This window comes from Ostrea edulis, chromosome 9, assembly GCF_947568905.1.
Source record: "Ostrea edulis chromosome 9, xbOstEdul1.1, whole genome shotgun sequence".
Lineage (NCBI taxonomy): Eukaryota > Metazoa > Mollusca > Bivalvia > Ostreida > Ostreidae > Ostrea > Ostrea edulis.
This window is the reverse complement of record NC_079172.1, coordinates 74989394-75061482: the sequence shown is the minus strand read 5'-3', so window position 1 is coordinate 75061482 and position 72089 is coordinate 74989394. Positions and strand designations below refer to the sequence as shown.

The 72089-nt window shown below is 35.9% G+C and overlaps 2 protein-coding genes across 10 annotated transcripts in view; one reads left to right on the top strand and one right to left on the bottom strand.

Annotated features, from left to right (window-relative positions):
* LOC125657769 (M-phase inducer phosphatase-like) overlaps positions 1-27081 on the top strand; it is a 104199-nt gene extending 77118 nt beyond the window's left edge. The window contains exons 11-16 of the mRNA XM_056150872.1: positions 6976-7086; positions 9638-9700; positions 16663-16761; positions 17036-17169; positions 17532-17649; positions 24188-27081. Of these exons, the coding sequence (XP_056006847.1) occupies positions 6976-7086; positions 9638-9700; positions 16663-16761; positions 17036-17169; positions 17532-17649; positions 24188-24325 (663 nt within the window). The 3' untranslated portion in view covers positions 24326-27081. The remainder of the gene's footprint in view (positions 1-6975; positions 7087-9637; positions 9701-16662; positions 16762-17035; positions 17170-17531; positions 17650-24187) is intronic.
* A 7283-nt stretch (positions 27082-34364) lies between these two features.
* Positions 34365-68409, bottom strand: LOC125657998 (E3 ubiquitin-protein ligase RNF38-like). Of its 9 annotated transcripts, none has more exons than XM_048889000.2 (11): positions 62395-68409; positions 56961-61619; positions 53348-53430; positions 48076-48290; positions 43064-43232; positions 41809-42111; positions 41468-41626; positions 41153-41262; positions 38595-38670; positions 38193-38420; positions 34365-37225 (listed from the first exon to the last, which is right to left on the bottom strand). In XM_048889000.2, the coding sequence occupies exons 2-11, from the start codon at positions 56995-56997 to the stop codon at positions 37163-37165; spliced, it is 1443 nt and encodes a 480-aa protein (XP_048744957.2). In that variant the 5' UTR covers positions 56998-61619; positions 62395-68409; the 3' UTR covers positions 34365-37162. The 9 variants fall into 9 exon arrangements, with proteins under 9 accessions (XP_048744957.2, XP_048744955.2, XP_056006608.1 ...); XM_048888998.2 differs by having other exon boundaries at positions 61247-61619; XM_056150633.1 differs by having other exon boundaries at positions 34365-38420; positions 61247-61619.
* Between the last annotated feature and the right edge of the window lie 3680 nt (positions 68410-72089).

The window sequence follows — 72089 nt, the reverse complement described above, 5'->3', positions numbered from 1 at the left end:
CAAACTAATAGCATGGTAATGATGAGCAAGGATGCCTCTTTATACCCCCCGCAACAAGTTGTGGGGGGGGGGGGGGGGTATACTGGAATCGGGCTGTCCGTCCGTCTGTGGACGCAATGGTTTCCGGGCTCTAAAGCATTATCCTTTCCACCTACCGTCACCATATCATACATATGGACTACCCATGGGATGAAGATGTTCCCTATCGATTTTGGGGTCAAAAGGTCAAAGGTCAAGCACACTGGACATCGAAGTAGCAATATGGTTTCCGGGCTCTAAAGTGTTATCCTTTCCACCTACAGTGACCATATCATACATATGGACTACCCATGGGATGAAGATGTTGCCTATCGATTTTGGGGTCAAAAGGTCAAAGGTCACGCGCACTGGACATCAAAGTAGCAATATGGTTTCCGGGCTCTAAAGCGTTATCCTTTCCACCTACAGTCACCATATCATACATATGGACTACCCGTGGGATGAAGATGTTCCCTATTGATTTTGGGGTCAAAAGGTCAAAGGTCATGCGCACTGGACATCGAAGTAGCAATACTCAGAAAAGAGGTAGTTTATACCTATTACTAACACCCTTTGGGAGATTGGGGTAAGCGGGGGGTATTCTTAATGAGCATTGCTCACAGTACCTCTTGTTAAAAATTGTGAAATTCATGGCCCCTGGATCAGGGGTTCTGGTGCTAGGGTGGGACTCTATAAGTCATATAGTGAAAATGCATTTTATTTCTTTGAAAATCTTCTCCTCTGCTGCTGGGTATTAAGTAGACAAACTAATAGTATGATAATGATGATCAAGGATGCTTCTTTCAAAACTGAAATTTATGGCCCCTGGGTCAGGGGTTCTGGTGCAAAGGCGGGGCTGACCACATAGCTATTCAATGTTTCTTCCATCCAAAAGTAAAATTCTTATATTTAAAGACAAACCTAATTCAAACATTGGAAGGTTGTTACATGATACTCAGGTGACCTATAAGGCCCCTGGGCCTCTTGTAATACAGGGATGTAATCTAGAACCATAATACAGGGATGTAATCTAGATTCATAGTACAGGGCTGTAATCTAGGATTATAATACGGGGATGTAATCTAGAATTATAGTACAGGGATGTAATCTAGAATTATAATACAGGGATGTAATTTAGTATTTTAATACAGGGGTGTAATCTAGGATTATAACACAGGGATGTAATCTAGGATTATAACACAGGGATGTAATCTAGGATTATAGTGCAGGGCTGTAATCTAGAATTATGATACAGGGATGTAATCTAGAATCATAATACAGGGATGTAGTCTAGAATTATAATACAGGGATGCCATCTAGAATTATAATACAGGGATGTAATCTGGGATTATAATACAGGGATGTAATTTAGAATCATAGTACAGGGATGTAATCTAGAATTATAATACAGGGATGTAATCTAGGATTATGATACAGGGATGTAATCTAGAATTATGATACAGGGATGTAATCTAGAATCATAATACAGGGATGTAGTCTAGAATTATAATACAGGGATGCCATCTAGAATTATAATACAGGGATGTAATCTGGGATTATAATACAGGGATGTAATTTAGAATCATAGTACAGGGATGTAATCTAGAATTATAATACAGGGATGTAATCTAGGATTATGATACAGGGATGTAATCTAGAATTATGATACAGGGATGTAATCTAGAATCATAAAATGGGGATGTAATCTAGAATTATAATACAGGGATGTAATCTAGGATTATGATACAGGGATGTAATCTAGAATTATGATACAGGGATGTAATCTAGAATCATAAAACGGGGATGTAATCTGGAATTATAATACAGGGGTGTAATCTAGGATTATAATACAGGGATGTAATCTAGAACCATAATACAGGGATGTAATCTAGAATTATAGTACAGGGATTTAATCTAGAATTATGATACAGGGATGTAATCTAGAATTATAATACAGGGATGTAATCTAGGATTGTAGTACAGTGCTGTAATCATACTACAGGGCTTTTGGGATCTTGGATCATAGTACAGGACTCTTAGTCATTTGGGACTAATGCCCACTGTTGGAATAGAGAAAATTAATAAGATTTTTTTCAATGGCGGAATTCATATGAATAATTATTTTCAACAATTCTTCAAAGTTCTTAAGAAAAGTGAAATTCAGATTAGTCTTATTTATATGCCAGTTATATGCTAGCATCCTCAAAAGTATGGATTCAAGTCTGTTCAGTTTATGACCCTTGGGGGTAGGTGGGGCAACAATATGGGATCAAAGATATTCATGGAAATGTTTAGTAAAATGTTTTGAGAACTTCTTATGAAAGGTAGGTCATGAGTAGTAATGTTTATAGGCAAGCAGCCTCCAGTACTGAAATCAAGGACCCTGGGGATAGGTAGAGTGGGTCCACAATAGTTTTACATGGGTATATGTAGTAAAACTCTTTAAAGATCTTCTCAAGAACAGCAGGGTCAGCATTAGTCTTATTAAAATGCAAGCATCCTATAAAGGGAGCATATAGCAGATTTAAGTTTGTTCAAATTGAGGGGGCGAGGGAGATAACACAAAGTTTCGCATGAAATTTTATTGGGAAAGATCTTTAAAAATCTTCTCAAGACCAGTGATTAGTCATATCAATATGCAACCATTCTCAGTTGTGCAAGTTTCACTTTATTCAAATTATGAGCCCCGTGTGGGTTTCAATAGGAGATGCGACATTTTGACATGTAGCAAAGTCATACTGCAGATCAGTGTGTTCAGTAGGAATACATCAAATATTTTTTAAACAAAGAATTGCCTGTGTCGTTTTTTGACCAAATGGACTTAATTTTGGGATGTTTTACATTTTCTGGATCTTTGTTCAAAAGGGATTACTAGTGGTATAAAAACTACATAAGGAGTAAAAAGCTAGTAGAATTTTAAAAAAGAGTATTATCTATCAGATTTTACTATTATGTGAAGAAATTTTGATTTAAAACACAAAAATAGTACTTTTTATATCTTGAATAGGATTTAAATTGGTTGCCATGACAAAAAGAAAATGTATATTGAGAAGCTGTACAAGGTCTATGTAAGAAAAATTTCCCTTTTAACATATTTGGATCATAAACATTTATAAAAGCAAATGAAATTACTACCTACTGGGCTTTGTTGCCATGGTAACAGAAAAAAAGAATTATTTCATTTATGCGATTTGTCATTTCGTGTTGCAATTGTACAAGTTTTGAAGGGTGCATTGAACATATCGTGAACAAAATATGACTCAGCAGGTTTTCCACAGTCCCATTTTTTCATCATAAATTTGGTTTTTCATTAGCCTGAAACCATCTTAAATACCACATCTTTGAAATAAAATTGCGGCAGCCCTTGCAGTGGCGGATTGGGGGGGGGGGGGGGGGGGTAATGTAAAGTTAGTAAACATGACATTGAACAAATCTGGGGGGGGGGGGGGGGGGGGGGGGGGGGGGGGGGGGGGGGGGGTTGTCGACAAGATTTATTCCATTAAGCAGATGTTCCTTTGTTAGACAGAAATTAAAAGTATTTTCATTTAATCATAGACATATAACAGATGTCTATGATTTAATTAAGAATATCTTAAGATATACTAGAGAAGATCTCTCTTTTATTCTTGCATTAGCATATCAGTCGTGTGACCCTATATTTCTATGTTTCTAAATTGCTTCCACACAAGTAGAAGATGTCATAGCATTGAAATATGAAGTAATTTTGAGAGGTAAAGCATAGTTAGGTATATTTGAAATGCTTGGAAATGTCGTAAAAATTCCTAGCTGTTTTAAATGTCGGGCCTTGTCAAATTTGAGGATATTTTTCACAGTGATCGATTATAATAGAGTTAAAATAAATCATGCTTCCCCAAGCAAGAGATTGCGTGTTTCTTCTCATGGTTTCACAAGAAATACAATGTATTGGCAAACTATCATCATCCTTTACCCGCGTCAAGCCGTTATTTACAAACAATTGTATCCTACAACTATATCGACCTGTATGTCATAAGGCTGTTCAAAATTAATTCTACGTTTAACATCACCTCAAAACTTCAAAACCTACGAGGGAGGGAGGAAAAAAATAAACAAACAAAAATTTTAAACAAATGTGTATCTATTGAAAGTCACCTATCCAGTGACCCCAAAAATCAACAATTTCAAATAATAGACATTGTTGGGTTTTATATTCAAGTCCAAGTCAATTACAATAACCCAATTTAGTGACCAAAAAAAGTATTATGTCAAATTAAACACATTGTAGGATTTGATTTTCAAGTCAATTTTTGCGTTTTCCCAGCAAAGACTTTTTCCTTAATCTGGGTTTGTATCCCCTCTGCGAACACACCATGCAGATTGGATTGTCATCATCACAAATAGCAAACTAAAGGAAAGCTTTTCCTTTTGTGGAAATGGTTGCTAGACACATGTGACTCACAGTTACAATTAAAATCATTATGACAATATTTCATATATTTTTGTAATGACACATCTTAAAGTTTAGAATATGCTTTACTTTGTTTTGTGTTGATTTTGTTTTTGTTATACAATTTTCTATGTACTATTAATCAGTTTTGAAAGGAAGATGCTAATTTGGTGTACCACAACTAAAAGATCAGTATTCTACAAATACAAGGCAGGGGGTTCCAATAGTTTAGGACGCCTTCAAATAAATTGATTAAAATATTACAGTTTTCTTTTTAGTGCTTTTAATTTTTATGATTAAATGCTTTGTACAAAGTAATTATCAATCAGTAAGTTCTGTATTTCCAATCGTAGTACAAACTGTCATGAAAGAGTATATCGGAACTCTTCATTGTTGAGAAGGTAAATTTTATATGAAATGGTGGCCGTTTGCAAAGGCTTCGAAAATAGCCATCTTTATTTACTATGGGATTTACACCATGTAAAGGTAAAAAATGCATGTTTCATTGTTATTGGGAGTTAATAGGATGTCTAAGGCGAAAAGTTGAAGCGGTCAAGGAATTCAGTTTAACCCATTTTAATCGCAAAAAGCGGCCGAAGTTCAGGCAAGATTTCCCGAATCACTTTGTGTGACACTGGTCTGATATTCGGAAGAGGTGTCAGTCCAAATATCCAGCTTCGACAAATCTCGCTGAGATTAGTTCGGTTCAAACCATCTTTGTACGTTTTCTTTACCTTAATAGTAGCATATACTTCCATTTTCTTCATGTAAGGACCTCTGATCCAATTTTGCAATGCGTTTCCCTCTTACGCGGGATGTAGAATTAAGTCGCTAAATGAAAAACCAAACCTGAACGACTACTTCAAATCCGGATTTGTTTGTTTTTTCAAAACGGCAATTTCGCCGAAACCTACGCGCGCGGGTGACGTTAAACATAGAATTAACTTTAGGCAGCCTAATACACATGCCAAGCTATTGTTAACAAACAACTGACTTTCTCCATGTATTCCAAATGCCAATGCCCATTAGGGACGATCTCAAGGTCACAACATAAAATCAAAATTACCATAGTGCATACTATATATAAAAAAATTGTATACTTGTATAATATCATAGAAAATAAATGATCATTGAAGAAACATTTGTCAGCAGATTTACACATACACCACTAAACACTTAACAGCGGTAGAAGATAATGGGATAACATGACATTTTCCCCACGATATAACTATATAGACCTGTACGTCGTGATGCACTTTTTCATTGTGACATCATAGTGTGAAATGCGCTGAGGTATATGAAGAGTTATCTCCCTGTTGTTGAAAACCTTACCTTAATAGGGAAACAAAGTTTTACATGGGAATATATATATATAGGAAATAAATTAAAAAAATCTCTGGTAGCAGGGCCACACTAAATCATCAATATGCTAATGTTCTGAATTTTTTTTTTTTTCATGGACCCAGGGGTTAGAATGGGGCTAAAATCAGGGATTCAATTTTACATAAGGCATGAATATAGCTGTATCCGTGTTCGCTATATTAAGTTTTAATGTACATGAATATAGCTGTATCCATGTTCGCTATATTAAGTTTTAATGTACATGAATATAGCTGTATCCGTGTTTGCTATATTAAGTTTTAATGTACATGAATATAGCTGTATCCGTGTTCGCTATATTAAGTTTTAATGAACATGAATATAGCTGTATCCATGTTCGCTATATTAAGTTTTAATGTACATGAATATAGCTGTATCCGTGTTTGCTATATTAAGTTTTAATGTACATGAATATAGCTGTATCCGTGTTCGCTATATTAAGTTTTAATGTACATGAATATAGCATCATAGAGAAATCTTCTCTAGAACAGTCAGGCCATGTTCATCATATTGATTTTGAGGCATCCCCTTGTTTAGATTTAGATGAGTCACAACTCCATTTGGCTGGGTGGAGGTCAAATTTATCATGGGATCAAAGGTGGAAAAAGATTTTTTCATTAATTATTCTGAAGAACAAGAGGACCAAGGTGACTCGGGTGAAAGTTGTAGCCTGTGGGCCTCTTGTTACTGAAGGTTTTTTACCTTCTACAGATATTTGTTAGTAGCCTGTGGGCCTCTTGTTACTGAAGGTTTGTTACCTTCTACAGAAATTTGTTAGTAGCCTGTGGACCTCTTGTTACTAAGGTTTGTTACCTTCTACAGAAATTTGTTGGGTTGTTAAAGTTGATATGGAATGAACTTTTAACAGGCTGACAAATTTTTGTAAACAGCAACAAGCCTAACAAGTGTTTTATTTGTTTAATATGTAAATAATTTATGTATAAGACAGAGAAGCCGTTCCTGATGCCATATTGCCATCTATATTTCACCGTCTAATGAAATTTTGATGGCAATCATGTGACACATTTTATCCATTCTAGTCCAAGGCAAAAACATTTGTTAATATTTTAACAATAATTTTATTAATTTTTATTTTATTTATCTTTTTATGTTTTTGGAAAGTACGATAGAATTCTGTTGATGTTTTATAGAAATCTCTGAAGCCCAAGCTCCATAGATGTCACTCGGAATCGGAGGCCATGATTAAATCGGCTCTCAATAGAATCGCTGACGAGCCAGATCTTATTGGAGACTGCTCCAAGGTAAGGCTATAGAATTAGTACATACAAATGTTGTAATGTTCAAACGTTAGGCTATAGAATTATAACTTACAAAGGTTGTAATGTTCAAACGTTAGGCTATAGAATTATAACATACAAAGGTTTTAATGTTCAAAAGTTAGGCTATAGAATTAGTACATACAAATGTTGTAATGTTCAAAAGTTAGGCTATAGAATTATAACAAACAAAGGTTTTAATGTTCAAACGTTAGGCTATAGAATTATTACATACAAATGTTGTAATGTTCAAACGTTAGGCTATAAAATTATAACAAACAAAGGTTGTAATGTTCAAATGTTAGGCTATAGAATTATAACAAAGGTTGTAATGTTCAAACGTTAGGCTATAGAATTATAACAAAGGTTGTAATGTTCAAACATTAGGCTATAGAATTATAACATACAAAGGTTTTAATGTTCAAATGTTAGGCTATAGAATTATAACAAAGGTTGTAATGTTCAAAAGTTAGGCTATAGAATTATAACATACAAAGGTTTTAATGTTCAAACATTAGGCTATAGAATTATAACAAACAAAGGTTGTAATGTTTAAATGTTAGGCTATAGAATTATAACAAAGGTTGTAATGTTCAAAAGTTAGGCTATAGAATTATAACATACAAAGGTTTTAATGTTCAAATGTTAGGCTATAGAATTATAACAAAGGTTGTAATGTTCAAACGTTAGGCTATAGAATTATAACATACAAAGGTTTTAATGTTCAAATGTTAGGCTATAGAATTATAACAAAGGTTGTAATGTTCAAAAGTTAGGCTATAGAATTATAACATACAAAGGTTTTAATGTTCAAATGTTAGGCTATAGAATTATAACAAAGGTTGTAATGTTCAAAAGTTAGGCTATAGAATTATAACAAACAAAGGTTGTTATGTTCAAATGTTAGGCTATAGAATTATTACATGCAGAGGTTTTAATGTTCAAAAGATGATGACTCTGATATGAAAGATTCCCTCCTTTTTAGCTCAAATGAGCTTTTCTGATCGCCTGTTGTCTGTCCATCTGTAAACTTTTTACGTTTTCGACTAATTCTCTAGAACCATAGGGCCAATTATAACCAAACTTGGCCAAAAGCATCCTTGTGTGAAGGGGTTTCAAGTTTGTTCAAATGAAGGGCCATGCCCCTTTCAAAGTGGAGATAATCACAAAAATGCAAAAATAGGGTGGTGTCTTTTAAAAATCTTCTTCTCAAGAACCACTGGTCCAGAAGAGCTGAAATTTACATGATAGCTTTCTGACATAGTGCAGATTCAATTTTGTTAAAATCATGACCCCCGGGAGTAAGATGAGGCCACAATAGGGGATCAAAGTTTTACATATAAATATATTGGGAAAATTTTTAAAAATCTTCTTCTCAAAAACTACTGGGCCAGGAAAGTGGAAATTTACATGAAAGCTTCCTGACAGTGCAGATTCAAGTTTGTGAAACTCATGACCCCTGGGGTTAGGATGGGGCCACAATAGGGGATCAAAGTTTTACATAACTAATAAATAGAAAAAAATCTTTAAAAATTTTCTCCTTAAAGGGACTGAATCACGATTTATGATGAAAACTATTTTTCATTTTTGATGATAAACACTGAAGAACTCATTTAATGTTGACAGCCAAAATTTTTATTTTCTGAATGCAAGAATAAAAGCTATATGTTAGCCTTAAATCTGTGTCATGTAAACAAAAACTGGAGTCTTTTAATGTATACAAACAAACCATTGGAATATTGATTTTGTAATATAAAGCATCTTAATTTAGCATAGTCACAAATTTTAACTTTTAGATGACACATCTTATCCCAAAAATGCTGAAAATGTGAAAGATATAATATACTTAGATCGATATCCATTTCTTTTGGAAATTTTGTAAACAATAACATACCGCAATCTTTGTTTATAAAACAAATAGTAATCTAAAATGAGCTTCTATGACGACGTATAACTTTAATGTTTATATGAAGTCTTTTAAACACATTAGACAGTAGATTTTGATCATTAAAAGTGAAAAACAAAATTTGGGGGAAAATCATGAATCAGTCCCTTTAATAACCATTAGGCTAAAGAAGTTTACATTTGCACAAAAGCTTCCTGACATAGTGCAGATTGAAGTTTGTAAAAATCATGGTCCCCGGGGTTAAGATGGGGCAACAGAAGGGGATCAAAATTTTACATACAATTATATAGGGAAAATCATTAAAAATCGCTGTCCAGGGAAGTTTACATTTACATGAAAGCTTCATGACATAGTACAGATTTAATTTTGTAAAAATCATGGTCCCAGGAGTAGGTTGGGGCCACAATAGGGATCAAAGTTTTACATGCGAATAGGAAAAATCATTAAATATGAGACATGGTGACTCAGGTGAGCGATGTGGCCCATGGGCCTCTTGTTTAAAATTTTTCCAAGACTTCTGCCCAAAATGCTTTTACCAACACGTTTTCACAACTTCAATTTGAAGTAAGATTTCAGACAAGGAAAAAATATGATTTGGTGAAATAGAATAATCCATGATGTTCTTTCCAGCCGTACTGTCTCCCCACCATTCCAGGCAAGCACTCCGACCTCAAGGCCATCTCATCTGAAACAGTAAGTCCCACCTCTCAGGGTCTGCTTTGTATTTATTCAGCTTTAGCATGGAGGCACAAATTTGACTAAACGTCTTATCTTATAAGGAAATATACTGACTTAAGAATTGCATAAGTATGACACCTCTGTTTTACTAAATTAAATGTGTTTTAATGAGTTAACATTAAATGATGCTTGGTAAAGAAGCTTAATCAAACGGACCTGTATTTGTAACTGAAGATTACGATAAAAACTTGAAAGGTTTAGTAAAACTGTTTGAAAGTTGACAGACTTATCAGACTCCATTTATTGCCCTGGTGACATCACACGTGTGAGATGACGAGAAAATGACATGCAACATAATCCATGTTTATGTTTTAAACATGTCATCACACACAGACTGCATATTTTAGTTTAGAAATATTTAATTGAAAAGATGAAGCTTCATTTAAGGAAGGAAGTTAATTTTTTAACTATGTCATTTACTATCTAACCTACTTTTGGACAATTGACGTTTTATAATCAGTGAAGCGGATCATAAAAAAGCGTAAACTGCCCAAGTTAGGTTATATTGCATAACAGGTAAAAATTAGTTTCATTCCTTATAATTTAATGTTTTAAAAAAAACAAAAAACGAAAGAAAAAAACAAACAAACCAGAAATAAACACTGATAATAAGAAATAACCTGCTCTGTGCAAGGATTCACTTGGCAACCATTAACAGGCATCAACTGTGAAGGCAGTCCTCGGGGTCTTCATATAACTGGAGCACATGATTTATTCTTCAATTTTAAAATGCAGTAATTGAAGCAGTTAGCAAATAATCTCTATAACAAAAAATATGTTAAACTTAGCGACACCCCTTTAAGATCAACTTTGAAGTCACTCCGACAGAAAGATAAGGAAATATGTATACTCTAGACCTACAAAAACAAGTCTTCAAATAGATCTACATGTACCAGAAAATGCAATGATTTTCAGTTTTTGATTTTAAGAAAGTTTTTAATTACATAAAACCTTACCATAGCTTGTAACATTGTCATCAATTAAATCTGAAACAGTAAAATGTAAGCCTGTGACGGATCACGATCCGTAGGTAAATCGACTTAATGTGACTACTACATCAATTAAATCTGAAACAGTAAAATGTAAGCCTGTGACTAATCACGATCCGTAGGTAAATCGACTCAATGAGACTACTGTATCAATTAAATCTGAAACAGTAAAATGTAAGCCTGTGACTAATCACGATCCGTAGGTAAATCGACTCAATGAGACTACTGTATCAATTAAATCTGAAACAGTAAAATGTAAGCCTGTGACTAATCACGATCTGTAGGTAAATCGACTCAATGAGACTACTGTATCAATTAAATCTGAAACAGTAAAATGTAAGCCTGTGACTGATCGCCATCCCTAGGTAAATCGACTCAATGAGACTACTGCATCTAGTAAATCATGATGCATTTTATGCTTTGAAAGGCGGATCAAGCAATTTTCTTTGAAGTGAAAATGTATTTTAAATTGAAACTGAGCAAAATTTGTAGATACTTGATATAGTATCATTTTGTATATGATACCATAGTTTTATGCTACTGTTTAACATATGTCATAACAGAAATTGTATTGAATTTTTATCACAGTGTCATGTGTACAAGTAGATGTCTTTTTTGACATCAAGAAAATTTCTCTCTAAAACAGGTATCTTATTGTGCGTGCCTAAAGGGGCATGGACACGACTTGAGATGAAAATTTTATTTTTCCATTTTTATTGTTTACAATGCTTAACTAAAGTATTTCTAATGGTCAACCAAAATTTGAATATCAGTCGTTGAGTTATAAGAGAGATACAGCACTCGCAATTCTTTGTTATGTAAACAAGACTTGTGCCATGTTTTTGTTTACATTAGATTGTTTAATAGAAAATAGCGTGTTTTAAAAAAATGAGATGTGCCAAACTAGAAAATATCAAGTGAGCTATTCTGATCACATTTTGTCCGGCGTCCGTCTGTCTGTCTCTCCGTCTGTCTGTAAACTTTTCACATTTTCGACTTCTTCTCCAGAACCACTGGGCCAATTTCAACCTAACTTGGCCAAAAGCATCCTTGGGTGAAGGGCTTTCAAGTTTGTTCAAATGAAGGGCCATGTCCCTTTCAAAGGGGAGATAATCACAAAAATGCAAAAATAGGGTGGGGTCATTTAAAAATCTTCTTCTCAAGAACCACTGGGCCAGAAGAGCTGAAATTTACCTGAAAGCTTCCTGACATATTGCAGATTCAAGTTTGTTCAAATCATGGCCCCCGGTGGTAGGATGGGGCCACAAGGGGGGATCAAAGTTTTACATACAAATATATAGGGAAAAACTTTAAAAATCTTCTTCTCAAGAACCACTAAGCCAGAAAAGCTGAGATTTACATGAAAGCTTCCTGACATAATGCAGATTCAAGTTTGTTCAAATCATGGGCCCCTGGGATTGGATGGGGCCACAATAGGGGATCAAAGTTTTACATAGAAATATATAGGAAAAATCTTCTTCTCAAGAACCACTGAGCCAGAAAAGCTGATTTTTACATGAAAACTTTCTGACATAGTGCAGATTCAAGTTTGTTCAAATCATGGCCCCCGGGGGTTGGATGGGGCCACAAGGGGGGATCAAAGTTTTACATACAAATATATAGGGAAAATCTTTAAAAATCTTCTTCTCAAGAACCACTAAGCCAGAAAAGCTGAGATTTACATGAAAGCTTCCTGACATAATGCAGATTCAAGTTTGTTCAAATCATGGGCTCCGGGGGTTGGATGGGGCCACAATAGGGGATCAAAGTTTTACATACAAATATATAGGAAAAATCTTTAAAAATCTTCTCAAGAACCACTGAGTCAGAAAAGCTGATTTTTACATGAAAACTTTCTGACATAGTGCAGATTCAAGTTTGTTCAAATCATGGCCCCCGGGGATAGGATGGGGCCACAAGAGGGGATCAAAGTTTTGCACACAAATATATAGGGAAAAATTTTAAAAATCTTCTTCTCAAGAACCACTAAGCCAGAAAAGCTGAGATTTACATGAAAGCTTCCTGACATAATGCAGATTCAAGTTTGTTCAAATCATGGCCCCCGGGGGTTGGATGGGGCCACAATAGGGGAACAAAGTTTTACATAGAAATATATAGGAAAAATCTTCTTCTCAAGAACCACTGAGCCAGAAAAGCTGATTTTTACATGAAAACTTTCTGACATAGTGCAGATTCAAGTTTGTTCAAATCATGGCCCCCGGGGGTTGGATGGGGCCACAAGGGGGGATCAAAGTTTTACATACAAATATATAGGGAAAAACTTTAAAAATCTTCTTCTCAAGAACCACTAAGCCAGAAAAGCTGAGATTTACATGAAAGCTTCCTGACATAATGCAGATTCAAGTTTGTTCAAATCATGGGCTCCGGGGGTTGGATGGGGCCACAATAGGGGATCAAAGTTTTACATACAAATATATATGAAAAATCTTCTTCTCAAGAACCACTGAGCCAGAAAAGCTGATTTTTACATGAAAACTTTTTGACATAGTGCAGATTCAAGTTTGTTCAAATCATGGCCCCTGGGGGTAGGATGAGGCCACAAGGGGGATCAAAGTTTTACATACAAATATATAGTTAAAATCTTTTTCTCAATAACCACTGAGTCAGAAAAGCTGATATTTACAAGAAAACTTTCTGACATAGTGAAGATTCAAGATTGTTCAAATCATGGCCCCCGGGGGGTAGGATGGGGCCACAAGTGGGGGGGGGGGGGGTTCAAAGTTTTACATACAAATATAGGAAAAAGCTTTAAAAATCTTCTTCTCAAGAACCATTGGGCCAAAGAAGTTGACATTTACATGAAAGTTTTCTGTAGATTCAAGTTTGCAAAGGGTAGTTTGGGCCATAATAGGGACTAAGGTTTTACATGCAAATATATATGGAAAGTCTTCAGATATGGGCCAAAGTGACTTAGGTGAGCGATGTGGCCCATGGGCCTCTTGTTTTTTTAATTGGTTTACGGATTTCAAAATTTTCAAATCCGTTCGGAGGGAAATTTTTTTTTTTTTTTTAAAGTTCAAATGACAAAATGTTAAGTAATAAAAATGAACTTGATATGAGGTCAATGTTTTATTATCAACTTTGATATTCTCTTCACAGTCAACTTCAGACGGTGGTATATAGCGACTTTTGTGCACCTCGGCAACAATGCTGTTTCCTTCAAAAATGTTATTTGTTTATTAAACTAAATTTCTATCATCAAATGTCCATTGTTTACCGTTTAGTTATGTAAATCCCAAAATAAAAGAACGACATCGTTTTTCCATTCAAAAGATGGCATCCATGACGTATATATGGACGCACTAATCACCTGAAGAACTAAAATCCTGACTGACCTTACCAAGCATATATTTTGTCTAAAAATTTTCTTTTAAGTTTTATTTATGAAGTTAAGTAAAGTTATAGATAAAATCCATGAACCCTATAAACATTTATTAAAAAATTCTGAATTTTATATAGGTCAGATCAATTCATTGTTGGTAGTCAACAAATTTTATACAATGAATGAATTCAATAATGTTACATATAAATATGTTTTCAGCCTCCTTCAATGTATGAAGAATTGTACATATTAATTATGAAGAATATTTCTTTAAAATTCATTAATAAGAATTTAAAAGTGTATCCTCGTCAAAATGTATGCATGTTAAGGTCAGGTAGGGTTATACTTGTTTAGGTGATTAGTGCAACCCAACATACGTCATGGATGCCATCTGAAAACAAGTGCTTGTTTTTATTTTGGGATTTACATATCTAAACGGTATGCAATGCATAACTAATGCTAATCAGAAGTTAGTTTCATAAACAGATAATTTATTGGAAGCAAAAAGCATTGTTACTAAGGTGCAGAATAATTGTTAGCACCGGCTGAAGTTGACTGATATTCCACACATGACACATAAATATTATGAACTGTCCCGAGATTTCGACGGAGGCATCTGTCCAAATATCCAATCCAGTGAAATCTATTTTCTTTCTTTTCTCCCCCCCCCCCCCCTTTTTTTTTTGTGAAAAGGAAAAATTACAGCTTCGGAAATATAAAAAGGAATGAAAAACCATTTTATTTTTTCCCCCCCAACATCCCAAAAAAATCAATGCGGCAGATCCGTAAACCAACTCAATAAAAATAAAAGACCTAAGAATTCACTTAAAAATTGAAAAATTCTGCTTTAAATGAAACTTTTACTAGTTTATTTAACCTATGTAAACAAAAGCATGGCACAAGCCTTGTTTATATAACAAGGACTTGTGACCTCTGTATCTCCCATGTACCTTGACTACTGACATTCAATTTTTTGCTGTAATAGTAATACCTTATTTAAGCATTCTAAACATAAAAAATAAATTGAATTTTTAGCTCAAATCGTGTCCATGTCCCTTTGATTTCATTGATTTTATATATCAAAGTAGACAGACCTACAGTACAATTCAACAGTGCTGTGAATTTTTATACGCTGATGGGACGTATTATGTTATGGCGCTCTCAGTCCGTCTGTCTGTGTGTCCATACAAGATGTTTTCTGGACTTCTTCACGGAAAGAATGCATGTTAAACATTGAAATTTGGTCAGAATTTCTCCCTCAAGAAGCGTAAAAGTGAATTTGCATTTCAGCTGGATTGGTCCACCATGACCTACTTTAGGGCTAAAAGTAGGTCAAACAGTTTCAGGACTTTTTTCATTACTGATACAAATATTTCATGGAAATTTAGTCACAATCTTCTTCTCAGAGGAATACATGTTCATTTTGTATTTCTGCTGGATTAGTGCAATGTGACCTACTTTAGGGTTAAAAATAGGTCAAACAGTTTTCCAGATTTTTTTCCATAATGGATACTGGTATTGCCCTGAAATGTCGTCACAACTTTTCTCTCAGAGAAAGATTTGGTTTGCATTTCAGCGTAATTGGTGCACTGTGACCTACTTTAGGGTTAAAAGCAGGTCAGATAGACTTGTGTATTCAACTTTCTCTCACAGCGGGTGTGACCGGTCGACATTGGATGCTTACTCCTAGGCACCTGATCCCACCTCTCGTGTGTCCAGGGGTCCGTGTTTGCCCAACTCTCTACTTTGTATTGCCTATAGGAGTTATGAGATTGATCACTGTTCGTTATCTTCACCTTTCATGTTGCACAAATTTTGCCATCACTGTCCGATGGGCATATGATGTACTGTGCCGTCTTGAGTTATCAAGGGAGCATGTCTCTAAACCAAGTTACATTATATGAAATAATTTGAATTTTTTTCAGTGTGCTCAGCCAATCAAATTGGATGTTACAAGTAAAATTAAATTATTAGAAGATCATCTGTATCAAAACTTGAATATCACTGTTGACATTTTAAGTGGAAAATAAATTTTATCCCTGTTTACTTACCCAAACTAATATAAATAAACAGATGAGAATTTGTGGCGTAACAAATTATATAAATTTGGATCTTGTGTGTGAAATTTTAGTGACGAGCTGATCATGTTGATGAGGTGTCATTCTCATTGGTCAACAGTATCTTAATAAACCATGATCTTTTAAAAACGGAAGCGCAAAGCAATTATTTTAACATTATGTCTCTAGGATGTGTTATTCAGCACGTCTTTGGAGTCCTACAAGTTTCTCCCTCCCCATCCCTCAATAAAATGAATATGATGACCTTGTCCCCTCCAGTCCTTATATACCTTATTTTATATAAAGACCTAGCTTCTAGTATCTTATATCTCTGGCTGATGTATATATATCATTTAAATGTTTAATGAAAAATCTATGAATTCACTAAGATACTAGTGAGATAACCTATTTCTCTCCCCACCCCATTCCTTAATTTTTCATACCAAAAACATGTACATCTGTGAAATGTTTTCTCTCACTGAGGAGTTTATGAGAGAACATGATTAGATAAGATGTTTCTATTTTCAGTTGTCACGAGTACTGAGCGGGGAGTTTGATCATGTGATAGAGCAAGCTATCGTTGTCGATTGTCGGTATCCATATGAATACGAGGGCGGACACATCAGGGTGCGTAACTTGAACAAATTTTCTCATTGTGTCCGATTTATTAATTCCTTCAGTCTGTGGTGTTAAAGGTTTTGTCATCAATAACTTTGTTCTTTATACTTAATTATTACTAATTACTTATATACTAAATATAAATATTACTTTCATATAAAAAAAAGATTCTAGTTGAATTTGTCCTTTGTTTATCCTATGTCACCCTAATTAATTAATCAATCAATTAATTCCTATACATTGAACTGGTAAGATTAGGTAGCTGTGTGTTTTGATGTTGTAGGGGGCCAAACATGTCTACACCAAGGAGGCTATCCTGGATACATTTCTCGCCACACCACTGACAACTAAAGATCCTGAAAAACGCAACATCCTCATTTTTCATTGTGAATTCTCCTCGGAGCGGGGCCCCAATCTGTGAGTTCACAGTGCTGTAATCAATTCTATTCAAAAAGAGAAGAAGAAAAAATTATTCAGCTAATTTTATTACCGTGGTATGATAGGCTGTGGAAACAGAAAATTGCTTTTCATTCCCCCCATAGTATTGTAAGTGCAGGTTTGATCCCATCCTTTTGTCACAATCAATAGTCGCCCCCGCCCCCCCCCCCCCCCCCCCCCCCCCCTTCTCCCTTCTCCCTTAGTATTGTGAGTGCAGGAATGATCCCATCAGCATATTGCCACAATCAATAGCAGCCCCCCCCCCCCCCCCTTGATATTGTAAGTGCAGGTTTGATCCCATCCTTTTCTCACAATCAATAATTTCCCCCATTGTATTGTAGGTGTCGGTTCCTAAGGAAGTATGACCGGGACTCCAACAAAGACTGCTATCCCCATCTCCACTACCCAGAACTGTACCTGCTGGAGGGAGGCTACAAAAACTTCTTTGAGAAACAGAAGGTTAGCTTTGACTGTGGTCGAGAAAACTTGTAGTTACCAGACTCAGGGGTCATAAAACCTAGAGGATTTCTAATCTTGGTCTCAAGTTTTAACCATATACGGAGGGAATCACTATCTTTTCATTTGTTATTTGCAGCTGTTGATGCTGAACTGAGTTTTACGGGCGACATGTTAGCAGAGCCAGTAAAACGGATGTTTGCCTCTGTTAAATCTGCATTAACGGTCGCAAAGAACAAATGAGAACATATTTACTGTATAGAAGAAAATTAAATCAGGAAATTAACTCGTGGTGTTAATTTTCACTATATTTGCTGAAACAAAATTTCCGCGAATTTAACATTCAGTGAATTGATCTTTCATATTGAAAAGAAATAAATTGAAGGATATTATGATTTGTTTTTCCGCGAATTAAAATGACCGCGATTTGTTGCTAAATGAAAAAATCACGATTTTTTCCGACCACGATATTAACCTGCCATACAGTATTCCAATTCTAATGCAGTCACGAATATCAAACAAACACGATATTAACCTGCTATACAGTATTCCAATTCTAATGCAGTTTATGCGTTTTGCTTGATGTTTGCGTCTTGATTTGTTGAGTTTTGCTAATACGACACAAAATGTTGACATATATGATTTTTTCGTCATTCTATTATGGTGTTGTGGTGGAAAACTTTCTGTCTTGTTAAATGCTTGTTTATTACCTCAAACATCAGTGCATTAACCAATCAAAATGAGCAAACATCAGTGCATCAGCCAATCAAAATGCAGATTACAAGACAGTTGCATGAAGAAAGTCCCACTTACACTTTAAGTTTACACTAAGATGAAAAAGTAGCTTGTCTCAGTATTAGGGTTCTGGAGCCAGAGGAGTCTATACTTAGATCTTATCGACTGTGTACAGCTTGAAATTCGTGACTGGTAATTTTCGTGATGTTTTTTTTCCGTTGTTGTTGTAGATGTTATGGTTACGTTGTATTCACTGCAGTTTAATTTTCATGGTTTTGACATACAGTGAAAAAGTTATATTAAACTTCAGTGAAATTAAAATGGTATACAGTTGTTGGAACTGTCTGAAGTTTGATTTGTATACGGTTGTTGGTGTCTGAAGTTTGATTTGTATACAGTTGTTGATGTCTGAAGTTTGATTTGTATACGGTTGTTGGTGTCTGAAGTTTGATTTGTATACGGTTGTTGATGTCTGAAGTTTGATTTGTATACAGTTGTTGATGTCTGAAGTTTGATTTGTATACGGTTGTTGGAACTGTCTGAAGTTTGATTTGTATACAGTTGTTGGTGTCTGAAGTTTGATTTGTATACGGTTGTTGATGTCTGAAGTTTGATTTGTATACGGTTGTTGGAACTGTCTGAAGTTTGATTTGTATACGGTTGTTGGAACTGTCTGAAGTTTGATTTGTATACAGTTGTTGGTGTCTGAAGTTTGATTTGTATACGGTTGTTGGAACTGTCTGAAGTTTGATTTGTATACGGTTGTTGGAACTGTCTGAAGTTTGATTTGTATACGGTTGTTGGAACTGTCTGAAGTTTGATTTGTATACAGTTGTTGATGTCTGAAGTTTGATTTGTATACGGTTGTTGATGTCTGAAGTTTGATTTGTATACGGTTGTTGGAACTGTCTGAAGTTTGATTTGTATACGGTTGTTGGAACTGTCTGAAGTTTGATTTGTATATGGTTGTTGGAACTGTCTGAAGTTTGATTTGTATACAGTTGTTGATGTCTGAAGTTTGATTTGTATACGGTTGTTGGTGTCTGAAGTTTGATTTGTATACGGTTGTTGGAACTGTCTGAAGTTTGATTTGTATACAGTTGTTGATGTCTGAAGTTTGATTTGTATACAGTTGTTGATGTCTGAAGTTTGATTTGTATACGGTTGTTGGAACTGTCTGAAGTTTGATTTGTATACGGTTGTTGGAACTGTCTGAAGTTTGATTTGTATACGGTTGTTGGAACTGTCTGAAGTTTGATTTGTATACAGTTGTTGGAACTGTCTGAAGTTTGATTTGTATACGGTTGTTGGAACTGTCTGAAGTTTGATTTGTATACAGTTGTTGATGTCTGAAGTTTGATTTGTATACGGTTGTTGGTGTCTGAAGTTTGATTTGTATACAGTTGTTGATGTCTGAAGTTTGATTTGTATACGGTTGTTGGTGTCTGAAGTTTGATTTGTATACGGTTGTTGGTGTCTGAAGTTTGATTTGTATACGGTTGTTGGAACTGTCTGAAGTTTGATTTGTATACGGTTGTTGGAACTGTCTGAAGTTTGATTTGTATACGGTTGTTGGAACTGTCTGAAGTTTGATTTGTATACGGTTGTTGGTGTCTGAAGTTTGATTTGTATACGGTTGTTGATGTCTGAAGTTTGATTTGTATACAGTTGTTGGTGTCTGAAGTTTGATTTGTATACGGTTGTTGGAACTGTCTGAAGTTTGATTTGTATACGGTTGTTGGTGTCTGAAGTTTGATTTGTATACGGTTGTTGATGTCTGAAGTTTGATTTGTATACAGTTGTTGATGTCTGAAGTTTGATTTGTATACGGTTGTTGGAACTGTCTGAAGTTTGATTTGTATACGGTTGTTGGAACTGTCTGAAGTTTGATTTGTATACGGTTGTTGGTATCTGAAGTTTGATTTGTATACAGTTGTTGATGTCTGAAGTTTGATTTGTATACAGTTGATGGTGTCTGAAGTTTGATTTGTATACGGTTGTTGGAACTGTCTGAAGTTTGATTTGTATACGGTTGTTGATGTCTGAAGTTTGATTTGTATACAGTTGTTGATGTCTGAAGTTTGATTTGTATACAGTTGTTGATGTCTGAAGTTTGATTTGTATACGGTTGTTGGAACTGTCTGAAGTTTGATTTGTATACGGTTGTTGGAACTGTCTGAAGTTTGATTTGTATACGGTTGTTGGAACTGTCTGAAGTTTGATTTGTATACAGTTGTTGGTGTCTGAAGTTTGATTTGTATACAGTTGTTGATGTCTGAAGTTTGATTTGTATACAGTTGTTGGAACTGTCTGAAGTTTGATTTGTATACAGTTGTTGATGTCTGAAGTTTGATTTGTATACGGTTGTTGGAACTGTCTGAAGTTTGATTTGTATACGGTTGTTGATGTCTGAAGTTTGATTTGTATACGGTTGTTGGAACTGTCTGAAGTTTGATTTGTATACGGTTGTTGATGTCTGAAGTTTGATTTGTATACGGTTGTTGGTGTCTGAAGTTTGATTTGTATACAGTTGTTGATGTCTGAAGTTTGATTTGTATACGGTTGTTGATGTCTGAAGTTTGATTTGTATACGGTTGTTGGTGTCTGAAGTTTGATTTGTATACAGTTGTTGATGTCTGAAGTTTGATTTGTATACAGTTGTTGATGTCTGAAGTTTGATTTGTATACGGTTGTTGGTGTCTGAAGTTTGATTTGTATACGGTTGTTGGAACTGTCTGAAGTTTGATTTGTATACAGTTGTTGATGTCTGAAGTTTGATTTGTATACAGTTGTTGATGTCTGAAGTTTGATTTGTATACGGTTGTTGGTGTCTGAAGTTTGATTTGTATACGGTTGTTGGAACTGTCTGAAGTTTGATTTGTATACAGTTGTTGATGTCTGAAGTTTGATTTGTATACAGTTGTTGATGTCTGAAGTTTGATTTGTATACGGTTGTTGGAACTGTCTGAAGTTTGATTTGTATACGGTTGTTGATGTCTGAAGTTTGATTTGTATACGGTTGTTGGAACTGTCTGAAGTTTGATTTGTATACGGTTGTTGGAGCTGTCTGAAGTTTGATTTGTATACAGTTGTTGATGTCTGAAGTTTGATTTGTATATGGTTGTTGGAACTGTCTGAAGTTTGATTTGTATACGGTTGTTGGAACTGTCTGAAGTTTGATTTGTATACGGTTGTTGGAACTGTCTGAAGTTTGATTTGTATACAGTTGTTGATGTCTGAAGTTTGATTTGTATACGGTTGTTGGTGTCTGAAGTTTGATTTGTATACGGTTGTTGGTGTCTGAAGTTTGATTTGTATACGGTTGTTGGAACTGTCTGAAGTTTGATTTGTATACGGTTGTTGGAACTGTCTGAAGTTTAATTTGTATACAGTTGTTGGAACTGTCTGAAGTTTGATTTGTATACGGTTGTTGGAACTGTCTGAAGTTTGATTTGTATACAGTTGTTGATGTCTGAAGTTTGATTTGTATACGGTTGTTGGTGTCTGAAGTTTGATTTGTATACGGTTGTTGATGTCTGAAGTTTGATTTGTATACGGTTGTTGATGTCTGAAGTTTGATTTGTATACGGTTGTTGGTGTCTGAAGTTTGATTTGTATACAGTTGTTGATGTCTGAAGTTTGATTTGTATACGGTTGTTGGTGTCTGAAGTTTGATTTGTATACAGTTGTTGGTGTCTGAAGTTTGATTTGTATACGGTTGTTGGAACTGTCTGAAGTTTGATTTGTATACAGTTGTTGGTGTCTGAAGTTTGATTTGTATACAGTTGTTGGTGTCTGAAGTTTGATTTGTATACGGTTGTTGATGTCTGAAGTTTGATTTGTATACAGTTGTTGATGTCTGAAGTTTGATTTGTATACAGTTGTTGATGTCTGAAGTTTGATTTGTATACGGTTGTTGGAACTGTCTGAAGTTTGATTTGTATACGGTTGTTGGAACTGTCTGAAGTTTGATTTGTATACAGTTGTTGATGTCTGAAGTTTGATTTGTATACAGTTGTTGATGTCTGAAGTTTGATTTGTATACGGTTGTTGGAACTGTCTGAAGTTTGATTTGTATACAGTTGTTGATGTCTGAAGTTTGATTTGTATACAGTTGTTGATGTCTGAAGTTTGATTTGTATACGGTTGTTGGAACTGTCTGAAGTTTGATTTGTATACGGTTGTTGATGTCTGAAGTTTGATTTGTGTACGGTTGTTGGAACTGTCTGAAGTTTGATTTGTATACAGTTGTTGGAACTGTCTGAAGTTTGATTTGTATACGGTTGTTGGTGTCTGAAGTTTGATTTGTATACGGTTGTTGGTGTCTGAAGTTTGATTTGTATACGGTTGTTGATGTCTGAAGTTTGATTTGTATACAGTTGTTGATGTCTGAAGTTTGATTTGTATACGGTTGTTGATGTCTGAAGTTTGATTTGTATACGGTTGTTGGAACTGTCTGAAGTTTGATTTGTATACGGTTGTTGATGTCTGAAGTTTGATTTGTATACAGTTGTTGATGTCTGAAGTTTGATTTGTATACGGTTGTTGGAACTGTCTGAAGTTTGATTTGTATACGGTTGTTGGAACTGTCTGAAGTTTGATTTGTATACGGTTGTTGGAACTGTCTGAAGTTTGATTTGTATACGGTTGTTGGAACTGTCTGAAGTTTGATTTGTATACAGTTGTTGATGTCTGAAGTTTGATTTGTATACGGTTGTTGATGTCTGAAGTTTGATTTGTATACGGTTGTTGGAACTGTCTGAAGTTTGATTTGTATACGGTTGTTGGAACTGTCTGAAGTTTGATTTGTATACGGTTGTTGGTGTCTGAAGTTTGATTTGTATACAGTTGTTGATGTCTGAAGTTTGATTTGTATACAGTTGTTGGAACTGTCTGAAGTTTGATTTGTATACAGTTGTTGATGTCTGAAGTTTGATTTGTATACGGTTGTTGATGTCTGAAGTTTGATTTGTATACGGTTGTTGGAACTGTCTGAAGTTTGATTTGTATACGGTTGTTGATGTCTGAAGTTTGATTTGTATACAGTTGTTGATGTCTGAAGTTTGATTTGTATACGGTTGTTGGAACTGTCTGAAGTTTGATTTGTATACAGTTGTTGATGTCTGAAGTTTGATTTGTATACGGTTGTTGATTTGGTTGGATAAAGTCCTATTTAATATCTTGTAAATCGTCGGATTTGTTGTCTGAAAACTTAAGATTTAAGTATGCAGATTTGATTTAGAACAGTTTAATAGATGGCTGTTCTTTACTTCGGGTAACCAATTTGTAAAAATGACTTTTTAAGAATTGCTCATTGACGTAAAGTGATATGATGTACCTTGACGTAAAGTGATATGACGTACATTGATGTAAAGTGATATGACGTACATTGACGTAAAGTGATTTGACGTACATTGACGTAAAGTGATATGACGTACATTGACGTAAAGTGATATGACGTACATTGATGTAAAGTGATATGACGTACATTGACGTAAAGTGATATGACGTACATTGACGTAAACTGATATGATGTACATTGACGTAAAGTGATATGACGTACATTGACATAAAGTGATATGATGTACATTGACGTAAAGTTATATGACGTACATTGACGTAAAGTGATTTGACGTAAAGTGATATGACGTACATTGATGTAAAGTGATATGACGTACATTAATGTAAAGTGATATGACGTACATTGACGTAAAGTGATATGACGTACATTCGCCACTAGCTGCATTGTTTGCTTCATGTACAAAGTTAAGTGATGCTCTACAGAATTTTCCATTTTGTTTTCCAGAACTTCTGTGAACCACAAACTTACAAGCCCATGTTACACAAAGACCACTCTGATGATCTGAGACATTTCCGTCTCAAGTCCAAGTCGTGGGCCGGGGAAAAGACCAACCGACCAGGATTCCGTCCACTTAAGTTTTAAGCCTTCCCATCATGCATCAGCTGCCATTGTTCTGTCTCTATTAGTGATCTGTTTTTGTTTTATGTTTGTTTTTATTACCTATATTTTAATTGTTGTCTGTTCTTTCTTACTTTCGATCGAACTGTTATGTTTGTTTAGAAGCTATAAGGGAAAAAAATGAGAAGATGTGATCATTCCACTAGGTGGGAATCATGTAATATTGGCAGCAATAAGTGCTTTTTTTTTGTCCAATCAGATGTAAGCTGCCTCGTTATAGACAGACATCACATCTGTACAGAACTGTACAAAAGTTGGGACCTTGGCTGGGGTCAGTGAATGTTAAAATATGATGTATGTGTAAATACAACACCAGCACAATGTTGTACTGTAAAGTTGTAATGTCGCCTGTGAATTTTGAATGACAGATTGGATAATGAATTGTGTGTATTTGTGGATGTGTAAGGACTGATTTTGAATGTGAATAAGGATGTAATTGTTTTCTGTAACATGTGATTTATATTCAGAGTCTTCATATTTTTTTATTTGGTAATAAAGTTCTCAAAAATATTTTTCACATTTTACAAAATTGATTGGAATGGTCAGAGGTATGAAGTAACTGAGAATATTATTTTTAAAAAACTAAACGTTCAGACACATATTGTGTAGGAAGCAGTGTAATGGTTGGAAAGTGAGAGTGTGATGATGCATTCACGAATGTGTACAAGTGTAGCAATCCATGATGAATATGTAAACATGATAAAACATGATGTGTAGAAGTGTGATGATAGCATGAATCATACAAGTGTACATGTGTAATTGATGTGTACATGTGTAATTGATGTGTAAATGATGTGTACATGTGTAATGATGCATACATGTGTAATGATGCATACATGTGTAATGAAGTGTACAAGTGTAAATGATGTGTACATGTGTAATGAAGTGTACATGTGTAAATGATGTGTACATGTGTAATTAATGTGTACATGTGTAATGATGTGTAAATGAAGTGTACAAGTGTAATTGATGTGTACATGTGTAATTGATGTGTACATGTGTAATGAAGTGTACATGTGTAAATGATGTGTACATGTGTAATTGATGTGTAAATGATGTGTACATGTGTAATGATGTGTAAATGAAGTGTACAAGTGTAATTGATGTGTACATGTGTAATTGATGTGTACATGTGTAAATGATGTGTACATGTGTAATTGATGTGTACATGTGTAATGATGCATACATGTGTAATGAAGTGTACATGTGTAATTGATGTGTACATGTGTAAATGATGTGTACATGTGTAAATGATGTGTACATGTGTAATGATGTGTACATGTAACCTGCCAAATGTAGTGCTTGAGATCAGTGCCGATTATTTAAGTATCATGATAATGTTTGTACATACTGTGTACAGTGTACAGAAATTCATGTACATAGACTATATTTATTTACAAAGCCATATATTTATCTCGTAGCTTTGCTGAGAGCAATATATATACTAAAATGGAGTGGTTTTTGAATGAGGGCCTGAAGGCAAGAGAAATATGTTCAGGTGTCAGAAAAATGGCTTACGTCAGAATGGTTCAAGAGAAGATTTAAGCTTGAATGGTCTTTTGCTGAAATTATATATCCTCAGGTTACATGTGTCATGTCTAAATCGTTTTGGAAAATTGTCTTTGTTTTAGTCTTACTTGTTTGAAACCGAGAATAGCATTTAGAAATAGCATTTACTTGATTTGTCAGGTTTGCAAGTGCAATGTCTGCCAAAAAAAGTGAAGTTTTTGTAGTACATCTTATCTCTGATATAACAAAGTCGGGGATCAGCCTTGGCGTAGTTGACAAAGTCGGGGATCAGCCTTGGCGTAGTTGACAAAGTCGGGGATCAGCCTTGGCGTAGTTGACAAAGTCGGAGATCAGCCTTGGCGTAGTTGAGAACTCTTTCTGTTCAGTTGTCAATGATATTAACAGATTGTGTGTTAGTTGTGCTCGGTATGCGTCGTCGTGTGAATAGCTGTAACTTATTGGTATTTATTGTAAATAGCTTCCTAGTAAGTAGTCTTAGTGAATATTTAGTGTCTTATTTTAGTGTAGTTCTGATGTGATGTATGAAATGTCTTCACGTGGGAATTTTTTAACTCATTTGCTGTATGTTGTTTAAATGGTTTTATATAGAAATTCGCTTTAATTGGTTGGAAACATTTTACCTCGGTGGATTTTAGGAGAGAACAAGTTGGTGTTTATTGGCAGTATCGGGCTCAAAAGTATGGTGTTTGTGGGCTGTGTCGGGCTCTAAAGTATGAGCTGTGGTGGTGTTTGTGGGCAATAGTGGGCTGGAAGGTGTGAGCCATGGTGGTGTTTTGGGGCAATATCGGACTTCACTATAGTGTTTGTGGGTAGTAGTGTCAGGTTTACAGGTGGGAGTCACTATAGTGTTTGTGGGTAGTAGTGTCAGGTTTGCAGGTGCGAGAGAGGTGTTATCGGTTCAAGCTTGTGGTTTGACTTGTGATGAAGGTGGTGCAATACACACATAGATGTAGAAGCAGATCTCACAAAGATTAAGAATCGCAGAGTCTATTTTATCCTAAGAATTTTTATCAAAAGTTTTATTAGTGATAAGGTGTGACTGAGCATTTCTCGAGCTATAAAGCCCGTGATGATTTAGTGAACCAAGAGTGTGTACTGTCATATTTTATTGTGTACGCAGCATATACAGCTTACAATATAGAAGTGTCTGTACTAACAGATTATACGTAATAAATATTTTATTATTTGCAGTATCTCTTCTGTGTGCTCTTTTAAAGCCCCTTGTCTTGTAATGTATGGATGCACTTATACACCACGTATTAGTTTTATCCCTAATAATGTCATGATAATGTTAGTACATACAGTTACAGAAATGTATGTACAAAGACTATACATACAGTTACAAAGCCACATATTTATCTCGTAACTTTGCTGAGAGCAATATATATACTAAACTGGAGTGGTTTTTGAAAGAGGGCCTGAAGGCAAGAGAAATGTGTCCAGGTGTCAACATTTAAACATATAAATATTAATTTACATGTACGATCTCTGGCAAAGGGAACACAGTATCAAATTTTATTGAAAGTTGTATGGTAGTGTAAAATTATAAAGGAAATTGTCTACATTCTATTATTTTTTTCTGTGACTTGAAATCCTTATGGTTTTGAAATTTATCTTGCGAAGTGAAAAAGATTTTAATATAAAATGGAGAGAAAAATCAACTTGAGTAAGATTAACTTGTAGTGAAATAAGATTAACTGGTAGTGAAATAAGATTAACTGGTAGTGAAATAAGATTATATGGTAGTGAAATAAGATTATCTGGTATTGAAATTAAAACTTATGATGGTGTATTAATCCTCTTTGAAAATATTTAAGAAATTAATTTCATTTTTAAATCACTTGAGCTGAAAGCTTGAAGTTAGTTTTTCTCATCACTTTTTGTCTGATGTCCGTCCATAAACATTTTTGACTTCTTCAGAACCAGAGGACTAATTTCAGCCAAACTTGCCACAATGCATGCTTTGGTAAAGAGGATTGAAGTTTGTTCAAGTGAAGAATAATAACCATTTTGCAATGGAGATACTAAAGTAATTGGGAACTATATAAAAAAAAAAAAATGGTGTCATCTTTTAAAAACCTTCATAAGAATTGGGCACACCAATTTGTCTGGAATTTGAGTGAAATCAACTTTCAGAATATTGTGCATTGACCTTAACAAGTGTAAGTTTTTTTCTTAATTTTTTTTAAATGCCTATTCTTAGGTCATGCTGTACATGTAGTACAATATTTCTGTACCTAAACTGGTTGACTGAGTGCTGAGGTAATTTGTGAACAATTCATTCAATGTGTAACTTATGTCAAGGGCAGTAACTCTAAAATCAGAATTGAAAAGTTTGTAGGAAAACATGCACCTTAATGAGATTTACTTTCTGATTGTCCATAAAACATTTAAAACGTGTTTCCATATGCCACAGTTAGCAATGCTTTAAATTTAGGGCTGAAAATCACATTACAACATACTAGTAATATAGTGTTGTATTGTTGATGCCATTGAAGTTTTGGTGTGAAATTCTATCATAATTCAATATATTCTCTCTAACTGAATTGTTGCTCTTGTTAAAAGAATTGATAGTCGTGCATCAATTCCTTTAACAAAATCATTGTAAGTAATTATAAAATGATGAGTTCAGAGATCATCAAATCATTTATACCGAGGTCTAAATTAATATTTGCAGCAATGATTCCACCATATTGATGTACTTACTTCAATTCAATATATCAATAATTAAATTTGTGTACATATCAGTCAATAAATGAGAGCAATAATTGATTTGATGCAAACATCAATTGAATAAAATTAATTTCTTCAAATTATTGATTAACAATATATCTTCAGTTATTTGAGTTAATGTCAAGTTGGGTTTCCATAAAATGGGCTGGGAGTGGTAGTGTTCAAGGACCCTAGGAGAAAATGACCCAGTCTGTGGCTTAATAATGGCATAAAATGGTCTGGGAGTGTAGTGTTCACAGATCCTAGGAGAAAATGTACCCAGTCTGTGGCCTAATAATGGCATAAAATGGTCTGGGAGTGTAGTGTTCACAGACCCTAGGAGAAAATAACCTGGTCTGTGGCCTAATAATGGCATAAAATGGTCTGGGAGTGGTAGTGGAGAAAATGACCCAGTCTGTGGCCTAATAATGACATAAAATGGTCTGGGAGTGGTAGTGGAGAAAATGACCCAGTCTGTGGCCTAATAATGGCATAAAATGGTCTGTGTTTTTCAAGGAAATTTAAAAACATGTACAGTGAAAACAGCCTAATCCAGCACCTGTGTAATCCGATTTACCCTTATTTTCATTCTTAATTTCATTTTATTATTGTTACTCTGTTTGTTCTGACACACTTTGTATTCAGACAAAAATATTTGTCTCCAAGTGCTTGTTCGGATTAGACAGGTTTCACTGTACATGAATTGTAGGTTATTTGATAAAATAATTTTCTTTGCCTTCAACATCAGCAGGTCAAAGTCACACAATATAATTTCTGAATCCACGTTTAACTCGTGTAAAAGTAAAAAATTATACCTTTATTGATTTTTAAAATACTGTACACTGTCTGTTACCTTGAAAATATCTGTGGACTACTTCCTGCAAAATCAGTACTACTCCCTCATTAATATTCATTGATATTCTTTACCAATAAAAATACTCGGTAGGTGACATAATTTTATTAGTAAACGTCATAATAGATCAAATGGAATGATGGCGGATGAAAGAACTACAGTCGAATATCGACATCAAAGCAGTGGTTAAGATGGAAAAAATTCAATTTACTTTGAACATAATTCAGGAAGTGTTAGGAAGAGTTAGGCCAGTGTTAGAATAATGTTTGATAATTAACATGATGAAACAGATGTAGAAAAGGTAATTCCGGAAATAGCATGATCCCGTTGACAATAAAACCTATTTCACGAGAGAATTAGCTTTTTTGTCTTGGGGGACCAAATTTGGTTTAATTGTCCTTCATACATTCTGTAAATGTTCACTGTAGAGTCAAGGTCCCTTCCATTAAGTCTTGAGAATTTCAAATTTTGCCCATAGTAATTTCAAACCTGCTTTGGACTTTGTCATGTACAGAAATCTTTTTTAAAATGCAAAAAGATTATTCTCGCCAAGCCTTCTGTGAACTTTAATAGCAACCATAAAATAAAATTCTGTAGACAGTCAGTAAGAAGCCTAATAAGTTTTGCTTTGTCGGGGACCAAAAAGCTATTAAATTACATGTAAATATGTATATAAGAAAGAAAGAAATACAATTATAGAGATGCATGTTCGGATGCCATGTTAACTATCTTTTTACTGTCACAAGAAATTTAGATGGCAGTATCGTGCGCGTCACATTTTATCCAATGATGGAGCAAGATTCTAGTCCGAGGCAATTTCATAGAAACCTCATGAAAGAGAAAATCAATGCTACCGGGTAAGTGTTTTTGACATTTGAAGGTGAATAATTTGAAATTAAAAACACCAATTACTTCTTCATTGAAAGCAGATGTTCTGTCATTCAATATGAAATTAATTAAATATCTGAAGTTTAACATTTAAAGTACATGCCATCTAACATGTCTACCATTTAATAAGGAAGGTTGACATTAGAAAAGGAAGGGGGGGGGGGGGGCAGTTACCCTGAAACTTTCAAGAAATAAAGGTTGGCTTCTGACAGACGACAGATAAATTTTGATCAGCCAAGATTGGCTTAGGTGATCCAAAACTCAGGTCAATGTCTGTTTGTCTGAAATTATCAAAGTTCATGGGCCGTATAACCCTGCATTTAAAATTGATTTTAACGAAAATGTCCAGAAATGATCTACAATGTCCAAAACTTCACTGAAAATAGGTCAATCATGGTAAAACTTAAAACTCGATCTACTTGAAACTTGGCTACATACACCTTAATTATACACACCAGAAATCCTCAATATCTGTAACATACACCTACACACCAGAAATCTTTTAAAACCTGCAACCATAGTAAAAAAAACAACAATTAACCCAAAACTCTGGAAAACTGATCGAATTTTGTGAAATTTTCAAAGTCTAATTAACTCCAGTGAAAGTAACTGTATGGCTTTAAAACAAAACTAATCTGAAAGCTACAACTGATAATGAAAGGAGGAACACATTTTATGGTGGGGTAATAAATACCGGTAATGACAAAATTCCTTGTTGATTATGAATGACACTTGCAATCTCATCCTTAAATGGTGTCCCCATTTTTCTGGATGCACACATGCAGGTAAATGACTATAATATCCCAACAACAGCTATTATATGAATCTAGACCCCAGGGGTTTCCATTAAATTGTGCACATTGAAAATTCAGCAAATTCGAGTGTCACATTCATACAAATCTCTACAATCCTAGCATTTACACAGTTAAGGACCACATTGATGGAAGGTCAACTTGGACCTTGGTACAATGGGGTCAAATCACACCATCTGCTTGAAAGTAGCCATTGTGCCGAGTATGTGCTGCTGATGTCTCTCTGTTTCACAGTTGTATGACTCAGACAGAAAGGTCTGTAACAGGATAATAGCTCTCCTGGGCCCCCACAAAACTTCAAATTTCAAAGTTGTAAATAATAACTATATCTTCTTTTATTCCATAATGCTGACTATGTTCTATACAGCGTCACATAAAACGGACTGTTCTATACAGCGTCACATAAAACAGACTGTTCTATACAGCGTCACATAAAACAGACTGTGTTCTATACAGCGTCACATAACACAGACTGTTCTATACAGCGTCACATAAAACAGACTGTTCTATACAGCGTCACATAAAACAGTGTTCTATACAGCGTCACATAAAACAGACTGTTCTATACAGCGTCACATAAAACAGACTGTTCTATACAGCGTCACATAAAACAGACTGTGTTCTATACAGCGTCACATTTAATTTCTATCACTGTTGTTGGGACTGCATCATACTCAAATCAGTTAAAATTCAAAATCTTGTGAGCTTTTACTTTTTTGAATATTATTCATGTGTACTGGAAAGAAAAAAATTATGGCATAAATATAAAGTTTGTCCAATCCTGTGTGTGCTATTTTCTAAGAGACACATTGCTCACCGAGTTCTGCTGTTTTTCAGCTGTTGAAGATTTTAAAAATCTTTACTCCCATAAAAAAAAATGACCCCAAAGGTCACAGCTAGCATAATCATAAACAAAGTAAAAAAGTCTACAATAATGGTATGAAAGGTCGATCATGCCATAAGAGAGCCATGTACAAAAATATGAAAACCTTACCTTAAATCAGGAGATATTGTCTAGATTAACTTTTCTTAAAAGTCAAAATCCAAGGTCAAAAACTTTGGTACCAAAAGAAAGACTTTGTTACAGGGAATGCATAAATAAAACATTATATCACTCCCCATTCAAAAGTGGAGTATAAGGATAAATTTTTGAATCAAAGGTCAAGGTCACAAGTTCAAAGATGTAAGGTCTTGCCCTAAGGAATCTATATACAATATATGAAAGCCTCACCTTAAATAGTTCAGGAGTTCAAACTCAAAGGTCAATGTCACAAGATGAAAACTTTGGTACCAAAACAAAGGTCTTGTCTCAAGAAATGCACTTCTGAGAGCACTATCATGCACCTTCAAAATGTTATGAGCAAGGTTATAGTTTTAGACAGACAGACAGGATGAAATTAATATGCCACCTGACTTTAGTATTGGGGACATAATATAAACTTTAATCCACACAAATCAGGAATGTTTGTCTCAATTTAGTGTGACCCTGCTATACTTTTCAAGAGAATTTATTTTCATCAATTTCCGTATATTCTCATATAGAACTTTGATCTACTATTGTGACCCCACCCTACCCCAATTTGAGCAAGCTTAGAATTAACACTACTTGAAGATGCTTGCATATTAACATATGTTCTCCAGAAGATTTTAAAGGGTATTCCCAACATATTCAAGTCCCAGGGGTCATTTGAAAAAGCTTGAATCTGCACTACCTGGGGATGCTTGAATATTTTGAAATATGACTAATCATGGATTTTTAAAGGTTTCCATATATACTCCCATGTTAAACTTTGATCCTCTATTGTGGCCCCACCCTACCCCTGGGGGCCATGATTTGAACAAACTTTAATCTACACTACCTGGGGATGCTTGCATAATAACCAGACTAATCATAGCCCTGTTCTTATTAATAACATTAATATGACCAATCATGGCCCTATTGTTCTAAAGATTTTTGCTATATATCCAAATGTAAAACTTTGATCCCCTACTGTGACCCCACTCTACCCCTGGAGGCCATGATTTGAACAAACTTGAATCTACACTATGTCAGGAAGCTTTCATATAAGTTTTCAACTTTTCTGGCCCAATGGTTCTTTTAAGATTTTTAATTGACTCCACCCTATTTTTGCATTATCTCTTTTGAAGGGAGCATGGCCTATCCTTTGTAGATACCCTAACCCTCTTTATCCAAGGATGATTTGTGCCAAGTTTGACTGAAATTGGCCCAGTGGTTCTGGAGAAGTTGAAAATGTTAAAAGTTTACAGACGGATGGACAAATGGATGTCCGGGACAAAAAAACGATCTGAATACCCCACTTAAGCTTTCAGCTCAGGTGAGCTAAAAACTGCATGAAAAGCAATTATTTTACACAGGTTGTTGACATTTTAATATATGTAAAGCGCATCAGGATTCTTGCATAAATCCACTAATTTTGAGACATAAGCACTGATGTCAACAAGATTGGGCAAATATAGCCTTCATCATGTATATGCATAGTTCCTTTTAACTTTCTCCTCACAGTGACCTTAACAAGACGGAATTTATTTCAGGGTCACAACTTACCGTGGTGGCATTTGGACATGAACAACCTTTGAGCATGTTTTAAGCAAGTCTCTCCATTATACAGAAATGGTCTGGACAAAAGATTTCACTAGTGACTTCGTCATGGACTATCTGGATAAAAGCAACACGACTTGTTTTGCAAAGAATGAGCTTCTAAAAGTCTCTGCATTACAAAGTCACTGTGTAACACCCCTCCCCCCCCCCCCCCCCCCCACCCAAATTCAAACTAAGTGTACCATTGATTCTGGTCAAATGACCTTGTATTAAGTTCACATCACACATCTAACCATAAAGTTATATACTAAATATGATCTGGTGATGTCATTCCACTGCAAAATCATGGCACCCGCAAAATAAGCAGATAGGGTGGGCCTGGCGACACCTATACAAACTCTCAAACTGTTTGCAGGAGGTATATTGATGCCGAGGCACTATTTCACATTGTGACACCTACTATTTCAAATATACAGCTGTTCTGTGAGCTATTTAATCTGACATACGATTACAAGCCAAGGGATGTAACTCCTCCTCTGTCAGCTAGCTTCAACTTCCTGCTGAATCAGCCATGCTGCACCAAATGACGACAAGTCGTTAACACATTCCACATATCTGTTCCCGAGTCCTCTTACATTACACACAAAGTCGTATTTTCGAATTTTTTATTGTGCTTTACAGCTTCGAACAGTGCAGTCGCTATAGTTACGAGAGTATAGTAGGTTACATGTGTTTTGATTGACTTGCACTGCATGAAAAAGAACAAATATGAAAAGTACAAATTAATATGACATGTCTATGAAACATAACCACCATTTTATTACACATGTATGTGCCCAGAAATATCAGGAGCTAAGAACTTTCAATAATGACATGATAAAGCACATTACATATGCTGCACTGAAAAAGGAAAGCAAATAAAAATGGAAGGAAGGAGGCATGATTGCATCATCACACGACCATCATACAAATCTAAAAAGAGGTAGAACTGTTTGGCAATTTATCAAAGTTTACTCTCAAAACACAGTTTCTGAACAGATCAAGGGATACGTTACAGGTGGATCTCAATGTCAAGGCACTTTTAAATTCTGACAGTTCACCTTAAGGTGTTACCGTAGCTACAATGACCCAAAATAAGGACCAAAAACTTTACAAAAAGAAGAAGAAAAAACCCCCCCCAAAAACTAACTAAATACTCAAAATTTGATTGTTGCTTTTTTTTTTTTTTTCATTTGTAGAGATATTACACATTTTATACTCAGTGGATTTTATTCAGTAACAAAATTTACTGAAAATTTTCAATCTTCAGACATCACATCAAAATCATGTAAATTTCAGATCAATTAAGAAATAAACATGAAATAATAAAAAAAAAAAAAATCAATTACTTCAGGAACCACCAAAATTTCTTGAAATTCGACCCTTTACTGTGCATAGGTTCAATGGCCATCACTGCCACTAGTCATCTGAACAATTACGATGTTCTGTCTTAAGTTCTATCAGTAGTAAAATTCTAAAAGCTAAACGGCTTTAGATTCTCTTATTGCAGTTAAACTTCCCCAAGAATGGGAGAAAAATTGTTGAGACAAGACATTCCAATCAATTTCAAAACAATAAAAAAATACAAATTATGCAAACTAAATCAAATTCTCTCTTTTAGTGCATCTTGGTCCCGTTTCACTACAGGACTAAAAACTGTGATAATTCATTACTTTATTCTGTTTCTAACTTTCGTTGTCATTTCTGTATGAAATAGAAAACCAATACCAAAAATCCATACACAATCAATTTTTTGTAAAGTCTTTCAATTCAACAAGAATAGGATCGAGTACAAATCTTGGCCTTAGAAACAAGTTCTTTTAGATGCGGTCTAGAGGAAAAATATTGCGTTAGCTTTAAAACGAGTGCTTCAAGTATTAACATAATCAAATTCTGAAAATTTCTGGTGTTCAGCCATGGATCAAAATGAAATGAAAATATTCAAACTGCTGAGATTTTCCTGTGGATCACTAGTTGAATCCAAGAGCCTCGGGACATATTAACCACACAGTCACAAGCTATTCTTATTATGTAACAAACTCCTTCATACTGCAAAGCAGTACATAAAATGACTAAACAAAGCATCAAAACAAGTGTGGAATAATTATATCAATGTGAATAAAGGCCAACTCAACTTCTTCTTTTGTGGTTGGATCTCCGCAATAAATTTGTATTCATTTACATGTACCCAAACACTCTTTAATACTGAAATTTACTCACTGTAAATTGAATTGGCCTAATACAGAATAAATATACATTTTGAATAATAATAAATTTATTACAAGTAACAAATATCAACAAAATCTTAAAGTATACTTTCTTTTTTACAATAAAAGAAAACTGAGAGTAAAATTTGTATATATATATTTTTTTTGGTAAACAAGATGACAACATTTAGTGTGTGTACAGGACTCACTAACAATAGCACTATCAAAGGAAACCCCACCCAAACAAAACATACACAAACACACCTCAGGTCTTGAGCCGACAGCACTGTTTACAAGAAGGCACTACAACCACAATATTCTCCAACCTTCCAATACAGATGATTGTCCTATCAAATCAGTTTGTCTGCTTCTATTTATCATACTGCTTTCATATGATGAAGAGATAAAACACAATGTTTTTGCAATAAACAGAATTTATCATACCCAATTACCCCCCCCCCCCCCCCCCCCCCCAGTTGATAACCCTAAGATAAGAAATGAAAATTATGTCGTTATAAGCAGCAATTTATCAAAAGAATATTAGCTGTATTCCTGTATTGCTATATTTTTGTGGAGGTTTTCTGTTCACAGTTTGGATTGTAAAGGTTTTTAGCCATACAGGGATAATGTCTCGAGTAAAAAAAAACACCACAGTCTTGATAAATTGCTGCTCCCAAACATCATACTGGCCAAAAAATATCTTTCATATGGATATGGTGACCAACAGGGGTGGTACATGAAAGGGCAATACAGAAATATTCAAAGGGAGGCAATGCATGGAAGTGCAGTATGGATATAATTAGAACATATTGTTTATACATACTGGCTTTACAAAATATTACACAAAAAAAAAAATCCCTGAAACAACTACATATAGACTCTGTATGCAAAAAAAAAAAATCCTTTCATCCCCAACGAAAAAAAACAAAAACCGATGAATACATTTTCTACTACAGGATATAACCGAGGCGTTGTATGGATGTACTTGGGTGATAATATGCTATTTGCTCAATATAATCAAAGCACTATTACTAGTAAAACAGGATAAAAGATAAACATTAAAAAATAACAATATTACATTGTATATGCACCAATTTGTAATTATATTCTGTGTCTGCTTACATCTTTTTCAATAACGAGAACCAATTTGACCACACAATAAATAAGATTGACACTTTTTTGTGCTTGAACTTTGATTTCTCAGTCTGACTGGCTGGCAGCCTCCGTAGCATCAGCTCGACATATTGGACATGTTCTGTTTGTCTGTAATCAAAAACAAACTTTTTCTAAAAATATACCAATTTATAGTCCAATTTTAGGCCTTGTTTGTTTATGATGGTGGGTGTGCTTGTGTGATTATATTGGTGTGTGTGTTTGTGTGTTTATATTAGTGTGTGTGTGTGTTTGAAGTTCTGTTTGTCATGTTTCTGTCAGTGAGTGGGTTAGGGTTTGGAGTTCTGTTTGTCTAGTTTCTGTCAGTGAGTGGGTTAGGGTTTGAAGTTCTGTTTGTCTAGTTTCTGTCAGTGAGTGGGTTAGGGTTTGGAGTTCTGTTTGTCTAGTTTCCATCAGTGAGTGGGTTAGGGTTTGGAGTTCTGTACGTCTAGTTTCTGTCAGTGAATGGGTTAGGGTTTGGAGTTCTGTTTGTCTAGTTTCTGTCAGTGAGTGGGTTAGGGTTTGAAGTTCTGTTTGTCTAGTTTCTGTTAGTGAATGGGGCTGACATTCTATTTTTGGTCCTGTTTGGGTGTCTTTTTATGTTAATATGTGAAATTACATAAAAACTAAAACTTGATTCTACAGCTTGAATTGCATTCAAATTTTCACTAAAAATACATTTAATGCCCGATAAGAGCTGAATAACTTGTAATTGATATTTGTGAATGAGAGAAGTAGCTAAAAAGTGTTTGGGAAGCCTTACTTTAGGATGAAGTTTCTGAACAGTCTTGTAGAACCCATGTTTCTAACAGCATTACATTTGACATGAATATAGTAAATACAGCCTTTTTTGTTCATGTCTTTAAATACAATATTTCTGTGTGTGAATTTTGTGACTTTTGTGTACTAAACATCAAGGGGACAGAAGTGAAAAAGAAGCCTTGTAGCTAGTATCAAATGCCAAAAAAAAAAAAAAAAAAAAAAATCCTTTCTGGGGGTGGGGTAGAAATTTTTCTCCGAGGTAGACTTTTAAGAGATACTTCCCAATATCTACTCCACTGTAGGTGGCGCTGCTTACCTTTAACCACTTGTCGACACACTTGGCATGGAATTCGTGGCTGCATGGCAGGACCCGTAATAATTGTCTATTTTCAAAATCACACATGCACACCACACAGGAGGTTTGGTCCATATCGGAGTGGTGATTCTCCTTGTTAAACCGGTACGCTGGGAGCTGCTCAATCTCATGTTTGGTCAGACCCTTCGGTTTAGCCTCCCCTAACCTCTCGGCCAAGTTCAGCAATGCCTGAAAAAAAGTTCTCCTTTTTATAATACACTGATCAAAGCTGGTCTTCATAATTTCTGTTAAATTAGCATTGGACATCTTTTTCATCAGTTGCCTTTATACACTTCCATGATGTTGTTGAAAATGCTGATAAAGCTCTCAGGGTACACACAACATAATAATAAAATATCTAACCTCATAATTCTCCACCTCTGTTGCGTCCTCATGGAAGTCTCTGCCATATGGCATTGGTGGATTACCCAACATAGCCCTACAACAAGGTCAATCTCTGTGTTATAAATAGATTTTAAAAAACAACAAACCTCTTGTGTGTATGTGCAAGTCACTATTTTTCTATTACCATACACCCAGAAACTTTTTGCTCCCATTTTATTTTCGCCGACATCCTAAATAAATGATTTCAAAAGCTGAGCAAATTTTAATTCATATTCATTACACATTACACTTAAGGGCTGTTCCATTAAAACATATGAGGTACCCGGGGACGGCAATAAAAAAAAAAATCTATGGGTGCTTGTCATTGGTAGAAAATTGCATCTATGGTGGGTACCTACTGCCAGAAAACTGCATCTGTGGGTGGTTGTTTTGATAAAATCTTTATTTTTTTTTACCGAAACTGAGAGGAATGCAACAAGAGAAGGGAAGGGTTGAAAGTAGAATGTGAAACAAACGCCGTTTTCTGTCTTAATTTTATCTCGGTCGATGAGGTTCCGCGATCCGGTTATCGTTTCCAGTTTGACTCTAAAATTATAGCGACCGGAAAATAGGATTATCTCCCTTGTCCAAAATGGAAAACGAAACGTGCTCGTGGTCCATTGAAACGGTTTTTTTTTTTTTTTATTATTCTGCCGATTCTACCCAACATGTCAAATCGAAAATAAAAATAAAATGCATTTTCAATTTTACGAATAGAAAATCGTGAAACGCAAACGTATTGATTTGTATTTGGTAATCACTATTCGTTTTGTGAAATATCTTTATTCCGTATTTTTAAAAACCATGTAAACAGATATGGCCACGCACGATGACAGTAACGATACCTATATCATTCTTGGCAACGAAACAGATGCTGAGATGACATTTCATCAAGAAAAAAAGGAATTGATAGAAATAAATATTTCTCATACAATTGGCGGTATTCTTGCTGCTAACATAACACAAAATGCAGTGCTATTTGGGTGTTTAAAGATGAGAGGAAGGTACAGTTGTTAGCGACTTTACTAGATTGGATGTTCTATCGTTAAAGTGATAATGTCCCACGGACCCGGTTTGAGTGTGGTGAGGACCTGTACCGAGACACATTTAATTATTCTAACTAGTGACTGTCATAATAAATGTATATGAATACATGTACGTGCATCTCTGCCGTCAAAAATCCTAACAGGGAATAGTTCTTAGTGTGAGAAATTGTTAGATGCTTTTGATATTATGATGAACGTCTGTAAAAAAAAATATGACCAGATAAAACTCAGAAAGGTATGCATATTTCTCGTAAATTAGTATACCTTGTGTAGTGGTGGAAAGAATTTGAGTATCAAATAAAAATGAAAAACAAGAAACTTTTCTTTCAAAAAGATGGTAGATTAATTCCATGGGCATGTCTATGTGGGGAAAATGGGGTTAAAATTATTTCATGGGGGTATAAACATTCTGAAACTAAAAGTGGAATTACTACGTACAATTGTAATTTAGTGCTTATATTAATTTTTTGTCTTTATGTTTACAATTTGTTAATGTAAAATCTTTATTGAGCATAATACAGCAAAATTATTGAACAACATTATATAAATACTGGATACATCAAAGAGATATGACCTTACACATTCTCGGCTTATGTTCTACCAAAGTGTAACATAGATACATGTATATAGTTATACACTGAATTTGAAATTGCATTTTTTTTCTAAAATTCATATTAATGTACTAGTCACTCTAAAGAATTTTTTATCTAATTATATTTTTAAAATACATGTTTTGTTTATTTTTACTCACGAAATAATGTTAATGATTTATTGAAAATGAAACGATAGATATTAAAAATGTTTATTTTATTTTTATTTATTTTTCTCCCGACCGACCCTAAATTTTATTTTTAAAATCCGTAAACCAATAAATTAAAAAAACTGTGGCCTAATAGTTGTTTTTGAACATTTACAATACTAGGCTTTTTATGAACAGGTAGACTTATAAAATTGATTTAGTTCATCGTGTTTAAGAAAGACAGTCTTGATAAAATAAATTGATGGTTCTATGATCAAGCTTCATTGATGGCCAGTTATTTGAATGGTGATGAGACCCAAGATACTCTTCTCTTTACTATCATGCTTGGGAACATCTGAAAATAGACCTCTATTCAGGGGTTATAAATAGTCATTCATACATATTGAATTCACTTCTATGGGTGGTGCCACACTATCTAAAATTGCCTCTGTGAGTGGTCCCTCGTTACATTTTTATGCTTCTATGGGTGGTTACCCAAATTTTAAAGTGCCTTCCCCGGGTACCTCATATGTTTTAATGGAACAGCCCTAAGTACAAACGTAATAATAAATGGTTTAACAAAACATTTTTCTAATGCGCCTGGGTAAACCTAACAGGGACGAAGTTTCCTGATGTGCAGTATCAAATCATAAGATTGTTTTGTATGGTGTTTCATGAAGACAACATTTAAGTTAGACAGCTGAATGGAATTTAATTAGACATCTGTCATTATTGTTACCATGGTAACTTACAGGAAGTGTAGCAAGAATCCTGGGTAAGGTGGTGGGGGAAGAGGAAGTGAACGGAGACGACCATTTCTTCCGCCAGCACGCTGACGAGCAAAGTGACGATGAAATGGACCCTAAAAAGACAAAAACAATTTCAATACAAAATAAGCCATTCATAGATGTATATAATTATTACAGAAAATTTGCGAGTGTCAAAAACAGTTCTCATGTGAAAATATAACATATACTCACACACACACACATATATATATATATATATATATATATGTATGTATAATTCATGTAATAAACATGCACTGATATGTCAGTGATACTTACGTAAATATCATGAGGTGTGGGGTGAACGTGAGGCTCCTGCAGCATGACTGGTGGAGAGGCGGTGAAGGGTGTGGCACCATGTGGGTGTAATGTCCCTGGATGATGCAGGGGGAACCGGGATCGGTGATCAATGAGACCAGAAATTTCTTCCTCTGTGTGCTAAAAATAAAGTCCAGGTCTTGACATTAAAAAAAACAAAAAACCACAGTTTGAAAATTTTTTTGTTTAAACCATTTATTTTATTTTCATTGTCTTTTCAAAAACCTATCTACCAAATGAATGCTAATTGATATGGTTTAATTTTTTCTTTTTCAAATAAAAAGATGAAGAAATGGACATACCCCTCTAGCACTTGAATTGAAATGAGTGTGTGGAGCTAGGTTCTGTGGAGGTATATGATTGGCGGCTGGGTGATGATGAAACAAGGGTGGGATGGAGCTCGGATGAAACGGAATCTGTGGCAGGCTGCACGCTGGGATATGCTGCATGTTGCAAGATGGCAGCTGCACGCTGCATCCCGGGACTGACCATGTGGGCGCAGTGCTGCATATAGGATGATGGGCCCCGGTACACACTGGGAGATGTGGCCCAGTGCACACTGGGATTGCATATGGCGTCATGGAGACAGGTGTGCTGACAGGAACCTAGAGGGAAAGAGTGAGAGAGGGAAAAACCCATAAAAACGGTAATACAATATTGGTGCTGAAATATTCACTCAAATGCCATTAAACCATAAATGTGTAATTACTGGAGGATCGCAATTGAACTATTGAATAATGTACCTGGACAACATTTGCCTAACAAGATTACAGCAACAAAGACAAGAGCATATTAGGTGAAAACAAGAAATATTGATTTGGACTCTGCCTTGGGGAAATAGATTCCAGCCTGAGCTGCCAAACTCATCCATACTGAAGGAAGCAAGGCAATAACTACTACTGCATCCAGAAAACACTTCCAGAAGCATCATATAAGGGGAACATATCATAATATGATTCCAACCACTTTATGTAACCTCAGCATCTAGACAGGAAGACGTGACCCCTAGTGTACAAACCCCTTTCTTTCCCTGCTGTTTACATCTACAGTCAACAGTCTATACTCTCAAGCTCATTTTCCTTTAGAATGTTATAACAATGTGCAACATACATGGACACACAGAATAATGGGCACATTCGGACACGGTAATCTCCTCCTCAGCATCCTTCCTATCAGAGCTCTTTCTCTCCCATTGTTAAGATTTCCTCACAATAAATTCTCCATGGCCTGCACCACATGTATCCCCATGTTTCATTACACTCTCATGTGGAATTCTTAGTTTAGAAGTTTTATTTGTTGGAACATGCACTTAAGATGAGAGGGATTCTCTTATACTGAATTTGAAAGACAGGAAGTTTTTACTTAAGGATTTCATTCTACATATCATTTCCTCGTGGATACTTCCCTGTCTAAACAGCACCACACACAAAGAACGATTTATTTTCCTGGCTCTACCAAAAACGATAACTCAAGGAAAAGTCCATGTTTGCAGAAGGGTTAACACATACACAGATTATAAAATTTCAAAAGCTTGATTATTAGTGAGTGAATTCCTACCTGTTCCATGTCAAACAGCACTTGCTGTGGGCCCCCATGGAGGTGGGGGTGGAGGGAGTGGATCTGTCTAGGATTCATCAGATGTGGAGGCTGGAAGGCTCGCGGTTCAGGGAGGTTCTCATTCTGTGGGGCCACACTTCTGTCTCGGGTTCGCCGCCGTGTGCCCGGACTGGAACAGAAATCATAACATAGACAACTCTAACCAGGTCTACAGTATACTACCAAAATTTTGTACAACTCTAACCAGGTCTACAGTATACTACCAAAATTTTGTACAACTCTAACCAGGTCTACAGTATACTACCAAAATTTTGTACAACTCTAACCAGGCCTACAGTATACTACCAAAATTTTGTACAACTCTAACCAGGTCTACAGCATACTACCAAAAAGACTCTATCTAGATCTTGAAACAGAAACTCTGTTAGAATGTAAATCTTGCAGTAGCTGATGTTTTGCTGGAGATAAAGATAAATAATACAGTGATTACAAGAAAGCCTTATAAACGCCATTCTACAGCCAGGAGGATAACAAATCTCAATAAAGTAGTAGTAATCCCTTGACATGATTTTCATATCTTAATATGCTGCTGACCTTGAGGAAAATATATGTGATATTTTATTCTGCTATTGAGCTAATTAGGCCGCATGTGTATGCTTTTATGTCAGCCATTGAGCTAAATTTTTAGGAGAGTGCAGCTGCTGAGAATAACGGGAACATCATTATACCAGAACATACTTGATGAGAAAAAAGGGGCCTTCATTTGTAAAATCCCCAGCTGTTTAATATTCCCACACCTGTATGCTCCACTTTAAGCCAATCTAACAGGATATTCATGGGACTGGAATCAAAATGTAAACAGGGAACACCGGCTACAACACAGCCTTCTATATCACAATGGCTCCACTCAACCCGCACAAAGTCCCTGGCAGGTAGAGCTTGCATATTTATGAACTTTATGAATATTTATAAGAGATACCATAGGGGTTATAGGAAATTTATAAAGAAAATGACACAACCTTTCAACGAAATCAATAGTAATGCCTATAAAGTATAAACTGCTGTTATTTATCACAAAGCAATAATATACCCTAGTTTAAAAAAAAACCCTTCCTCACACACACATATACCGTCAATCTAACTCAACCTCGTTAAACTGCCACGAAAAAAAAAAAAAAATAAATAAATGAAATAAAAAGAGAGAGAAAAAAAACCTGAAATAAGATAGTGACAAAAATTGATTGGTCAATAACAGCGTTTTATAGTGCTGGTACCGAGCTGCAACCGATATTTTAATTGGATGAGGCAGGAAATATAATCACCAGCGCGGTTGGTCAATAACTTGTGCATTGTGCTGTTGTATCATGAATATCATGGCGTTCCTCACGATATCAGGGAATCTAGGCAGCAGCTGCCTTGGTGCCAGGTTGATGGTGAACATGAAACTCTGTATCCCAAGGACAGCAGCCATATTTGGTGAGAGTCAGCGATGTCTATTGACTGGGCATAAAAATGTAGAGCAATCACTGGAAATGCCCCTCTGGAAAAGCTCCGCATGGGAGATTGTGATCTTTGTAACATGCTGTCACAGAAACTCAAGGCTGATGCACAACCTCTGCGATGATGTTTGATCATTTGTCTTAGGTTTCCTTGGTCGGGATACAGTTACACACATTCACATCATGGCCTCTTTGTAGAACCTCTCTAAAACTCGGCCCCGACCAGAATTGGACTGTTCGATTCCTTCACTCTCTGTCACATACTCCACTATGACCATTGTCCACTGTGCTGACCTGATCTATGTTAAGTATGTCACCACCTAATGTGTCTGATTGTCTACATCGAGTGTTGTCAGCTACGTCACCCTCTCCTGGACTGTGTGTTGTATGACTGGGACCTCCGTCAGTCTCCCTGTCACTAGTCCTCAGAGTAACTCTGCATCTCCTGGACTGTGTGTTGTATGACTGGGACCTCTGTCAGTCTCCCTGTCACTAGTCCTCAGAGTAACTCTGCATCTCCTGGACTGTGTGTTGTATGACTGGGACCTCCGTCAGTCTCCCTGTCGCGAGTTCTCAGAGTAACTCTGCATCTCCTGGACTGTGTGTTGTATGACTGGGACCTCCGTCAGTCTCCCTGTCACTAGTCCTCAGAGTAACTCTGCATCTCCTGGACTGTGTGTTGTATGACTGGGACCTCCGTCAGTCTCCCTGTCACTAGTCCTCAGAGTAACTCTGCATCTCCTGGACTGTGTGTTGTATGACTGGGACCTCCGTCAGTCTCCCTGTCACTAGTCCTCAGAGTAACTCTGCATCTCCTGGACTGTGTTGTATGACTGGGACCTCCGTCAGTCTCCCTGTCACTAGTCCTCAGAGTAACTCTGCATCTCCTGGACTGTGTGTTGTATGACTGGGACCTCCGTCAGTCTCCCTGTCACTAGTCCTCAGAGTAACTCTGCATCTCCTGGACTGTGTTGTATGACTGGGACCTCCGTCAGTCTCCCTGTCACTAGTTCTCAGAGTAACTCTGCATCTCCTGGGTGCTTACTAGACAATTCTCCAAGCCTTAGAAAGACAATCTGTTGTACTGTATGAGTGAAATCTCTATCTCTGTCATTTGTTCTAAGAAAATTGTCTCTCTGTACTAAGTGGCTACCAGACAGTTCCCCTTTTCTTAGTGCATCAGACAGTATCGTACACTGCACCACAGACCAGAATGAGGAAGCCCACTGCTGTGCTTCACTATTTCATTCTGCTCCTCTGCCTGAGCATTCCTACTGGGTACCTGTCTACAAAAGGTTGCCCTCCCAGTCATCCATCTGATACTCTCTGGAGTTTCTCCGACAATGATAACATGGAAACAAAGCAACACTACTCAGGGCTCCAAAATCTGTCATCTAGCTCAGAATTTGTCTTCTACAACATAATGCTGATGTCACAGTCGTCTGTTATGACAGTTTCAGTCATGTACTCAAGTTTTACTGTAGATTTTGCTATTTCCATAGATTTAAATTTCAAGTTTCACCTAAACATTCAACCCCATTCAAAAAACCTAACACACAAAACATGGAGATTTTGTTCATCTTAATAAACCAATATTATCAAAACCACATGCATATGGTTAAGGAATATTTTTAAAACCCGCTTGAAACTTGAACTCCACAGGTCTGATAAACTAGTAAAACAGTGGTCTGTTGCTCTGTAATTCAAAACAGATGGCACCATTATTCAAAAGGTTGGCGGAAATGTTTAATAATTCAAACTTGGTACAAAGTGTACACACATGTCTACACACTGGGGCTTATCTGAGTTTCACACTGCTATAGTCCGGGACCCTTGTTTCTCGTTCTCGGTAACAATTACATATTCATGTATTAATAGACCACTTTTTCTTTGCAAAGCATTTCTCTGCTATTATGATTTAGCCTTTTTTCTTCTAATCATATTCTAATTGCTATTATGAATTTATACAACCACAAATTTCATTTGGGTTTTAATATCTAGCATAATGAAATGACTGTCTTTGTGGTAAAGATTTATCAATATCCATGCTTCTGATTTCTAAATGGAATATATAAACAAGTCAATTGATATTCAGAGCATGAGGTACAGTAATTATTTGTACCATCCAGGTGACCCCCGTAACGTTATGAACAATGACAATTTTGAGTGGGTTCCTCTTTCCCACTTTTGATCAGAACTCTAACACTGTCTTGTTTGTTACCCTGTTCTTAAGAAATGAATCCTACTGTCCTTTAAAATTCTTATCATGAGTATGACCGGCTAATTTTCTGAACAGAAATAAGAAATACATGTACATCTAAGTGGACCCCCCCCCCCCCCCCCCCCCCCCCCCCCCCCCCCACAGAAAGGGCATTATATTTATTTATTTATTCACCAATCAAGGGCCCTCAGGGGGCATATACAAATTAACAATTAAAGATTATAACTACATGATACAATTTACACATATGTACCATATACACGTTAAGGGTTTCTACATTGACATAGGTATTGAATTCTCATCACAATACTGATTGGAAATGTACTGTACAACATATATGCAACACCTAACACCACAAACTTGCCTCCCCAACACAAATGAATTTTTTGTTTTCATCTTTACAGTATTCAAATGAACACTTTTAATGGTAGGAAATCAATGCATGATACCCTGTTAATATTTCATTAGACTGGAGAATAGCATCACATATTTAAAAATTCTATCTATATTGTACATATATTTCTGCTTGTTATCCCAGTCAGGCATTCTGACAATTACAAAAAAACAACAAAAAACCAGTAATTGTAATTGTCTTTCTGCTCTGGAATTTTTTGTTTGAAGGCCCCTGTCACAAAAAACTGATGGAAGGCTGGCATGCTAACACTGTAAACCGGAGGCCTGATCTACTACCAGGCACAGAGAGGCTTCACACGACCATGTGCCGTACTGCTTAGGAAAACAGAGATCTGAAAATCAATTTCACTCTAGCTGAATCAATACCTGAGCCAGTACGGTATTTAAATATTTGACATGGTCAAGCAAGCACAGGTGACACACAAAGGTGTGGACACAATAACTGGCCACTTCACCACGACAGGCCTCACAATGCCCCCCGCTCCCTCCTTGCCCTAAAACCCCCGACAGCATCCAACACACAAAGAAAATCAATTCCTCATTGATCTCAACCTCTGCATGTTGGAGAGGTTTTTTTCCCACAATCTATGCAGGCTTGCCTATTATCAGCACTTCTCTCTGCCTGAATCCTACTTGATTATCAAGCACAAGTGTGGAGCCACCAAACACTGTACTATACCTATTGCAACCCGTCTCTTTCTAATGAAACAGCTCCAAAGGCAACACATAAACCCAAAGATCACATGTTGGTGCAGCCTTCATCACATTACTTCAGGTTTTCAGGCATGTGTTAGAGAAACTGAACCGATCACACTACGAGTTAATTTCCTAAGCTAACATTGTTGACAGTGAAAAACAAAACTACATATTGACAGTACCTGCGTCGAGCTCGGGGAGTGTTACTCCTCTCTGACACCGACCGCCTGCCGTCGCCGGATACGCGTCGCTGACTGGACACTCGTCTACGACTGACTCCTAGCCTGGCAGCCTCTGTGCTCTCCCGGGACCAGGTTGGAGGGGGGCTGGGAGAATGATTTGTCAGATCTATGTAACTGTTGGATGTCTTCCGTCTCTTGCGGCTTGGGCTCTCGCTCTGAAAAACGTGCAAGAATCAATATCAAAATCAAGGATTATAGGCTCTCTCGTTCTCTCCATCACACACACACACTATCCCCAGTCATAGGCAGATAAATATCTGTAAATTTTCTTTTTTCATCAGAAAATTAATTAAAATTTGCACACAAATTACATGTGTTAATGTAGAGCAAATATCCTGCATGCTCCTGTGTTCATACAATATTCTAAAATCTCTCTCACCAAGTCATGCATATCAACCACAATAATGAAAATAGCCTTCAAAATGTCCAAAGCTAGGAACTTAAAACAACTACTCGACTAATCAAAGAGACTCTCACAAAGAAATAATGACTAATATTGGAGACAGTTAAGACTGTTCAAAGTTAAAATCTGGAATACTTTTCAATCATTCCCTTTCTGTACAGTGCTGTTTGTGGGGGCTATTATTTTTAAAAAGACCGTACTTTAAATTCCACATGCGTGATTCATGGATCTCGTCGGAGCTGAACAACAGATAGGCGAGGCCTTTGTTAGTACACAGGATTTTTACTATGATAAACAGTCCTGCTCTCTCATTTACTTGGGGATAGCGAGATTTTCCTAGCATGAGTCCGACAAGCTTTTTTTGTGGTTTACAAGGCCCTACACGACTATCACAATTCAAACACTCGGCCTAAGAGAATTTAAAATTTTGCTTATTTTGGGTCTGTGTTGGGCCAGAAATTTTTAAAGATTAGAGGTTCAATACTGATCCTCTCTCTGTTTGGACAGGTGAGAAAATTTCTGGCTATTCTGTAATCTCTTCAGAATCTTATCACCATGTGCCAGGTATACTCCTCAACATCTACACACAGGTATACTCCTCAACATCTACACACAGGTATACTCCTCAACATCTACACACAGGTATACTCATCAACATCTACACACATCAACATCTACACACAGGTATACTCATCAACATCTACACACAGGTATACTCATCAACATCTACACACAGGTATACTCATCAACATCTACACACTCATCCAGGCAATTTTATATTCTGCCCATCCTAACTTTTCACCAACTTAAAGGTGTTTAACCAAAGCAAGAGGAAACATCCTACCATATCATTCATGTCTTTCCACATTCACCTTTATATGTCACTTGACTACAAACTAAAACTCATCAAGGACAGGATGTTCAGGATAACAAGTAACCCGCAGGTGGATCCAGGTGCTTTGCTTGAGGGAAACTTCCTCACAACCGAGATAAAATATAGATCACAGACTAGGATCTGTGTCTGTGTATGAATCTATTTCTGGTCTACAATGTGGCACTGCCCCCCCCCCCCCCCCCTACACATGTTCTAGGCCTCCATCCACACATTTAACCAGACCCCCTACATTTACAAGGAGACAGCACTGCACACGGCCCAGGGGAATTTACAGTCTTCTCTTCATTACAGATATTACTTTCAAAAAGAGAATTTTTCTCATCTTGATTATAATATATTTCCTGAAATGATGGATTTTCCAGCTTAGATAATACATTATCATTTATTTCAACACCGTAAAACACATCTCAACTAGAAAATCGCAATGAAATTTGGGAAAATGAAAAGAACTCCTACTTCCTGACAAACTTAGTTGTCGTGTGAATTTAAGAAACCCATTGTGATTTCATGTTTAGGAAGAGGACAGACAAATCTCCTGTATGATGGTGTACTTCCTGCAAACATCATCCCCTAAAGTGCCTGGTGCTCTCATGTCACCCCACAAAGACCAACTCAGACCCCCGATATAACACAGAGGAAAGCTTAAAATCACCCCACAAAGACCAACTCAGAGCTCTGATATAATGCAAAGGAAAACTTAAAATCACCCCACAAAGACCAACTCAGACCCCCGATATAACACAGAGGAAAGCTTAAAATCACCCCACAAAGACCAACTCAGACCCCCGATATAACACAGTCTGAGGAAAGCTTAAAATCACCCCACAAAGACCAACTCAGACCCCCGATATAACACAGAGGAAAGCTTAAAATCACCCCACAAAGACCAACTCGGACCTCCAAAATCAAAATAGGAAAATTTCAAAACAGAATAAAATTTTCACTGCCTAAGATGCTTCTAATTTGAAGTTTCACAGGCTGATCTAAATCTGTAACACAATTTAAAATAAACAAGATCAATATAAAATGTCAACAATTTTTGAGATGGAAATGTGAAAATTGAAATAAACATACTGAGTAGATTTAAAAACACCTCATGATCTTATTATGTTAAATGGTGTAAAACCAACTGATCTGAATTATTCCTGTATTGATTGATTGAATTATGCCAGTTCAAAGCAACATGGGCAGCATTTAAATCTAGGTCAATGAAGAACTATATGTGTGAAACATGTTAGGTGGTTGGTGACTAATATTAATTTAGAAGAATGATGACAACACTCATCAGGCAGTATTTTGAAGGTAGACTATACACAGAACCTAAAAACAAGGAGAAATTTGTCATTTGTAAACATTACATAATACTCTTTATTGTGTTTGGATGAGAACAGGGGATGAAAGCTACGGATAAAAGCTGTGGACTGTGGGCATGAACTAAACACAGAGTCTACAAAAGTTTCTCCTTTATGTCTTTGTGTGGTGAAAACTCCTAGCTGAGGGTTTTTAACTGAATGTAAATTTACACAGGGAAGGTTTGTCGATAGTGCCTAGTCGGGCTGGTTTACGCCAGCCTTTACAGACTCCACACATGTATTGATCAACTTTGTTAGCAAAAAACACGTCCGACATCACTAAAGGGACATAACTGACTCTCCGAACAGGGAAATGAGAGGGTTAATAACACCTTTCTTAGTCAAGCACCAAAAAAAAAAAAAAAAAAAAAAAAATTCTGAATGAAATATTAATTCTACCTTGCTGTGGATAAGTATCTCTAATAGTCAGTACAAAATACAATCTAATAGCCAGTACAAAATACAATCTAATAGTCAGTACAAAATACAATCTAATAGTCAGTATACAATACAATTGATCAGTGAAATTGCACTCTGAGAAATGGACAGCATACTACATGTTATAGGGATTACAACACAAAGGTAATGCAGCACTACAAGTGTGAACACGATAAAAACACAACAAGGGAATAACTCATTAGAAATCTCCAGCAGTCATCAACTGTGTTACCGAGACTGTACAAACCATAGGCTTCACTCTAGTGAGGTGCTTCCTAAACTGTACAAACCATAGGCTTCACTCTAGTGAGGTGCTTCCTAAACTGTACAAACCATAGGCTTCACTCTAGTGAGGTGCCTTCCTCGATTGTACAAACCATAGGCTTCACTCTAGTGAGGTGCCTTCCTCGATTGTACAAACCATAGGCTTCACTCTCGTGAGGTGCTTCCTAAACTGTACAAACCATAGGCTTCACTCTCGTGAGGTGCCTTCCTAAACTATAAAAACCATAGACTTCACTCTAGTGAGGTGCCTTCCTCGATTGTACAAACCATATGCTTCACTCTCGTGAGGTGCCTTCCTAAACTGTACAAACCATAGGCTTCACACTCAAAAGGTGCCTTCCAAGCAATGTAAAACACTGTCTTTCACTTTCTCCTACGAAGTCAGTAAGCTTCTTAATATAACCTTAGTATCACTGTTATGTTTAAGATTTTAAGGTCATCTGCTAAGTTTATTAAAGACTATGTCTTCAAGGCCATACACTTTGAACTTGAAGTTTGACCTCTCCATCTTTAAAGAAACCTCTTGCTTTGGCAGCCTATTATCTCTGAATGATATATCTGTCAATGCCCTGAAATCACTATTCTTCTAAAATTCTTAGTCAAAATTATGAGACTGAGAGATCACACTTAGTACTAATCAAATGGCAATCAAAACATTTTTATCACTTTTATATGTAACCTTGACCTTTGCCTTTCTGATTACCAATCACTGAACTTTTTCCTCCGTCTTATTAGCTTTTCTGCTGAAAGCATGAAAATGAAAGATCTAACTGTACTCTTGAAATGGTGTCCACATATATATGTAAATATATTGCGACCTTGAACTTTTGCCCTTCTGACCCCGAATCACTATTTCCACCAGTTGTTTTGTTTAAAATGCATATATATGCGAGACTGACTGTCTAACAGCACTCTTTATATAATGTCCAAATGATCTGTAACAAGTGCACACACACATACACACACACATCATTCCTTTACATACGAGGGGATAAAAAAAATGAGAAAATCATTGAACCACTCCTCAAACATTGATACACAGCATGACTCATCATTCAACTCTCTATTTCAACTGTAAAGCATTAATACACAGCATGACTCATCAGTCAACTCACTATTTCAACTGTAAAGCATTAATACACAGCATGACTCGTCAGTCAACTCTCTATTTCAACTGTAAAGCATTAATACACAGCATGACTCGTCATTCAACTCTCTATTTCAACTGTAAAACATTAATACACAGCATGACTTATCATCAACTCTCTATTTCAACTGTAAAACATTGATACACAACATGATTCATCATTCAATTCTCTATTCCACGAGATGAAATGTACAGTTAGAAAGTTAAGACAAAATTGAAAACCTAACTCCACCCAGAGAAAGCAACATAGTGACTTACAGAAAAGTTCGCCATGACATCACACATTGTAAGCTGACTCTGTTAGATCTTTTTACTACCATCCAATTTTCACACTATACTCGTGTTATGCCGTTTCATTTACACTACTGATACATGTAGTAATATATGACTTTACAAAAACTCATCAACAAAAATGCCTGTCAAATTTCCCAATCTGCGAACATATCATAGCGCTGTTATGTTTCTGTTGGAAATTGTGCTGGATTTTGAGCGCACAAACTAAATTTGCCGTGTAGTGAAATCTGTCTGATCCAACGTGCACTGGGAGACAACGTGCACTGGGAGACAAATTTTGGATGAAACAGGTTGTGGCAGATTGTAGTTGTAAAACAATACCCAGGAATGACAATAGGGTTGGTGTTTACAGGTAAAACGGAGCACACAGGTGAGGAACTATAACAGATTGTGATTACCTTTCTACTCGAGTCTTCACCCAGTAGTCCTGAACAAAGCTGTGCAGGATTCTGCATTGGTTGGCTACAACTATTCTGGAAATCTGGAAGAAATGAAAAATCATACAGTTAACTTATCTGTCATTCATCTGCTGTTAGTCTCAGCAAACACACTTCTATCCCCAGTCAATCTGATGATGAGCAGCTTCTTACTGACATTGAAACACCTTGACCAGTTCTGCAGGACAGGTTATTTCCAATAACAGGTATTGTAAATGAGTACTTCTGTCACGTAACTGTGCCATATCTAGCAATATTCTGTTAATTAATTTATATAAACCAATCCCTAGTCTAACATCATCTTATTGCAAAATGTCAAATCACATTTGATGTTTATCTGAGAATTTAATTGTAATGACTACATGTATGCACAAACACACTATATTTGAACAAACAATGCCACAAATTTCCCATAACAATCCTTGTTTTTTATGGCTTTCACAAGTTCTAGTTAACCATCATAAAGACACATTAACACAATGTACTCACTCCCCAGTATCTAGTTAACTATCATAAAGACACATTAAAACAATGTACTCACTCCCCAGTATCTAGTTAACTATCATATAGACACATTAATTCAATGTACTCACTCCCCAGTATCTAGTTAACCATCATATAGACACATTAAAACAATGTACTCACTCCCCAGTATCTAGTTAACCATCATATAGACACATTAAAACAATGTACTCACTCCCCAGTATCTAGTGAACTATCATATAGACACATTAAAACAATGTACTCACTCCCCAGTATCTAGTGAACTATCACATAGACACATTAAAACAATGTACTCACTCCCCAGTATCTAGTTAACCATCATATAGACACATTTAAACAATGTACTCACACTCAATCTAACAATTATGTCTATGCCTCAGGGCTTGAAACTAACTTTTTACATCACCAGTCCAGCCGGACTAATAGGGTATAATTTCAACCAGCCCGCAGAAAAAATTACCAGTCCACCAGAGTTTTTCAGAAATAAATAAACATATTCCGTTTCTGTTATCAAAATGAAATATTTAACTTGATATGCCTAAGGCAATATTGTAACACTTATGTGAGATTCAAATTTACTAACCATGCAGGCCTGAAGGTTATAAAACTTTTTTGAGCGCGTTTTCATACTCAAACTCGACCCCCATGCTCTAAATTGTACTCGTACACAAAAGTGAAGGTTATAAAACTTTTATAGAATTATTAACGAACTCAAATGGGGTACTTGCTGAAGATTTTTCGAGTATGCTTGGAGCTTGCTCAGAGTTGTACTCAAAACAAATATGGCTGAGTTTGAGTATGATTACAGTAAAAGCCTGGTTCATCTGATATATACAGAGGAATGCCAGATGTGTGTTTAAGATTCCATAAGTATGTTTTCCAAAATGACGTTTTAGAAAATTGACCAGTCCCATCGGACTGACTAAAACAAATGTTAGTCAGTCCGCCAGATTTTTAACCAGTCACAGACTGACGGGCATATGTTCATTTCGAGCCCTGTGCCTGAGAAAAATGTAAAGGAAATTGCTAATAATGTGCCAGTAAGAATTATTTTCTTTATTTCAGATCAGCTAGATCCCCCCTTCTCCCAGGTTTGGAAGCTCCCTTGTGACAATTTTCAACCAGCAGTTTTCTTTGAGTGGCCTACCTGGGCTTCCTTCTAGCTTATTGGGTGTGTATATAATAACATTGTACAAAAATCAATACCGGACAAATTCAACTGAACTGATTTAGTAACTAATTACGTGTAAATTGTAAATACGTCACTAGTTTTGGTTCTGTTTCCTAACTGTTTATCCTTATTTTACAACAGCTTTATGTTGTCTGCTTTATGTTGTCTGCTTTTGTAGTCTACTTTCCCTATCTCAACCCTGATTTCATAACTTATATATTTATATATCATATTCAGACCTATATGCTTGCTTAATAATTAAATATATGTATCTGATATCTATGGAAATTATTTTCTAGAAATAAAAATAATGACTTTCTTCACTCGGAAATCTAGAATCATCAGGTGTAAATGACGAGATCTAATCACCTGAGAAAATCAAGAGAACATGCATCGATGGATACAGGAGGATGAGAGAGAGAGAGAGAGAGAGAGAGAGAGAGAGAGAGAGAGAGAGAGAGAGAGAGACCAATTTTCCTAAATTCGTGTTGCTAATTTACATGGATTTACAAAACAAATAAAGTGTGAAATTTACCACGATCCACCACTCAATATACTACAGCAAAAGTCAAAATAAAGTGTGAAATTTACCATGATCCACCACTCAATATACTACAGCAAAAGTCTAAATAAAGTGTGAAATTTATCATGATCCACCACTCAATATACTACAGCAAGTCTAAATAAAGTGTGAAATTTATCATGATCCACCACTCAATATACTATAGTAAAATCTGCATGAATTAAAGGAATACTACAAGATATTGACTATTTCTTGTTAATAAATATAAGTAATACAATGAGTTTTCGTAGTATGATATCATGCATTGCTATAGAGAATAATTAAACCTGACCTTTAACTGTGTTACATGTAAAAATGTGGTTGTGTTACTGTAGTGTTTATATTAACTATCATTGTACCAGCATGTATGTAACTATAGTATACATCGCTAAAATCAGGTGCAAACTTCTATATACCTATTCCACCAACACAATTAGGTGCAATTAACTTCTATATACATATTCCACAAACACAATTAGGTGCAAACTTCTATATACTGGTACCTATTCCAACAACACAATTTGGTACAAACTTTTATATGTACTTATGACATCACTATAATTTGGTACAAACCTCTATATATCTATGACATCACTATAATTCGGTACAAACCTCTATATTTCTATAACATCACTATAATTCAGTACAAACCTCTATATTTCTATAACATCACTATAATTCGGTACAAACTTCTCTATATATCTATAACATCACTATAATTTGGTACAAACTTTTATATGTACTTATGACATCACTATAATTCGGTACAAACCTCTATATATTTATAACATCACTATAATTTGGTACAAACCTCTATATATTTATAACATCACTATAATTCGGTACAAACCTCTATATATCTATAACATCACTATAATTCAGTACAAACCTCTATATTTCTATAACATCACTATAATTCGGTACAAACTTCTCTATATATCTATAACATCACTATAATTTGGTACAAACTTTTATATGTACTTATGACATCACTATAATTCGGTACAAACCTCTATATATTTATAACATCACTATAATTTGGTACAAACCTCTATATATTTATAACATCACTATAATTCGGTACAAACCTCTATATATTTATAACATCACTATAATTTGGTACAAACCTCTATATTTCTATAACATCACTATAATTCGGTACAAACTTCTCTATATATCTATAACATCACTATAATTTGGTACAAACTTCTCTATATCTATGACATCACTATAATTCGGTACAAACCTCTATATATTTATAACATCACTATAATTTGGTACAAACTTCTCTATGCATCCCTACAGTCTGTTAACAGTTTCTATACATACGGTAATACCTATAATATAGACTCCATGAGAGAGAGGAATTGCCATAGCTGATATCAATCCATCATGTCTGACTCAGGGGGAAAAAATATTATGAACAACACACCAGCACAGTTTACACAGGAACAGGAACTCTGTTGGCGACAACACACACACACACACCAGGTTCCTCACGTTTAAATGTACCTGGTCTAGAGAATGGATTCCTCATGTGCAATCAACCCACGTGTGTGTGTGAGACTCGGGGCCTGGCAATGAATCAATAGTCCCCCCAGTCTCTCTTAATAGTGCTGGACTAATCAATAACTCAATGGTACTGACACAATAGGGTGGTAAACTCAGTACTTTTAATTACTGACTAACGAGTCAACCTCACGCTCAATATCTCAGTACACTATCGGCAGTGCACACTTAACCTTCCCAGAATTTTAGCATCTAAATTTTCCCTGAAACCTGTATATCTAAAGGAGAACTTGTCATTGCTATGGTGTCATAAGTGATAGAATTTTTACATTTTAAAAAACCCTGTCAAAACCAGGATATGGTACACTTGTCTCATGAATAATTGATATTAAAGGAACTTAAAACTTCTATCAGGCAAAATTATCGTAGAAAAATACAATAAGCCCTTAAAATGCAAATGGGTTACTAGGTCTGTAGCATACAACTATTGGTGATTAAATACACAGTAGCTGCAGGTGAAAATATCTGATTTTACACAGATGGGCTTTGACTGTAAGCCTATGAATCCACCAAAAAAACAACAAAAAAACTAAATAAATAAAAAATAAACTGAGAATGAGAGATAGAAATTTACAATGATGCCCAAGACAACAAAAAAAACACAACAAAAAACCAACCCAACTTTCCAATGTGGGCACTTGAGTGCTTGAGCTGACCAGGGGCTTTTGTTAGTCAAAATGACAGGACTTACACCGAGATTGACAATCCCCACACAATGTGCTCTATACCACAGAAAAATATTTCATTTCACGGGCGGCATATTGTTCTCATAGAGCGCACTTGCAATAAATAGCTACCCCTCATATGCAATGGACAAAAAAAAATTTGTTAAAGAGTTTTAAAGAGTGCTGCCAGTTCAAGAAAGATCTTTAAATCCTCACAGTTCTGCCTGCTGGCAAACACATTATTTTCATATATACATTCAAAATTTCCAATCCTCTGAAAACTAAATTTATCTAGTGGTTTCTTATTGCAAGTAATATTTTACCATACAATCTCTAGAGCATGAGTCATCCCCATTCTAATCTCTCTCTCTCTCTCTCATTTGGAAACAATAATTTCCCAATTCTCTTCAATAAATTATTCTATCATCATTCCTGTCAAAATGTCCTTGATTTATTTAAGCAAGATTCTAAAAACAGGAACACTAAACAATCTATACATCTATAAAAGCAAATTAATTAACAATAAGTGTATAAAATTCAAATGAGGGGGTTATCATACAAAGTTCGTACAGAGAGGACGAGAGCATTGTGTATTATACGAGTTTGATAACACATTATCGTATTGAATTAATATGTTATCACTTTAAAACAGCCCCCAGTATACCTTCCTGTATAATATATTCAACATATAAAGCCTATTGTTATTTCATTGTGAAGAGTTGTATTTGCCAGTTTTTAGAAATAGGCCTATATCTATATCTAAAAGTAAGGCATACAAAAAAAAAAATTCACTTGCCCCGGGGCATTCTTTGATAAAAATCAAAATGCCCTCCACTGAAGGAAATCTGTTTGTCCGCCTGAGGATCACCTTTGATCATTTATTATAACCTATCGTGAGCATCAGTATGAAACAATATTTTATATATACATACTTTATGTAAGGGTAAACTATGAAATATTTTATATATATATACTTTATGGAAGGGTAAACTATGAAATATTTTATATATATACATACTTTATGTAAGGGTAAACTATGAAATATTTTATATATATATTTACTTTATGTAAGGGTAAACTATGAAATAATATTTTATATATACATACTTTATGTAAGGGTAAACTATGAAATATTTTATATATATATATACTTTATGTAAGGGTAAACTATGAAATAATATTTTATATATACATACTTTATGTAAGGGTAAACTATGAAATAATATTTTATATATACATACTTTATGTAAGGGTAAACTACATGATACATAGTCAGATGAGGTCAGTGACTTATAAAAACGTCACGTTTCACGAGTATGGTAGTCTGTAGTAAACTCAGCAGTGAAACTAAACCCTCAACGAGGCTGAACAGAAAATTTAACTCCTAAACTCCTAACTGAACTCCTACATTCAACTCTCTCTACCCCAGCTCTCTCTCTAAACATAACTTTTTATTTTTTAGTTTTCTTTAGGTCTCTGTCTATCATGATCAACAATTTTAAAATTTGAATATATATCTGAATCTTTAATATGTTGACAATACCTTAAATGTTGAGCTGATCATGTTAATTGCATGAAACACATATCAGAAAAAAAAAAAAAATTAATGGATAAGACACGAAAACATCATTTTCAGAATCTTCTCCAACTTATTTATTAAATAAAATTCTATAATTCATCAATTACAGAGTGGTTTAACATCAAACTTTAAAACTACAATTTTCTCATCTAATATGAGGGTACCCCCCACCCCTCCAATCAACAAAGATATAACAAACCAAAGTTCTATTCAAGACACAAATCTAAAATGATACGAGAAAGGAAACACATAATTTACAGGCATGTTTCATCTCAAATTCAGTGCTAGTTATCCTGTTGTAAATTTTTACAGCTAACTCCTGCACAAAAACCTATCATTTACAGAATAAAACAATTAATATAAATGATAATAATCCAGAAACACTAAACAGCGGAGCAGACAGATTTAGTCAAGTGTTGGGTGTTTTCCGAGTATAATGACAGATTTTCACTGGAGGGTGAAATGTACTGTCAATGTTGGAGGCAAAAAAAAAATGTATGCAAATAAATACATAAAATATTATAAATTATAAAAGCCAATCAAGGTACCAAATGTCGCCGTCTCTAACTTTGACAATCGTCACAGACGAAATCATGCAGAAAATAAAGACGAACCTACACTGTATGTTGAAGACAGGAGAACTTAAATGACTTGGTATGCAGGCCAAAACTGGGTCAGCTGTATTTATTTTTAGCCGTCTAACAATGATAATCTATAATATGTACCTACTCTGAGAGTTCCAGCAATGTTTTCCTTGAATGTGAGCTTGAAGCTCTCTTGGTCACAGATTTCCCCTCTGTTAGTTTTTTTTGTACACAACCCAGAGCAAACTATCGATAAGGCTGGAGTTTTCGTGTGTGTTTGTGCGTGTGTCTTCACACTCTATACACACACAGACATACGTGCACACTTAGTTGACATATATTTTACCCCTACACCAGTGTTGAACTAGTTAATTCTATAGATTTATATTTCTTGCATGATATATTTACAATTTGTCACAGGTCAATGAAAAAAGCTTTCTATGTGCTGTGAGAACCCATGCGTGTATAGATAGATATGTAAATGCGACCTCCACAGATTAAGGTGTGGATACGCATGACTGATGAAATTCACAAGAGCTTGAAGCCCCAATAAACAAATGATATCAATATAAAACACTACAGATGCTACTTGAATTTTTAACATCAGTTTGTTTTAAGCCCTGGAACTACAAGATCAGCCCCCAGGATCCCATGATGCCCTACATACTGTGTTGTTCTGATGTACAAGTACATAGCTAATGATCATCATTGTTGTCTGAGGACTTTTGAATGACCTGAACATTCAGGATGTATGAGGATTTGTAATCGAGTTTGACTCTTTGTCATCCAGATAACAAATTGTACTAGTCTGTGCCAAGTCATATGTATGTTACCAACTTTTCATTTCTGTACATTTTTCCTATTAATTGTCCATTTTCCCAGACATACTTCAAAGTACTTAAAAATTGTTGTTTCCAATATACTGCACAATTTCCTTTTTTCGGATGTCCTTTTCAACAAAGCCCAGTTCAACTCCAAGGAAATCACAAATGATTTATAACATCGGAACTCTGAACTCATTCCAGAAGTATCCGAGTCAGATAATGCCGACCTGTTTTCTTTAAAATGTTCTTAAAATTGTTAACCTTTGTATGCCAAAATTTCCTGTGGACGAGTGGAGAGTGACAATACGTTTCATAGTTGTCCTAAGGGAAACCCAAACCCAAGTAAAATCATCAAAACAATTGACATGCACAGAATTATATTCTTAAAAACTTATGACGTACCATAAAAACTCCTACGGCGGGTAGTTTCTCGGAGGTCATAAAACGGCGAGACTCTCTGGGGTTCGACAGTTGGGCTCAGATTTGGACTCAGGTTGATGAGTGGTGGACTGTGGGTACTGAAAAAGCTGCCATTTCTATCTGCCGATGTTGATGCTTGCAGAGCAGTCAGAGGTCGAAGGTCAGACACATAGGTTGCACCCTCTTCTCTCCCTATGTAGTGTTCAGAACTTGGGACTAAGGCCCCGGGGGAGAGTTGTCCCCCTAAGTGATAGGTGGGGGACTTTGGTAAGAGGTGTTGATAGTGCTGTAGAAGCTGATTTTGTGCATCCTTCTGTGATGAGGCCACTGGCATTATAAGATGTGCACCGATCCACTGAAAGAGGATATGTTATATATGTATTTCACTTTAATATGTTTAACCACATGATTTGTACCCCCACTCAATTCATTAGAACTAAGAAACGATGCTCTGCCTCATATTTACTTTTAATTTGATTCAGCTTTATTCTCGATTTGTCAATGAAATACTGTAGAACTACCATTGTCTTAAATGTCTTCATGATAATTTTCAAAGATAATACATTTCTACTCAAGGTTTGCTCTCCGTCACGGGATATCAATATCGAGTTTGGCTGAGAACGAGGTCTACATTACAAAATCAACAAATACAAATACAGACCTTTTAATTTACATTAACTGGGTTGTTGTAAATGGTTCAAATACCTGATGTAAATTACCTTCGGCAATGAGTTCCATATCCTATATAGGTATACACATACAAACAACAATGTTATATGCAAATTATTTGACTGGAAACCACATAACTTCTTATCAACGTTAGGCCTAGGCCTAATTAAGTGCAGTGTTTATTGAATTGATGCATGCTACCTAACTTTCAAAGAGTGTGATATAAAAACATCCAAGCTTATGTAAAATTTCATGGTTTTTTTTTTCCTGTAAAAGTAAGTTTAAGTTACAGTTTAAATACAGAACTGACCCATTCCCCAACTAAATCTAATGTCAGGCAAAGCATGATAGTTGGACATGCTTCACTGATCGGTCACGAACACAGGAAAAAGGCCAAAGTTACTGCCAATACCTGTATCTTTTACTAAAACTAGTACAGAGAAAGTAAATAAGACACTAACCTGTTTCTCGATATTAAAATATTCCTGTAAGTTTCAGTTACTTAACAAAGGAAATGTGCGTAAATATATCGGCTATCTCCTGTATGAAATCGTTCATCTGTAAATGTTAGTCAAGCCTTAGATCCCCCGCCTACCATGTCATGCGTCATTTCCGCTAGACCTTATTAATCTTCGTAACTTTCCGAACATGCCGGATAATTTTTCTCCTTCAAAATTTAATAAGAAATAAAAATATACATATTTCTCAGTAAAATATGTCTATGAATTAGAAGAACAATTTGCAAAAAATTAGTTGGATATATATAATCATAAACATGATACATGATTGGCTGTTCGACATCATATGAGACTTTCCTTCATTTTTATTGGATAGTAAAATATAGGTGACCTTGGTCACGACTTTGTTGGTGTCGAAGAAGAAGGAAGGAAGTTCCTGGCTGGAAGGCAGGCAAATGTCTATCATATTTTGATCGAATTGCTCGTTAGTAATTGACAAACTGTTTCATATTAAGTGTTTTGATTCTAAAGGAAGAGGAAGAAGGATTGAATTTCGCTCTGGAAAAGTGAAGTTTTCGATCGAAATATTCGTTGTTGTTTTTGGTCCGCCATATTGAAACCTTTGTTTACAAATATATCTGACAGAAGTGCTCTATTTTTGAACGTATTTGTTGAGAAGAGTGCTATACTTCGGAAATCCATCGATTTTCCCCGATGACTTGGGCAGACAACATGAAACATCCAAACCAGAGACAGGGAAGGCGACCTCAAAGGAGGCAGTCTAAAAATCATTCGCCCTCGAGCTCGCCTGAACACTTTGACAACTCACTAAGAGGATCTCCTAAACTCGGATTCTCTCATCACGACGGTCAGTTTTCGTCGGCTGACGAGAACAGCAGGGGAAGCCCGAGTCCCAAACTCGACGCAGGAAGCATTGCCTATGCAGGTGCCCGATTCAGCGACCCTCCCGCCCCAACGGTGCTCCCTAAACCCCCGTCCCACTGGATGATCAACACAGACTTCATGGAAACAAGTCAGCATGAAAATGTCTCGAGTCATTTGAAAATGCTTTTGAAAGTGCAAGTTCGTGCATAAACAATGCTAAACATTCCAAAGATGCTTATATATTTTTATGATGAGCAACTCTCATGAAATCAGTATTATGAATCATCATCTGAATGGGTTCATGAGTTTTGTTAATTATGTCTTGTGATATGTGTATTTTGTGAATGTTAATCTCATTATTTTTTTGTTACAGGGTTTAAAACCCACCATTCTTTTACAACCGAATTTTTAGCTGGTCTATTTTTTCTTAACTTTCTGAATGCCACAATGACAGATGTAAGCTGATAGAAGAAAAAAGAGATTTTATGTATACACTTTAAAAATATAATTTTAGTTGACATTTTGTATTTTATCTAAAGTTTAAAAGAATTTCAAAAAAAAGAAGGAAACATGAAACAAAACATGTAAGTGGTATATATATGTAAATGTAGAAACTTTATAATATTAACAGGAACAAAAGTTTTTAAGAATTTCAACTTGATCTGTCACTGTTGTTTTCACATCAAACCAGAATCAATTATTTTCAAGGTTATTTTTTAATGCAGCAGTATATATTAGTATATATGCGTTTTAGTAGAGATTTATTTTTATATTTAAGTAAAAAAGATGGAAAAAAAGAACATTTTTTTTAACTGTTTCAGTATTAAAAAGAAAATCTGAAATAAAAATCTATAGGCTTGGTGCTGCAAACCTTGAAAGTAATTTGATATGCTATTTGTTGGTACATCCAGACAATTCCATCATTTTATGTATATAATTTTTCTGTATATATATATGTATATTTAGACAAGGACTGCAGATTGCCAATGACCCATGATAGTGCAATAATTGTGAAATGTTTGCCAAATGTCTAGTTACATTTTGTATATTTTAATTTTTCTCATGTTGCATCAGATAACGAAGCCATTGAAATCCTCACACAGCATGTATGCTTGAAAGAGATTATAAAGTGAATGTAAACAAGAATTGATGTACTAATGTTTCGCAGTGAGGTTGATTTTAATTTTAATGAAGATTTTTTTTTTCATTCTGTTCGGCACATTAGTAATGATAGCATATTTTATATTTTAATTAAATTATTTTTGTTTGATTTCTGGTACACAGGTAATTTTTCCTTCAAGACATGCATTGTGTAAAATTTAAACATGTCATTTTTGTTTAATTGTTTGAAAAAGAGGGATTAAGTTTGTGATATTTTTTTCTTGTGTTGAAAATCAATTGCATATTTAAAGATTTTAGCCTCTTCCTACAAGAATTAAGTTGTAGGATGTTCGTGCAATTTTTGAAACGGACAATATTTCTGGAAAAGAACTTTTAATCCAACGGTAAAGACTAAAAGTGAAACCTACGCAGCAGTGAACATCAAAGTTTACATAGACGATTCAGATCAGTTGAATGGATCAGTTCACCTGTCATCTCATCAGCAGCAAATCTCATCATCTTCATTATCATCATCATCACTCATGGAGGATATCCGCCATCGTCATCTACAACGATGGAGGATTGCCCAAGTATGGCTGAAGTGATAGCCTGATGTAACGAAGGCTTAATGCCGGAGAATTCCCATATCATGGCAGTCTGCAAAACCTTGTCCTTCATTCGTCCTACATGGAAATGTCTCGATGAACCAGCAATCCTGAATTTGACTAATAAAAAACTCTTCCTTCCTCTCTTTAGGGTCCTCTTCAGGACCCGCCAAATCGTTCGAAAGGACGCTTATATTACAACTAAACAAGAAACATAACAGAGTACCTGAAAGAGGGTCGACTTGTTACACCTCAAAACTTGCGAGTTGATAGGGGTAACTAGTTTCTTCTTTCACTGACAGGTTTTCCTGTCTGTTGTTAAGAAACATCATTGGTTGTAATAAAAGAAATTGTGTCATTTGATTTAAAGCAATATTGATATTTCATCAAATTGGTGCAATGTTCTCATTACAACCAATCATAGATTACCTTAGCCATAGAGCTAACAATATCAAATGAGAATCTCTGAATGGCAGAGCTGAAGGCTCTTGAAAGTGTCGGAGCTTTTCTGATCGAAAGTTGTCTGTCGTCATTGGCGTCGTAAACTTTTCACATTTTCATCTTCTCCAGAACCATTGGGCCAATTTCAACCAAACTTGGCACAAAGCATCCTTGGTAAAGGGGATTCAGGCTCAAATGAAGGGTCATGCCCCCTTTAAAGGGGAGATAATCACAAAAATAGGGTGGGATCATAAAATTTTTCCTTTTTGTTCGAGAGAACCACTGTGCCAGAAGAACTGAAATTTACATGAAAGCCTCCTGACATAGTGCAGATTCAAATTTGTTGAAATCATGGTCCCCCGGGGTTAGGATGGGGCCACAATAGGGGATCAAAGTTTTACAAATTTATAGGGAAAATCTTTTTTAAGAAGCACTGGACCAGAAAAGTTTATATTTACATGAAAGCTTCCTGACTTTGTAGAGATTTCAAATTGGTAAAATCATGGTCCCTGTTGGTAGGATGGGGCCACAATTTACATGCATATATATATATATATATATATGGGAAAATTTCGAGAACCATTGTGAGAGAAATTTACATAAAAGCTTTCCTGTCTTGGTGCAGATTCAAGTTTATTAACATCAAGCCCCTCCCCAGGGTAGGGTGGGGCCGGGGGGATCAAAGTTTTACATGCAAATATGTAGTGAAAATCTCGAGAACCACTGAGTCAGACAGTTTACCTTTACATGAAAGCTGTCTGACAGTACAGATTCAAGTCCAATCATTCCACTCCTCCTCCACCGGTAGGCTGGTGTCACAATATGGATCAAAGTTTACATGTGAATGTGTAGGGAAATTTTTTAAATATGGGCAAAGGTTAGAGCATCACTGGGTGTAAAGGGTTCAAATATGCTAAAATGAAGGGGCCCCTTCAAAGGGTGGGAATCACGTTACGTGTTTTAAAACTCTTATCCAGAATATCTTGGTTGATTTTTCCCCATCCAGTGGAGCTGAAGGGGACCTTAGATTTGCACTGTCAGTCTGACAAATCGGTTTTCACACTTTTTAGCTCACCTGAACCGAAGGCTCAAGTGAGCTTTTCTGATCACTTTTTGTCTGTCCGTCCGTAAACTTTTTACATTTTCGACGTCTTCTCCAGAACTACTGGGCCAATTTCAACCAAACTTGGCCAAAAGCATCTTTGGGTGAAGGGCTTTCAAGTTCAAATGAAGGGCCATGTCCCTTTCAAAGGGGAGATAATTGCAAAAATAGGGTGGGGTCATTTAAAAAATTTCTTCTCAAGAACCACTGGGCCAGAAGAGCTGAAATTTACCTGAAAGCTTCATGACATATTGCAGATTTAAGTTCAAATCATGGCCCCCGGGGATAGGATGGGTCCACAAGGGGGGATGAAAGTTTCACGTACAAATATATAGGGGAAAACTTTAAAAATCTTCTAACCACTAAGCCAGAAAAGCTGAAATTTACATGAAAGCTTCCTGACATAATGCAGATTCAAGTTTGTTCAAATCATGGGCCCGGGGGGTTGAATGGGGCCACAATAGGGGATCAAAGTTCTACATACAAATATATAGGAAACATCTTTAAAAATCTTTTCAAGAACCACTTAGCCAGAAAAGCTGATTTTTACATGAAAACTTTCTGACATAGTGCAGATTCAAGTTTGTTCAAATCATGGCCCCCGGGGGTTGGATGGGGCCACAATAGGGATCAAAGTTTTACATACAAATATATAGGAAAAATCTGTGAAAATCTTCTTCTCAAGAACCACTAAGCCAGAAAAGCTGATTTTTACCTGAAAACTTTCTGACATAGTGCAGATTCAAGTTTGTTCAAATCATGGCCCCTGGGGGTAGGATGGGGCCACAAGGGGAGAATCAAAGTTTTACATACAAATATATAGGGAAAATCTTTTCAAGAACCACTAAGCCAGAAAAGCTGAGACTTACAAGAAAGCTTCCTGACATAGTGCAGATTCAAGTTTGTTCAAATCATGGTCCCCGGGGGGGTTGGATGGGGGCCACAATAGGGGATCAAAGTTTTACATACAAATATATAGGAAAAATCTGTGAAAATCTTCTCAAGAACCATTAAGCCAGAAAAGCTGATTTTTTACCTGAAAACTTTCTGACATAGTGCAGATTCAAGTTTGTTCAAATCATGGGCCCCGGGGGTTGGATGGGGCCACAATAGGGGATCAAAGTTTTACATACAAATATATATAGGAAAAATCTTCTCAATAACCACTGAGTCAGAAAAGCTGATATTTACAAGAAAACTTTCTGACATAGTGCAGAGACAAGTTTGTTAAAATCATGGCCCCCGGGGGGAAGGATGAGGCCACAAGTGGGGGGAAGGGTCAAAGTTTTGCATACAAATATAGGGAAAATCTTCTTCTCAAGAACCATTGGGCCAAAGAAGTTGATATTTACATGAAAGCTTCCTGACATAATGCAGATTCAAGTATGCTCAATTCATGGGCCCCGGGGGTTGGATGGGGCCACAATAGGGGATCAAAGTTTTACATACAAATACATATATAGGAAAAATCTTCTCAAGAACCTGCTCAATTCATGGGCCCCGGGGGTTGGATGGGGCCACAATAGGGGATCAAAGTTTTACATACAAATACATATATAGGAAAAATCTTCTCAAGAACCACTAAGCCAGAAAAGCTGATTTTTTACCGGAAAACTTTCTGACATAGTGCAGATTCAAGTTTGTTCAAATCATGGCCCCTGGGGGTAGGATGGGGCCACAAGGGGAGAATCAAAGTTTTACATACAAATATATAGGGGAAAACTTTAAAAATCTTCTCCTCAAGAACCACTAAGCCAGAAAAGCTGAGACTTATATGAAAGCTTCCTGACATAATGCAGATTCAAGTTTGTTCAAATCATGGGCCCCGGGGGTTGGATGGGGCCACAATAGGGGATCAAAGTTTTACATACAAATATATATAGGAAAAATCTTCTCAATAACCACTGAGTCAGAAAAGCTGATATTTACAAGAAAACTTTCTGACATAGTGCAGATTCAAGTTTGTTCAAATCATGGCCCCCGGGGGGAAGGATGGGGCCACAAGTGTGGGGGGGGGGGGGGAGGGTCAAAGTTTTGCATACAAATATAGGGAAAATCTTCTTCTCAAGAACCATTGGGCCAAAGAAGTTGACATTTACATGAAAGCTTCCTATACATAATGCAGATTCAAGTTTGTTCAAATCATGGGCCCCGGGGGTTGGATGGGGCCACAATAGGGGATCAAAGTTTTACATACAAATATATAGGAAAAATCTTCTCAAGAACCACTGAGCCAGAAAATCTGATTTTTACATCAAATCATGGCCCCCGTGGGTAGGATGGGGCCACAAGTGGGGGGGGGGGGTGTCAAAGTTTTACATACAAATATAGAGAAAATCTTCTCAAGAACCATTGGGCCAAAGAAGTTGACACTTACATGAAAACTTTCTGATGTAGTGTAGATTCAAGTTTGGAAAAATCCTGGCCTCCAGGGGTAGTTGGGGCCATAATAGGGACTAAGGTTTTACATGCAAATATATATCGAAAGTCTTCAGATATAGTCCAAGGTGACTCAGGTGAGCAATGTGGCCCATGGGCCTCTTGTTAGCTTACCTTGGCCAAAGGTTCAAGTGAGCTTTTCTGATCAAAACTTTCTGTGTCTGCATGTTGTCGCTGGAACTTTTTCACATTTTCATCTTCTCCAGAACCACTTGGCGAATTTCAACCAAACTTGGCACAAATCTTCCTTGGGTGAAGGGGATTCAAGTTTGTTCAAATGAGGGGCAACACCCTTTTCCAACTGTAGATAATAGCAAAAATACACTGGCAAATTTTTAAAATCTTCTCCAGAACCAATGGGCCTTGATGCAAATCATCCTTGGTGAAAGGAATTCGATTTCAAATAAAGGGCCATATCCCCTTCAAAGGGAGAGATAATCACAAAATATAGGGTGGGGTCATTTAAAAATCTTGGGAACCACTACCAGTAGGCCAGAAAAGTTCAAATTCTCATGGCAGCTTTCTGACATAGTACAGATTCAAGTTTGTTATAATCATTGCCCCGGGGATAGAGTGGGGCCACAATAAGGGATCAAAGTTTTACATGTGAATATATAGGGAAAATTTCAAGAACCACTGTGCAAGAGAAGTTCAAATTCATGTGGCAGCTTTCTGGAATAGTGCAGATTAAAGTTTGTTAAAATCATGTCCCCCGAGGTAGGGTGGGCCACAGTAAGTGATCAAAATTTTACATGTGAATATATCTGAAAGATGTTCTCGAGAACCACTGGTTCTGACAAGTTCAAATTAACGTGGAAGCTTGTTCAAATCATGGCCCCCAGGGGTAGGTTGGGGCCACAATATGAGTTTTACATGCGAATATATAGGTAAAATCCTTTTCAAGAACTACTGGGCCAAAGAAGTTAAAATAAACCTGGCAGCTTTCTGTCAGGTGAGCTTCCCGGGTTGTCCAGTGTCAGTCTGGATCGTTTTCACATTTTAGACTTCTCCAGAACCACTGTCAACAAACTCGGCAAAAAGCGTCCTTAGGTGAAGGGGATTCAAACTTTGTTCAAATGAAGGGCAACACCCTTCTCCAAGGGGAGACAATCACAAAAATAGGTTGGTGTCATTCAAAAAAATATATCTTGAGAACCACTGGGCCAGGAAAGTTGAAATTTACACGACAGCTTTCTGACATAATACGGATTCAAGTTTGTTAAACTCGTGGTTCTTGGGGGTAGGATGGGGCCACAATAGGGGATCAAAATTTTACATGCAAGTATAATTGAGAATATCTTTTGACAATCTTCTCAAGAACCACTGGGCCATAAAAGTTCAAATTTACATGAAAGCTTCCTGCCATAGTGCAGATTCAAGTTAGTGCAATTCATGATCTCGGAGGTAGGGTGGGGCCACAATAGGGGGTCAAAGTGTTATATGCTGATACACTGGATATAGGGAAAATGTTTGAAAATATCTCTTGAACTATTTAAGCTATATGATTGAGCCCATGAGAAAAGGGTGCTTATGACAATTTTTACACATTTGGATTTTCTTTTAACATAATTTTGTATATAATGGGGTAGAATATCTTAAATACTATTTATTACTCTACTCCATCTCTAAGAATTGTACTGCGTCATGATACATTCAATCTTCTATACGTAACATCGTGACGACGTCATAGACAGGTCAGACACTCGTTTTAAATATCTATAATAAAATAATGTCTTCCTATTATATGTTTACAGGAAGACATTTGTTTTCTTATATAGATATTTAAACCATCGACTGCCTGTGGTTATAGACACCAGTACAATAAAGTGCAACACAGCTGATAGAAAAACACATACATGAACCTAATGTTAAGCAGGTCCAGTCCAAAGGCTATTTCTACCTACGTAGCTACTTAAAGCTACCTAGGTATTCAAACCCATTCCAGGTAGCTAATTTACCTACTATTTCCTTTACTTGCATTTCGTGGCCAAAACGCAAGAGCGGCGCAATATGGTGTGTACCAAATTTCACTTGCACTGACGATGAATACCACAAAACTATTGGGCAAAAATGACTACTTTCTAACCTTTCAATTTGCATCAATGCATGTAACTACACCCAGTTCCATTTTCTAGGAGCTTAGGATCAAAGCTTCGTGATAAAAAGTCTAGAATGTCCTACAAATATGTATCAATTTTAAAGTTAACCTCCATGCATTTTTACATTAAAGGTTTTTGGGGCGATTTTTTCATGCATTTCCTCTACATTCTCCGCCTTAATTATTATTTATATTTTTAAAAACAGGTAAAAGTAGGTAGAAATAGGTACCGATACTTTAAATACCTAGGTAGCTATTAATAGCTACGTAGGTAGAAATAGTCTTTGGACTGGACCTGTTGAGATAGCAGTAATGTTTTAATTCATTGTGTTACCTGGAGTCAGATGCATGTATTGAATTCAGTTACACCTGTAACGGACGAGAAATGAATCTAAACTTCATTCGCTTCAATGCATTGTGGTTCACGTTAATAATAGGAAACTAGGAGTTATGTCCAAGACACGGTGTTATGTCGATATCGATGATATCAAATCGATGTCGAGTCATGATTGTCAACAAAGTATCCGTTGCAAACATTTCCCTGTAATTCAAGCCTACATGACCTCTGATGACACCTCTGTTTATCTAAATATTCATATTCTTTTTGACATAGCATAGGGTCGCGCATATGGTCGATTAAATTATCATTTGTGTACTTATTTGACCTTGCTGTCGATATCGATGATATCGTATCGATATCGAATCAATATTGTAAAACAATTCGTTATGACTGTCCTAGCTACTATATTTCTTTACACTTGTGTATAAATTTCGCTATGTTGCACTAAATGAGTTCGAATCGTTACCGTTTCAAGATTTTGTTGTGACATTCTACCAACTATATTTCTTCATTGTTGTTTGTTTATAAATTTAACACTGACTGAGATTCCCTTGTTGTCGATATCGAATCATGATTGTAAAACAAATGGTTGTGCATGTCTTTGCGTGCATCATTCTGATAATTGTGCAGATGTTTAGGTAATTTGCATTAACAAAGTATCCCTTGCTGTCGATATCGACGATATCA

Excerpts from the sequence above, each read along its gene's own strand:
- LOC125657998 (XM_056150633.1), bottom strand. The coding sequence starts at position 61,598 with ATGCCAGTGGCCTCATCACAGAAGGATGCACAAAATCAGCTTCTACAG. Across the intron at positions 48,291-53,347 it reads GTGAAGACTCGAGTAGAAAG|AGCGAGAGCCCAAGCCGCAA; the intron begins GTAATCACAATC and ends CACGTTTTTCAG. Across the intron at positions 42,112-43,063 it reads TGCTGTTTGACATGGAACAG|GTTCCTGTCAGCACACCTGT; the intron begins GTAGGAATTCAC and ends CTTTCCCTCTAG.